This window comes from Pseudopodoces humilis, chromosome 1 (assembly GCF_049639895.1).
Source record: "Pseudopodoces humilis isolate 2021_Gansu_Grassland_sample_001 chromosome 1, ASM4963989v1, whole genome shotgun sequence".
NCBI classification, from domain to species: Eukaryota; Metazoa; Chordata; class Aves; order Passeriformes; family Paridae; genus Pseudopodoces; species Pseudopodoces humilis.
In genome coordinates this window covers 136136059-136207952 of record NC_142200.1, presented here as the reverse complement: position 1 = coordinate 136207952, position 71894 = coordinate 136136059, and the positions used below count along the sequence as shown (strand labels likewise).

At 42.9% G+C, this 71894-nt stretch overlaps 1 protein-coding gene across 3 annotated transcripts; it reads left to right on the top strand.

The window, feature by feature from the left end:
* Positions 1–13656: 13656 nt before the first annotated feature.
* On the top strand, positions 13657–62124 carry MKX (mohawk homeobox). Of its 3 annotated transcripts, none has more exons than XM_005518710.3 (7): positions 13657–13714; positions 13947–14193; positions 16124–16283; positions 24410–24563; positions 25794–26129; positions 59817–59850; positions 59980–62124. In XM_005518710.3, the coding sequence occupies exons 2-7, from the start codon at positions 14012–14014 to the stop codon at positions 60164–60166; spliced, it is 1053 nt and encodes a 350-aa protein (XP_005518767.1). In that variant the 5' UTR covers positions 13657–13714; positions 13947–14011; the 3' UTR covers positions 60167–62124. The 3 variants fall into 3 exon arrangements, with proteins under 3 accessions (XP_005518767.1, XP_087922446.1, XP_014104282.1); XM_088066320.1 differs by having other exon boundaries at positions 59985–60043; XM_014248807.2 differs by lacking the exons at positions 59817–59850; positions 59980–62124 and adding an exon at positions 33320–33555.
* The last annotated feature ends 9770 nt before the right edge of the window (positions 62125–71894 follow it).

Sequence of the window (71894 nt, the reverse complement as noted above, 5' to 3'; positions counted from 1 at the left end):
AAAAGCACTACAAAAGAAAGAGGAATGATTTGTCTGAAGAAACTGAGACCAAATTATTTCCAAACTCAGCATTAAAAAAAACAACAAAAAAAACAACCCAAACCAGAACTCTTTCCAGTCCCCTCAAGTTGCTTTTCAGATTTTTGCATATCTTTAAGACACTTCCATTGTGTGTACACACTCCTTTCACCAGTCTTGGGCTCTACAAGTATGGTTGTAGACTCCCTGCTGTGGACATTTCTACATCAACAGTTACTGAGATCTGTGTTATGACTTTAGTTCCACTAGCAATTACTGATATCTAATTACTGCTTTATCTGTTCTGAACTTTGTAGGAATGTGTAATAGAAACCACTTCAACTTTTGCTAGAACTGCATTTGAATCATGTGTCTCCTGTCCTACAAGACTGCCACATCCACACCCACCATCCCAAAAGATGAAATATATTTCAGCTTTAAGAGGAAAATACTGTGTACTCTACCGTGTACATTCTTGCTGTGGGAGATGAGAAATCCAGGCTCAGCTGTCCCACAGCACCCTCAGAAACTGCAAGACTCAGAGCCTCCATCAGAGAGAGCAGACATGAGAGAGGCCCCCTGTGGCCTTGGAACAGCTATTCCATATCATCAACAACCATCACAACTAGGACAAAACACAACTGTGATGCTGGCGCCTCACTAAGTACTGGCCAAAATGCCGAACTCCACAAACAGTTTTAGGGATGTGAAGCATCTTTTTGCGATCTCAAGTTTAAGTCCTGAGAGGCTGAGATCCAGCACAGGGCTTCTCCATGGGGTTTCCCAGAACCAGCAGTCCCAATGGAGGTGTTAGCACCCTGCAGCATTGGGCAGGGGGCTGAGAGGCAGCCTGGGCTCAGGGCTTCCACCGTGCATCTGGCAGGGTGTGCACTGGATGCAGAGGGATATATTTTCATAGCAAATCTAAGTGGCGTTTAGAAAAGCTGACCCAGCCAAAGAAAACCTTGGAAAACCTGGCAGAATGAATCAATAAAACTGTCTAAGAATTTAATCCAATGAGAAAGTTAGTAATTGTCAGAAATCCATGAGATTTACAATGCTAAATTAAACAGGCCAATGAAGTAACAGGATTGTGTTTCTGTAATCAACTAGTAGCAATTTTACAAAGTTGTTAGAATGTGGAGGGAATTCAGTTACAAAATGTGGCTGCCACCTGCAGGTACCCCTTTAAGGTTTCATTCAAGAAAGTCTGTGGAAAAATAGGTGAAATCTCACTTTGCTGAGACAGGTAACGTTTTGCCTCTGCCAATAGCAAGTGTGATTTGGGTAGGTATGTCTTGAATAACTGCAAATGAAATGATGGAAAACAGCTGAGTGAGAGCCAAAGAGAGGCTCCACGCTCCCCCTGGAGAGCTCCTGTTGGCTGAGGATGTGCTGCAAACCCAGCCTGCTGTGGCAAGAACACTGCCCTGGGCAGCCCTGGGTGATAAGTAACTGCATAAAAATTCCAGACATGGACTGTAGGATATCACTCCTGCCCAAGGAAAGTCTGAGGGGAGGGATGGAGGAGTCACTTTCAGTGATTCCCACTTGTTGATCTGATGTGAAGACACCCAGTGTGCTCCAATCCTGGGAGCAGTGGGGCTGCACGACTGCACTCATGCTCGCTGCCTCTCACCTGGCTCTTTGCTGCAGGGCCCAGGTGAGAGCAGCTGCATCTTCAGCTGCAGAGGAGGTGCTGGTCAGTCACATCACTGTATGGAAGAAAGAGAGGTTTTATTAAGGAAGGACTTTAGCAAGAAGCAAGGAAAGATGATTTTTTCTTAGCCTGATAAACACAGATTTAGGATCCTGCGCAACAGAATAGCAACCCAGGCTGTCAGGATCCAAAGCCAGCCTCTCTTTTGGGAAATCATCCTGGCTGACAAGGGACATGAATCAACGCTGCATCTACTTGGAAAAGGGATATGTGGCCTATACTACTTCATACTACTCCCTTTTCCATAAATACACAAAAGCATGTGGCTCTCTGCTATGAGAAGAGAGCTTCAGAAAGTTTTAAAGAAGTTTTTTTCTAGTGGGGATCCCATCATGATCTGTGAGCCAAATGCCGTGTCTGTTACAACATTAACTGAATTTTATGGGGATGCATCTAAGCAGGGCTTTTCTCCAGCTTGTCCAGACCCCGCTGCAGTGAGACCTTGAGTTTGACAGCCCTGACAAGCTGCTGAGAAGCAAAAGGACTTGAAGAATAAATTTGTGCACAGGCTATCCTGCCTCCAGCTCAGACTGTTTCCTTCTGTCTCAGTCTGATAACTGTACAGTCTCCTAAAACCTTCTCAGATGGCTGCTGTCCGGCAGATCCCAACAGAAGCAGGGTGAAAGAAGGCTCACAAAAGGCTTGGTATCTCTCTGAGCAGTCTCAGTCTCTGGTAGATTAGCAATGCAAACAAACGAAAGCGTCTTGGAACTAGCCAGGGACTTTTGGCAAACCCATGTGTTTGTGACTGCTACCTTCCTTGGAGACAATTGACATGACTGTGTCCTTTCCAGGCATTTCAAGCATTTCTGTATTATCAGCTGCCTGGCCAGGGCTGCAGAGTCCATCCAAGGGAGGACTGAGGTATGAGGACTGCTTGAAGCAGCTCCATGAGTAAAAGCCTTGAAAAGCTGGTTCTTTTGTGTAAGAAATCATATTCCTTGGACGGTTTGTAAATGTTCATTGCAAACTATGTAGTGCTGCTGCCAGACAGAATTACCTTAACTGGGACTTTATGGTTCAATCCATGGAGAGTCTCCCACACAAACACAGGCACAAATCAAAGTGCCTTTTTTTTGAGAGACAGAGCTCCAAGTGGGCCCAGGCATCCCAGTTGCAACCTTTTACAGTGACTGTGACAGCATGGAAAAATATCTCAGAATTGAGTTCTCTGAACTACAGGAGGCCCAGTGGGCATCCTCCTCAAAGGCTTCTTCAATAAAACCAGTAGTGTGTCACTTGTGCACTGTAGAAGGCCACCTATTCCTTCCCAGATATCTGCATCCAAACCCATGGAGGCAGATATTACAGGTCACAGAAGGAGAAACAAATATTGAGAAGGAAATAAATTTTCAATTCAAATACTATGTAGCCAGGTGGTTTTGTCCTATTATTATCCCTAGAAAGGTGAACAGCAAAATCTACTTCTAGGATTTGGCTGCTCCTGAAGTGCCCTCTTGATTTGAGATTTTAGAATTCATAATCCCAGGGCTGCAAATTCTGTACTATATCCTGTAAATGGCCTGACAGCTCTTGGCTTGCCAGGCAGGTGTTTTCACGCTCTGATTCACCCATCTGCAGTAAGACACTAACATCTCAGCTGTCCTTGGGGAGAGTATCAGCAAAAAAACTAGAAGTCTCCTCTCTATTATAGCAGTGACTTGACCCTCTCCAGCCAGGACCTGACAGGGTGACAGATCTCCTAAGGACACCAAGTGTTTGAGCCAACCACCTGGTGGCATGTGGTGAAGCCAAGTTTGCAGATAGTGAACAGATCAGTTTCGGAGATCTGGGCTTTCACTGCTGCCTTGGGTAGTCCAAAATTCTGTTCACTTTCCCTCTGGTTAGAGGCTAATTCATGGGCAAGGTGCTCAGCTCCTCAGCAGTGGCAGCATTGTCCCTGCAATGCTGCATGGACAAGCTGCTCACCACATCCCTGCAATCCTTTCCTTACTGAATTGGTGAAGAGAAAATACAGGCAAGTAAGGGATGCAGTGGTCTATTGAAACAGGCTGGGATATGCCTGCTGGAGAAGGTGAAGTCCGAAGAGCTTAGCTGGCTTCTTCTATGCCCGGGAAGCACCATGCTCAGACACCTGGAAAACCTTGCTCTGCAGAGAGATTTATAACCTCACCTGATGCCACCATGACTCCAGAGCAGGTGGAGAGCCCCTCTCCAGGAGAGCACAACCTGCCATGTGGCAGAGCAAGTTGAGCCCATCCCTCTGAAAGGGCAGGAGCACCTCAGGGCAGCGCTCCAAGTACTGCCCGGGCACTGCCAGGATGGGGCAGGCACAGCACCAGGATCTACCCCATCCCTGCCACGGCTGTCAGCCCACTGCACACTGCAGCAGCTCACAGGAGGAGGCTACAGCTCTGCTTTGTGCTTGCACTTACTCCCAGTGTTTACCCTGGCAGCTGAAGCAGTTAACTTTATACCATTTCACTGCTTTGTGGAAAGATTGTGAGGTGACCAGCACCTGAGTCTGCTGACAGCTTTGAAGGAAACAATTATGCAAGCCTGAAACAAAATCTGTCCTTATTCCTGGGGCACATCCCCGCTGATGGCACTTGCAGTCTTTCCTTGGGCATCCTAGGGCACCTTCTGTCCCATCCTGCACTTACTGCAGGCTCAATATGACACCAATGAGGAATCCTTGCAAAATCAATGGGATAGCCAGTGGGATAGCCAACATTTATGTGTACAATCAAATGTGCAATTTGGGTCTGAGCACCTTGTCATATCCTTGGCCTGTGTTTAAAAAGAAAAAGAAAAAGAAAAAGAAAAAGAAAAAAGCATGAAAACCCACAATCACATTTAAGCAAGCAGAATGATTTATTAAGAAAAAACACTGACAGAATTTTGAAGTACTGAAAGGGTTGAAATAGTCTGAATAGAATGAAAATTGACACAAATTTTTACCACAATGCAAAAGGAACTTGAACTATTCTAATAAGAGTGCTTTAATGTTCGTGCATGTCTTCACATCCTGCTTTTGGCAATGGCCAGAAAAGAACTACTGAAATACTGTGAGAAAAGCTGTTCTTGTGTTGTTTCTGGCCCTGTTGTAATGCATGAAATCAGGACATCTCATGAGAGAGACTGATATTCAAGATTTTCAGTCTATTTTTCAGATAAAAAAGTCTGGATATATATCTAAATTTCTGGGTTTAGTCATGGCTAGATCTCAAAGCAACAAGTAAATTATCTGTGAGGTCACAAGCCAAATAGTTACAATTCAGAGGAAAGTATAATAGTTATATTCAAGTAACTTGGAGGAAAAAACCTGTGAAGCCAATATTCACTTGCCAAGCTAAGGTGGATGTCTCCTCATTCTCAAAATAACCCTTAATGCCATTGGGGAATTTCTGAAGTTTATTCAAAGGGTGGACGGGGGTTATGATTAAATCTAAAGTGCTTGGAGACACAGCAACTGTCATAGGCATGGTTCTGTGCATGTGTGTGGCTCTAATCTGTCTAAAAATCGTTTATGATAAACACCTTGGGGATCCAAAGAAATGAGGACTCTATGAACTATATGTTTTCTGGTGCCCCTGCCAACTCTGAATAAACACACTGTGTGTGTAGCCAAGGTCTTGGAGAATTATTTCCTGAAAACTACTTACTTTAGAACCAGAAGGAATTAATGAAGATGTGCCAGCTATTTCCTTTGCTGGCTTGCATGCCTCAGCCTCACCAATAATAAATAGCAACAGTGTGTACATGAGCTATGCTACTGCACTTCATGTTTTGCACCCTGCAGAATCCATCTATTCTGTACACAAGAAGGAAAGCACAGACAGAGTGCGAGTTTGTTGCCTCTCCTCAGGTATCCACATTTGAGGCTTGCAGTAGCTATCAAAGCCAAATTGCATCTTGAGTCTCTGGGTTTAGCCTCTGCTAAAATAGCATTTGGGTATTTTATAGCTATTTACAGAGGTTTAACCTCAGTTCTGCTAAAAAAGAGATAATATCAGCACTGGTTAAACAGATTAACATGATTGGCCTGACTTTTTGATCTGCTTGAACAAACATATTTATTGTTATTGGACTACTTTCAGAAAACTTCTAAATCATTCGAGATTTATAAATTATCAATTATGTAAGAACTAGAGCAGCTAGGGAGATGTTTTTGTATGACTGCAAGAATGTGAAAGAAGATTTTCAAACTCAGGCCAAAAACATGAGTTGCAAGCCATCTTTAGAAGAATCTTCCCGCAACCATATTTTATCTTTAGATTTTCTCAGGCTTCCTTTGCGAGAAACCAACTCCTCACTATGTGACTCCCAAGCAGAGCCAGAGAGAGCGGGATCCTGTGTCCCAGAGGAAGCTCTCCCCGGGCAGCTCCGGGTTCCTGACTCCACACAGTCTTTAGAGAAACTGGCACTAACTTCGGGGTTTTCCTTCAAGACACAAAATCCCCTCAATCACATCCGTGTTGCCAAGGCAACGCACTCCAGCTCTCCTGTCCTTTCCAGGACCCGACATCTACCAGAGGAGCTTCTAGACAGAAAATCATCAAAACCCTGACTCAACCGCACGAGGTTTAATGCCGTGCAAGCAGCCAAGAGGCTGAGGATAATTCAGAGGTTTATGCAATAACTGGAGGACCATCAAACTGAAGCATGTTATGACTACTTCTCCCTGTTTAAAATCCTAAAAGTCAGCCTGAATCTTGCATCCTCTCTGTCTTGTGTCCGGAAAACGCCTCCGATTTGGGGTTGAAAGTGAATACGCTCTGGGCTGACGTGTTGGGAGCTGCTACCCCGTGCAGAGCTCTGTCAGTACAAAGGAAAGAGGAAACGTTTCTACTGGTATTATTAACATGTCAGTAGCAGTGATAGATTCCAACTGAGATCAAGCCCTCTTGTATTAGCAGTGTGCCAAAAGCAGAGTAGGAAGCAGAGAAAGGGGAGGAAGCGTTATTATTCCTGTGTTACAGCTGCAGAAGAGAAGCATGGGGATTGTGAAATCCCCGAGGTCACACAAAAGCACGTGCAGCTCAAGCACGGAAGGGAGTCAGACCCTCAGAGCTGCCCCCTCCATCCCCTCAGCCCACACATTTCTCCCTGCCTTGCTGGGCTGGTTGACACGTTTGGATATTTGGGGACACTCAGGAGTTGGGGCTGGTGGAGTAAGTCCCTGGGAACGGGTCCCAGGCAGATGCCGCATCAATCACAGTGTCCTTGCACATTACTGCACTACCTTTGCTCTCACACACGTGTGCATGCCCTTCTCTTCCTGCCCAGAAAAGATAAGCTCGAGCAAAAATCCAACATGGTTTGAACCATTCTGCAGATAATTTCAAGTTATGGATACACCTCTGTATCTGTAATACTGAAAAATATTGGTGGCAAAATTACCTGACTTTATGCTCTCCAGTGGAGTTAAATGCAAGAACAGGCATAAAAAGTAGGGAATTCAATAACACAGCAATAACACAACATGGCGTGTTTATTTTTGCACAGGTGGCTGAAGAAAAATATATATATAATTATTGTTATCAACAAATAATCAATTATTGTTATTGTTATCAACTCCTCAGCATTTATGCTTAACTTTTCAGAGCAGTGATTTCTGCAATGTGACCTGCACCGTTAATGTCAAATCCAAACAAATCCACATTCATTTTCCAAATGTAGAACAGACATCACACATCTGAGATACTACATCATACAGAACTGAGTCACTCCCTGGCCAGTACAGACACCAAAGATGTGCTTTTGCTCTGAGAATATTAAGTACGGAATTTAAAGCTCAGTTAAATAAATAAAATTTATAAAACATAACAAAATTACTAATTTTGATTATATTGATACATTACACGTAATTAAGAACATCATCCTTCTTGGGGACATTTGAACTGCTGCTGTTTTTTTTACAGAAAAAATAGCTTGTGTATGTGTTTAAGGCTTGAGTGTTTGGCTTTGTATTCCTTGGGGTTAAAGCAAAAAGCTCTGTCTGAGGGGTGATGGTACAGACTGGAGCAACCCACACAGCTTGGCTCCACAGAGGGCACAGAACTGAAGAAACCAGGCAGGCCACAAGTGCCATGAGTGGAGTCCCCAGTGGGGCACACACAGACCCCACCTGGATCCTAAGCACAAAATGGAAAACAGCTCACACACATAAATGAAGCTAAATAACTGAGAGGCCTGATCTCGAGACAATAACTCTGTCCCAAGCCAAACTGCAGAGCTTCTCCTCCTGACCACGTTTCCTCTTAATTAACACTGCAATACACACCATTTCCATTCCCAGGGAAACCATCTGGCCCCTCTCTGGAGCCCTTTTGCCCCTGTGGCTGGTCACAGAGCCCCAGCTGAGCCTGAGCTATGGGATGCTGGGAAAACACATCTCCTGCAAACACCATGGCCCTCCTCCTCCTCCCCGTGCCCACTGCACACAGCAGCTGATGCACAGCAGAGGCCTTATGGAAGGAGTTTTGTTTTACATGGCCCAAGGGGATGGAAACTTTAAAAAATGCAATAAAAAATGGAGGTGGAGCAGAGAAGTGAGAAAATATAAAGACCTTGAGCACAAGTTGGGAGATTGTTTTTCCGACTCTTTGGGGATGTTTTCAGATGAAAGTAGAAATAACTGAGATCCTTGTTTGGGGACTTCTTTTTTTGTTTTGTTTATTAATTCTTAAGACAAAGCACATACATAGAACAGAACTTGGTCTTCCACCCTTCTAGATAAAGCAACAGCTATATGTTGGGGGCTTCCAGGTCTGCAGTTTGTCTGGGGCTTTTTGCTGCCACTAGTCCCAGTCTTAGGGATGTTATCAGGGAGGCCACCCATAGGACCCTGTGCTTCCTAAAAGAAGCAGGGGCCAACTGCAGCTTCAGAAGAGGCACCTGCCCCCTCCTTATGTTTGCAAGATCAACTCCCTGACTTCAGAATGGTCTCAGCTCCACCACACCTGACATCCATGACTAAAGCCACGCTCACAGCTTCATGGTTGATCTCTTCCTGCGGCTGAAGCATCCTGGCCACTTTCTCTTGCAATATTATATGCTGTAGCACAAGTCCACTTTACAAACCAGCCCATGCCCACAGCCAAACACAAATAGCATGCAAAACTTCCTGATTTGTGGAACGCAAGAACTGGACCTTCACACAAGGTCATCTCCTGCATTTGTACAGGGCTTAATTTTGGCTTTCTCATCAGGTGATGTCTGGTTCACCTTTCTGCAGCATTCAGCAGCTTGCAGACAGCAGACCAACTCTCTTGGTGGACACCCTTCCCACCTGTACACAGTAAGGAAATACCTGAGTTGTGCTGAGTGCTACACTGGAGCTACAGTCCATCACTTCATCTCAGTCCAGTCTTACTTTATTCGGAATTGAAACCAGGGCTGGATTAATGGCCATATCAGCCAGATTTCAGAACACCCTCTTGACAACATTCTCATTTCACCTTTGTGCTGTTGTTGCCCTCCTTGCTCACAGAAGTCCCCACAGTCTTTGGCCCTGCAGTTTGACAATATTATCTGCTGCAGCACCAGCACTAAAGCTGCTTTAGGGATGGTCACAGATGACATTGATGTGTTTCCTTCCTGCATACATCATTCCAACACACCTTTGTACAAGTTTGTCCAAGCCTAATATCCCTAAGGAAAGGAAATAAGCACACATTGTCTTTCAAATGCTCCTTCAGCCTTGTTGAGAAACTTTCCAAAACTCATTTCTCCACAAGTCTTTGCATGCAAAAATCAGGTGGCAATTTCAGAACCTATCTTTGCTTTCTAATGGCCCAGCTTAATTGTCTCCCCTCTCAGATGTTGTATGCCCACTATGATGACCTCGCTGATCCCAAGGACCATCCTTGCTCAAAGACAGTGACTGTTCTAGGCATTGGTCCAGCAAAGTCTTCAAAAGAGGCAGCTCTTCCTTGCTTAGGATGATACTTAACTAAATTCTGCATTACAAGATTTAACTTGATCCCTACGGTATCTTATTCCAGTGATCTGGGAGCTACCAGACTAAGCACAAAATGCCTGTTCTAAAGCTACTCTGACATCTCTGGTTCCTTGCAGAAGCAGACCAAACTCCTTTTATCCAGCATGGTTAAGCCAGTTCATCCTTGTCTTTATGTGCCTCAGGACTTGGCTCAGCAGTGATCCAGCTGCTGTGAGGGATGGCAACAGGTCTCTGCAGCTGCTTTACCTGCAAGTGTGGCTATTTTGTAGTTTGGATAACACCCCATTTGGCATAATCCTAAACAATTTCTCACCTACACAGCTTCAGGCCTTTCAACATACATGGTCATAGTTATTCAGCCACCCAACCTGCCCACAGATAATGCCAGGGACACGAGGAAATTCTTTGAATTTCAAACATATATGTTTACTGTGAAGGAATCTGCAGTTGGAGGGAGGAGCAGTGAGAACGCAACACCAGTGAAATGTTTGCTGATAGCATATAAAAAGTAACCAGAACAATGGACAAAAGCAACATTTTGCTGGAAGTGGACACCAGAAACAAGGACTGTATTTAGGAGCACAGATGGAACCCAGCTGAACTGTTTTTGGATTTTCCCCTGCTCAGGGCTGGAGAAAGGGGAAGCAGGCAGAGCAGTGCTCACAGCCAGCCCCAGTGGTGCTATCTGAGCTCTGTGGCATGGCTGTCCACCCCAGGCAGCAGGGCTGGGGCTGCAGCCTCTCCAAGGGCTGCAGTGGGGCTGGCACTGAGGAGCTCCATCACTTGCAGCCTCAGGAGCAAATTCTCCTCTCAGCTTGACAGTACAGTTGATTTTTTCCTGGCTCCTCCAGTGATACACATTAGGACCCAAAGCACCACTTTTAGTCTCTTTGTGCGTGATATCCCTTGGAAATGTGCCTTGATGCCCCTTTTTGGCAGGCCACTCTGGCCTACCAGCTGTCTGGAGCTGGCACACAAGCATGGGCCAACAGAGGGGTGTTGCAAAGAATGGCAAGGGGTTTTTTGCAGCTCCAGCCTGGCAGGTGCCTGAAGTCCTGCTGTGCTCCGGGCTCCTGTCCCACTGTGGGATGCAGGAGAGCCACAGTGCTCCATCAGCCGGTGCTACATCCTCCGGGAGCCGGTTGCAGGCTGCGGTATGCGGCCAGCAACTATTGACTTCTTTTTCCGTGCATGGAGGGGTAAGTAACCTTAATTAAAAACATGAAGCCCACAGTTTGTATCACATTCATGATGTTAAACAAGCTCTGGAAATAGAAACACTGTTTTCATTTAAGCTTTCCAACTGTGATCTATGTAATAAAATATGGAGGGGGCGGGCGTGTGTGAGATTTACATGTGATGATTTGGGAGATCTCACTGCTTTAGAGGCTTGTGAGGCGCCGCAGTGCCAACTGCTCCTGCCACTGCCTCACCACGTTTGGCAACGTCTGCCCCACACACACTTTTGTTTTTTTCCAGAACTGCTTTCCAAATGGTGATTTCTGCCCTCAGCTCTTGTTGCTGTGACTTATTCTGGGTGTGGGTGTGGGATCTGCCAGGCCCTCAGCAACCTGCTGCCCTGGCTGCCCATGCCCTGCCCAGCTCAGGACAGGCAGGCAGGTGAGCAGCGCACATTTCCACCACTCCTGGGGACCACACACATCCTCGATGACAGCTACATACCCTGCAACTCCAATGATCCTCCAAGCCCGTGCCCAAACAGCACCATCGTTAATAGACACAGAGAAGGAATATTTTTGCCTTCCCAGATCCTCCTGAGCCACCACACAGGGAACAAGCATCCATTCCACCATGGTGGACAGGCAGAGGGAAGGCTCTTCCAAGGGCTCTTGTTCAGTACCCTGCCAGTGCATGGATTGCCCCTTCTCCAGAGGCTGCCTCAGCCTGCAGGGCCCACAGAAACATACCATGTCCTATCTGCACCTCCCCTCAGGCTTTGGGGACCAGAACCTGTGCCTGCCCTAGCAGAGGGGGTCACTCCTGCCGTGCTAGAGGGGTTTGGAGGGGGGAGTGGGATGACAGGGAAAACAATTGTCTGAGACTGCAAACGACTGAGATCACTTTCCCACGGGAGCTTGGTTTTGGTCAAACCTGTCACTTTCTAAGACTCCTTTTGCAGTGACGTAATTATAACAATACTTCCCGTGTCATAAACAGTTCTTCTGAGCAGGGCAATGATCAGAGCTGAGCGTTTTGCAGGAAGCTCCTAATCAGCATGTTAGCACAGTCTAACAGCAGGCATTTGTTCCGCACTGCTCCCCTTTGCCCACTTCTCCCCCAGCTGGTTCCTGAATGCTCTGGCCATGTCACGTCCTGACAGGCAGCCTTACCAGGGCTTTGCCCAGCAGTCTGTGGAAGTGCAGGATGCACAGCCTGCACGGGGGCACTCTTGTGGTTATTTACATTTTCCTAGCTTCTGTTTTCTCGGCAGGGGGCTGGCAGCAAGTTGTTCATGTCTTTGCCTCCCACTCTAGGGACAGTCATTTTTCTCCCAGGACATTGGGGCGTCTCCGGTGCATTGCCCTTCCCCAACCTCTCCACTGCTCCCCGTCAGCAAAGTGAGAAATGACAATCGGATCGGTGAATCCCGATGCCAAGCTGCCCCTCTGCCAGGGCGCTTTTCCCCAGTGCGTGTGGCTGTGTGACGTCACGGACAGCGGCAGTGACGTCACTCACCGTGACGGAGGGTGCTGAATTGGGGTGAGCCCCAAAAAGGACCTCACGGCGGCTGAGCCCTGGGGGGCGGCGGGCGGGGGTCCCCAGATGTTTCCCCCTCCGTCGCCGCCGCTCCAGCGCCCCGCCAGCGGAGAACCGCGTGCCCTCCGCGGGGGCCTCTGCAGCGCAGGAACACGGGAGGGAACGAGGCCAGGGCGATGGTAAGGGGCGGGGGGATACAAGCGGTGGCGGTATGCAGACTCAGGTACTTTGGGGTCACGCTTGTGGGGACAAGAACGGGGACAGAGAGGTGCCATGGAGAGCGTGGAGTCGCGGCTGGTGCCCGCACGAGGGATCCGCGCCGCGCACGTCCCGCCGGGCCCGCAGGGGCAGACAGCTGCTCCCGTTCACCCGCGGCGGTCAAATAACGTCTGAATTACATCCTTGTAAATATTGACTGTGGCCATCCTCGTTTCTGCCCGCAGAAAACCAAAACGTTAAGCCTGGCTGGGCCGGGCTGCTGCTTCGCAGGGCTGCGGTGTGCAGGGGGTGTGGGGCGGCAGGGCCGAGGGAACGAGGGCACATCCGTGGGAGCGGCCGGGGGCGCCCGTAGACATCGCCGGCAACGGAGCATCTCTGCCGGCCGCGCCGGGGATGCTAAAGGCAGCGGGCTGTCCCCCGGCTTGGACTGCGGGCTAACTTACAACCCTTGGGCGGGGAGTAGCGGGGGACACAACACACAAGAGAAGAAGGGGAAGCGTATTGAGGGATGGTTTCCTGGCATGGCATCATTAAACACCTGTGTTAATGAGTGGCACGGGGCTGCGGCTGCGCCTCTCGCCCCCGACGGGGGTCTCTCCCGCGGTCAGCGTGACACCAGCCGGTGTCCTCAGCCGCCTTCCTCGGGAGGCTGCCCCATACAGACGGTGGACAGCCCAGCAGTGCACTGCCGTACCCTCAGATGTCCCTGGCCGGACTCCTACCGCCCCTCCCCGCAATGCTCCTCGACGCCGCTCTGCCCGGGGGGGGCCGTGCCCTGGCTGGGGCTGCTGGGGTCCCCTCGCCAGCGGTGACTCCCCCCGGGGATGGGGAGCGGCAGTCCCGACAGTTTGAGTGGCTGTGCGGCGGCAGTGCCTCCGGGCGCCGGCTCTGCGCATTTGGTGGTCGTTAAAAACAATTTGTTTCCCTCCCCGTTTGGGGAGGGGGAAGGGGAAAATCATTCCGGGGGAGGGGAGGGGAGGGAAAGGGAAGGGAAAAGGGGGAAAAAAAGGAGTGAGAGAGCAAGCGAGACAGAAACACCAAAGCCGACAGAAAACCCGCGCTCCGAACTATTGCGACACTGAGCGAGGAGCGCGGCGAAGGCTGGCGGCGAGGTGCGAGTGGGAGCGGACCGGGCCGTGGGAGCGGGCCGGGCCGAGGAAGCGGACCGGGCTTGGGTGGGGGGGCCGTGAGAGCGGGCCGGGCCATGGGAGGGGCGGGCTGCCTCCCCCCCCGTGGGTGGGCAGGCGGCGCCCGGTGCCTCCGCGCTGCCGCCCCGCCGGTCGCGCCGGGCGGGTCTCGGCGGGTCGGCGCGGCTGCCCGGTGACCGCTGCCGCCTCCCCGCAGCGCACAGCGAGCCCCCGCAGCTCGGAGCCGGCGGCCAGCACGACGGCGGCCCCCAGACCCCCACCATGAACACCATCGTCTTCAGCAAGCTCAGCGGCCAGGTGCTTTTCGAGGAGGACGCCAAGGAGCGGGAGCGGAGCAGCCGGTCCTACGTGGGGGTGGTGGAAGGCCCACACCACGCCGAGGTGCTGCTCCCCGACAGCCCGTCCATCAAGGAGAGCCTCAGCCTGCGGAACCGGCGGACGGGGTATGCCGTGCGCTCGTCTCCGCGCCGCGCACCGGCTTCGGGGGCGGCCCTGCCCGCGCTGCCGGCGCTCCCGGCCGCCGCGTCACCGATTTGGGGTTGCGAGATGGGTTTCTAGCTGGGTCTTTGCCCGCGACCCCGGGTTCGTATTCTCTGGGATTTTCATTCCACAGCTAAGGTGGGAAATTCCGGCAGTAGGTGATGCAGGGGCGTCCGATTGTGCTGGACTGTACCAGACAGAGAGCTCCTGTCCTGCTATGCTTGACCTCCCCCTCTGCCTCCGAACAAAAACAAGCGGAGGACACCGGGGCTCCACCGGCTTGTTCGGGCGCTTCATGCAATTAAAGTCTCCAAAACAGAGGCGCCAGGCGGGACGTGTGAGACCGGGGGCACGGGGTGGCGGCGCGGCCGATCGCCGGCGGTAGCAGCGGGGCTGCGGCGGGCGGGCACTGCGCGGCCCCGGCACTTGTTCCGCCGTCCCCGCGGGTCCGCAGCGCACCGAGCGAGCGGGCGGGAAGGAGCTGCTATGTCAGTGCGGTCCCAGGGATGGGATTTAGAACGGACTAGCGTGATGCCAGTCAGGGGCTGGATAACGTGATGTTAGAATCGGGTTTGCTAAAACGGCAGCTGAGGCTAAGCCGCCCAAAGCAGTTTTCTTTTTTTTTTTTGGGGGGGATCTTTTTCGATTTGTTGTTTTTTGGAGGTTAGGTTTGCTTTTTTGTGCTGGAACAGGTGAAATATATGGTGATGAGAGGACGTGCGAGCTCTGGCGCCTTGACAGCCGTAGCTCGAAGGGTTGAACGGGCGAGCGCTGACCAGACGTTTAGTGTCAGTGTTGCAAAGTAAAGATCGAGGAGCACACTCGGGCAGCTGCGAAGCCGCGAGGTCCCAGGGAGCTGCTTGTACTGACGAATTTCCACCTTAGCGATTGCATCAGCTGGCAGTTTTAGCGGCGGTGCTGGCCGGGAGGACGCAGGTGTGTGTCACCGGGCTGTTGTTGCAGCCGGCCGCGGCGGAGCGCGGCAGCCCCGGGGAGCGGCGGCCCGGCCCCGTGGCGCCCCCTGCCGCCGCCGCCGGCCCCAGCCCGCCTCTGGGCTTTCTCTAGGATTCCGCCGGGTTTCTTCACTTTTTATTGTAGACCTTTTTTACAAAGGGACACCATTTTTTTCTTTTTTCTTTTTTCTTTTTTTTTTTTTTTTCTTTTTAGCGGAACCGAGTTTCGTTCCCCCGGCATGCGCTGTTTCCCTCGGCAAGCGCGGGGCTTTGCGGGCTGCCTCGCGTCGCTGCCGGCGGCTTTGGGAGAGGCACGCCGGCTCCGAGGGGCGGAATGATCCAGGAGCTGCTCGGTGCCGCGGGTATTTCTTGAGTATCAGCGGGAAATAAAGCCGGGCAGGGGAATCAGGCTGGGCTGGCCCCGGGGCAGCGCGCACCGCAGCTGCGGGATGCGCGGCCGGCCGTGCGAGATGCGGCCTGGCCGCCCTGGAAAGCCCCTCTGTGGACAGACCGGCCACACGCCTGTCAGGTGCCGAGCACCGAAAACATCGGGACACTCGCACCGTCGGAGCCCCGGCCCCGCTGAAATCCCCGCGGGGCCGCCGCCCGGGTCCGCAGCATGATCGCGGCCATTCACCGGCTCTGAGTCCGCTCGCCCAGGCCCTGCACGGGCAGTTCGGGGAGCTGGCGGCATCACCTTCGTCCAGGCCGAGGGCTGCGGCTGTGGAACGTCCCCGAGCACCCCGCGAGGACGGAGCTCGGCTCCTCCGGGCAGGGCGCACCCCGGGGTGGGCATCCCCCGAGCTGGGTCCCCCCTCGGACGGGGCGCATCTACCGCACCCCGCAGGGGAGCCCGGGGCCAGGCGGGGCAGCGGGCAGGGCACGGGGAGCGGGCAGGTGTCCCGCAGCTGCGGTCCTCAGCGCCCCTTCTCCGCGGCAGGGCGCGGCAGAGCGGCGGGAAGGTGCGGCACAAGCGGCAGGCGCTGCAGGACATGGCGCGACCGCTCAAGCAGTGGCTCTACAAGCACCGCGACAACCCATACCCCACGAAGACGGAGAAGATTCTGCTGGCCCTCGGCTCCCAGATGACCCTGGTGCAGGTAAGGAAGGGAGCCCCTTACCCCCACCTCCAAAAACAGCTCTGAGGCGTTTCGTGGACGGGAGGGATGGGGACAGCATCTCCAAACTCCTCTGTGACCTGAACTAAGGACAGTGCTGGGTATCGGGGAGCATCAGTGCACAGCCAGCAAGGCCAGGGGTCCTGTGCACATCCTTCTTCCACTCTCCCCTGGGCTCCCCCACCCCAGCAGGACTATCTCCCTCAAACAAGAACTACCACATCTGAGCTATCATGACTGGAGAAGTGCTTAAAGACAACCACCAAAAAGTGTGTGCTTGCCCTTCTAGGAAGAGATGCCCTCATCCTTTCCTCTCATTCATAAATACAATGAAAATATTTTTGCTTAGTCTTTAAAAATTCTCAAGTAAAAAATATCAGCCATGGGAGATTTCAGCACAGAATAGGAATTGCTGAGGAAATTGCAGGGACCTACTCTTCCCTTTTGAAAAGGGGATAGGATGGAAACTGTTCTATTGTTCTGATAATAATTGTCATCACCTGTTGCTCAGACATCAGCGTTACCATACACACAGTGTACAATGGCTCAGCACATCCAGTCTTGCAGGAATTATCATTGAAATATAATTAGATGCGGGGAGTAATTGTTTTGCTCTCAGGTAATTCTCCCCTGAAGTGACTGGCAGTTGTCTTGCCAAAAGAGGCATAAATTTTGCTGCAAATGTTTATAAATCTCACTTCTTTGTTCTCTTTGCCATCTGGCGCTCTACTGAAATCTGTGGTTAAATGCTATCAGTTGCCGAGTGATGCTATCTCAGGTCTGGATGCTGCAAAGATTTATGCATTGTGAATAATCTAATTTCCTTACTGCAAGCTACTGCTAGGTGCGTAAAATGAAACCCATGTGTTTGCAGGATTGGGTCCTCATCACTATGCCTAACATGTTATGTGTCACTTTGCAAAGGACACAAAGAGATCAAAGTAACCTAAAGTATTAGAAAAAGACAGGTAGTAATTCAGCTTTATTATTTTGAGTGCCCCTTCAAAAAAACCTGTACTATGAACTTCAATTCTAGTAATGGCAAAATGGGAAATCTTTACACTTCAGTACCTCTCGATGAAATTATTGCCCTAGTAAAAACTCTGTAGCTTTGACAAAAATAATATTAATGTCTCAGAAAATGCCAGTTATAACTGGAAGATGTAGTTGAAACAACTTCTCTTGCTTTAAAAAAATATACATGAAAGGCTTAAACTATGATTACATAAACATTATCCCTTCAATGGCACAATTCAATCCGAGTATTTTACTGGGGTATGGCTCTTAGAACATCCCTGTATTTTTACATGAGATTTAAAAAATATATTCACAATATGTGTTGGGACACTTTCACATTCATGATGTCTTGAGGTGTTATTCTGTTCTTTTAAAAATGCCTCAGAATGAACAGAGAAGGAAAAAAAACTGGGGGGTTTTTGCAGGATTTCTCTTGTGGCAGCTTTGATAAATCCTGATGGGGATAGGATGTGTTAACCTTTATAAAAGCATCAAGTGAGCCATGGCCAATTCTCCACTGAGTTTTATGATCTACATAAGGTGTAGAATAAAATTAAAAATAATCAGGGAGGCCTGCATTTAGGTCTGTTAGACCTCTGTCATTCTAGTGAATTTTCACTGAAGCTGAATTTGACCAGCTTTGTTTCTATGAACCGTAATATTTGAAAGAACTGTGCAAACAGGCACATCTATCTTCATTCACAGGAGCACAACATCAAAGAGAAATCCCAGGTGTTTTTCCCATCGTTTTTGTGCAATGCGCTTTTAATCCAGGAATCCAATATCATCTGTATGAGATGTAAATACATATGTCTGGCACCAGCAGTAATTCCTGAGCCACAAAGAGCAAAACAACACAAACCCTACACCTACGTTTTGGACGCTCAAAAAGAACAGGATTGTAATTCAGTTCAAAATTTTTGTTCTCTAAGAATGAGAGAGAGCATGCCAGGGTGTGATCTCAGTCACCCTGGGTACATCTGAAATAGCTTTCCTGAAGGCAGCACTCTTTCAGACGAGTGGTATAGCCAAGAGCAGGTTTGGGACTGGGCTGGTGTCTGTTGGAAAGCTTTGCTTCTGTCCCAGGAGGGGCACTTTGCAAAAGCATCAACCAGGGTCGCCTATAAATTGTTTTTCTAGTCTAGTAATATTGTTGGACATCGTTGGAGAACCAGGATTCAGTGTATGATGTTTCCTCTGGGTTAAACGCCTTCACGTTTGTTAACCTGTCTCATATTTCCTACACTTTTTGCATTTCTCAGAGTTGTCCCGTGGTGTTTGCTCCCACAGCTTTCCACTCCTGTGGAAGCTGTTGTCTGCTGGCAGCTGCTCCCCCTTCCCAGCATCCCTCATGTGCCGACATCTTTCGTCACATAGGAAAGGCAAAAGATACTGTTGAATATCTCTCTGAATTTCTGACAAAATGCCATTTAGGGAATGAATGGCTCGGGATTTTTTTTTTGTTTTTCACTTGACTGACAACCTTGGAAAAGGTCTTCGGCTGCCTGGAAGATGTTGGTGGTCACCGTAACACTGATAATAGGGATGTAACTCTCCTGCCCGTGCTTTTCTTTCATCTAATGAACCTTATTCCAGTATGTACCATCTATCCAAAGGAGATTTTTTTCAGGACCATGGCACAGATAAAACCAATTCTTCTGTGGGACAAAGAGGTGAACATCCAGCCCTGTTTTTTACTTTTATTATTAGGACAAATAAATAACATGCAGATACTAATAACTTTTGTTATTAGTATCTGCATGCCAAATCTACCACAACTTTATTTTCATTAGTTTTGCTATCACCCAGTGGGCTGATTTTAAAGTAATTTGTTCTACTTTACTAATACTTTGGCCTACTCCACTCTTCTTGGGTGCAGTGGGACAGCAAGGAGACTGTTCCAGATGCATTGTCCGACTGCAGTGCTGAAGAAAAGTCAGACTGTTTCAAGGAGGTAGGATTTTTCAGGAATCATAAATCATCTTGTTTCTTAAGAAGTAGTAGCAAAACCTGGGGCAAATTCTGGGCTGACTTACTCATGTGCAGGCCAACAAGGTCTTTGGGAGTCTTCAAGGCAAATGTTATTGCAGATTTCGGTACAACAGTCCAAAGTTTTCTACTTCCACAACTGCCAAAGCAGGAAACCAAAAAAGCAATATAGTTTGAAAAGGCATTTTATATTTTACTCCAATTAGATTCCAATTCAGAATCCAATAACTTGTCCTATAATATGCTACATTTTCATTTGTATTATTACCACAGTGCTTGATTTATTTTATTTTAAATTTTGGTTTAGATGTTCTTGTGAAATAAAAAAGAAAAATGGCTGTATATTCCTTCCAGAAAGAAATATGAATGTGTGTATTGTTGGAAAGAAGGTTTTTTCAATACAAGGATTTGTATATCAGTCATGTGCTGCTATGGATTTAATAGTATTCAGATTTATCAAGGCATATCTGGATTACTGGAGGAGGAGAATCGCTTGATGTCTGCTCCCTTTCTGAAAGTTTGGCCACTCTTAAGCACTGAAGCAGAACAAATTACAATAAAATTGAAGATGTGTCTTCAGAAGTAAAGCCAGAAGGGTCAGTATTTCATGATGCTGATATAAGTACCTGATGCTCTTAGAGAACAGAATTGCTGTAAAAAAATGAATGCTGGAAAGCACATCTATTATCGTTCCCCTTGGGTTTTGTCTTTTTACTTCTCAAAGAACTACAGGATTGTTACTTTATAAGAATAGTGAGTTTCATCATGTGTTTTTTCAAGATACTTACTTCTTGGGAGGTTTATGTGACAAAGATTTTCCCACTGGCTTTTATCTAAATAATTATTTTTTTTATTATTATTGTTTTTGGAGATCACAGTAGCACAGCTTGGGACCATGGGAAAGGTTGAATTTTTTGGCAGCTTTGGTTGCTTCTTTTTGTAATGGTTTAGGTAAGAGTGGTGCAAACTGGCACTCTGAGTGGGACCTACAGCAGTAGACAGGCAGGTTTTTAAAGACCACATGGATAGACAATGTAACATTTGGGGCTGGTTGAAATGAGTGGTAAAACTGCTGTTGTCCTTGAAGGAGACAGGTGGTGGCTGGAGGTCAGGGTGAGTGTGCTGACTGGTACAGCCTGTGGCAATGCAGCCTGTTCCAGCTCACACACCTGGAGATTGTCCAAGACTGAAGAGTGGAGAGGTGTTGAATCTCATGATGTCTTAGAAATCAGGACTTTCCAGCAACATGCACTAGTGCCCAAAAGCTGGAAAGCACCTAGAGATTACCACATCATAGTTTAAGCCTAAAAATCTCTTAAATGGATTTGACTAACTTTCCTTTCTTCCAAGGCTTTAACGGGCCTTGTAGTAATTGCGTTTGGGATAAGAATTTCTAGAGTGAGTTTGCTGCTTTGTGCGTTAGTAAAAGGTTTCTCTTCTAAAAGCTGACTTGAGGTTCTTTCAGAATCAGAGTCATTTATGTTGGAAAAGACCTTCATAATCACTGCGTCCAACCATTAACCCAGCACTGCCAAGTCCACTGCTAAACCATGCCCCTAAGCACCCTATCTACATTTCTTTTAAATACCTCCAGGGACAGTGACTCAACCACAGTGACTTTCACTTGCCAGCCTGTTGCCTGGCAATCCTTTCTGTAAAGAAATTTTTTTCCTGATACCCAATCTAAACCTCCCCTGATTCAATTTGAGGCCATTTCCTCTTGTCCTATCACTTGTCACTTGGGAGAATGGACTGACCCCCACCTACAACTTCCTTTCAGGTAGTTGTAAAGAGCAGTAAGGTCTTTCCTGAGCCTCCTTTTCTCCAGGCTAAACCTCCCCAGCTGCCTCAGTTGCTCTTTGTCAGACTTGTGCTCCAGACATTTTCCCAGCTCTGCTGTCCTTCCCTGGACTCTCCCAGCACCTCAGTGTCCTTCCTGAATTGAGGGGCCCAGAACTGGACCCAGTACTCAAGTTGCAGCCTCAGCAGTGCTAAGCACAAGGGTACAATTACTGCCCTGGTCCCACTGGCCACATGTTATGGTCTCGTTCTTAAAATTATTTGAAATGCCTCTGCCTGAATTAAAATGCAAACCAGACCATATGCCAAAGGATTCCAGTCTCTGACACCACACTATTGCTGTTACAGGCCAGGTTGCCATTTGCCTTCTTGGTCACCTACACACTCACCGGTTCACGTTCAGCTGATGTCAACCAGCACCCTCGGATCCTTTTCCAGCAGGCATCTTCCCATCCCCTTCCCCCAGCCTGTAGCACTGCAGGGGTTGTTGTGACCCAGGGGCAGGCACTTGGCCTTGTTGAACCTCACTAGCCGTGGCCCATGGATTCAGCCTGTCCAGATCCCTTGTGGAGCCTTCCTGCTCTCCAGCAGATCATCACTCCCACCCAATTTGGTGTCTCTGCAAACTGACTGAGGGTACTCTCAATCCCCTCATCCAGATCATTGATAAAGCTATTGAACAGGTCTGGCCCTAATACCAAGCCCTGGGGAACACCACTGGTGACTGGTGACCAGCTGGATGTAACTCCATTCACCAACACTCCTGGGCCTGGCCATCGCAACAGTTTTCTACCCAGCAAAGAGCAAACCCATCCAAGCCAAGAGCAGCCAGTTTCTGCAGGAGATGCTGTGAGAAATGGTGTCAAAGGTTTCATTGATGTCCAGGTAGACACATCCACAGCCTTTCCCTTATCTACTAAGTGGATCACACTGTCATAGATGAAGATCAGGTTGGTCAAGCAGAACCTGCCTTTCACAAATCCTTGCTGGGTGGGCCTGATCCCTGGATTGTCTTGCGTGTGCTGTGTGATGGCACTTAAAATAATCTGCTCCATAAGAAGCAGGAGGACAAGGTGCAATATATTTATCTCATTATGAAATAACACTCAAATACTACTATTCCCTTCTCTCATAGCAGAAGACTTAAAATATGACTCATCCTTTCATATTGATATGCAGAAAGCAAAGCAATGACATGGGAAGAATGAGCCCAAAATAAACCAAGAGTACCATGCAGTAATCACTCCTGCTAAATTTAATTGCTTTTATGTATGAATCACACTAATACTACCCTATCTTTTCTGTAAATGGCACTTCACTGATGAAAAATTTCAGTATGTAATAAAATGAAGCATAATCTTTCTTGTGAGAGGTTGGAAAGCTGTCAGTTTGGTAAAATGCTGCAGTAACTGCAATCCTGTTGATTGGGACCCTGGATTGATCCATCTCTACTGTTAAATACTTGATTTCAGAATTACACTGTCATGCAGCAGGTGACTGCTGCTTCAGTCGAGCAGTCTGGAGTGACTTTGTTAACGGCATTAGAAAGTGCTTGGATTTCAGCCCACCCTGTCTCATTTACCATAAAAATTGCTGTGTAAATATGATGATTATAAGCAAGTAACCTCAGAAGAGAATGAAAATTACTTACTCTGCCAGCTACAGTTTTGGTTTTCTAACCTGCCATAGTAAGCTACATGGCTTGTAAAGTTATGTGTTTGCCCTCTGAGCACTGATCCAGGGCTCACCAGATTTTCAGTGGAACCCTGCTTCATGTGATTTTAAGTAAAATCAAAGTGACAGACATAAGGCACCAGTGCTAAGTTCTAGCTGGGACTCTGAACCGAAGCTTTGCTTTTTCTTGAGGCACATAGTGTTTATTTTTCTCATAATCATTTTACAAGAGATTATTGATCCAAAATAATTAGATACTTCTGTGTGATTTATGCCGTAACCTTAGCTAAAACAGACAGATGACAAAAGCAGGGCCAAAATCCATCACTAGGCTCTACAGTTTGGCTCTCTATTATGTGGGGTAGCATGTATTGATAAAAAAATGTATGAACTTTCTTTGCAGGTTGATGTAACTTAAATGGTGTGATCGTTCCCAGGTCAGACTAAAATGATGGTAGTCTGGCTTCCTCTGTGTGCATATTCACAACACAAAGATGTGAGCAGGGCTGTAGGCTGCTAACATTCTTTACAATTTCTTTTCTCCTTTGCAAGTGATGCTACTCTGCCTCCTTCTTCCAGAGGTCATGTCAAAATGCACTTATTCCTGCCAGGTTTAAATAGTATTTTTAACACCTCATTTATCATTAAGCAAGTATCATTAGAATGTATGTCACTTGCCTCTGCTCTTTCTCATAGTAAAGACAGAGTTATCATTATTTTCTAATTTCTGTCTTTTTGAGTTGCAGTAGAATCAAGGCCAACGTTTTCTCAGGTGTGCTTTCATGCAAAGTCACAGCAAGTATATGCATTCCATTTGGTGGTTTAATTAGCACTGCTGGCACTGAAAGGTAGACTGTGCCTTTTTGCTCATTCAGTGCCTAAAACACTTTGAAATACTTGTGTTTGAGCCTGACTTTGTGATGAGCCTGTATGCTAGAGAGATACTAACATGTATCCATTTTGCTATGTCAAACTCTAGAAAATGCTCTGCAGTTGAGAAGGAAGACAAAACAGACTATTGTTTAGTAGTCACCTGGTGAGAAATTGCATATTTACTGTTTTTAGGCTGTCCACAACAAAAAGAGTTTGTAAAATCTGCTGCTCTGCAGAGAAAATGGTTGATTTCTGCAATGAGTCAAAGTACGTTGTACTCTATGTAATACTTTCCTGATGCCCATGGCTTGTCAGACTAAGAGTTCTGTTAAAGTACAAGGGAGAATTTGGGCTTTTATATATACAGATTTAGAATGTCTTCTTCTGTTCAATAGCCTTTTTGTAGCTATGTAAATATCAAAGAAAATTCCTGAATATTAGATATTAGTTTAATTTAGGAAGTTGGTAATATATTGAAGGTTCATATTGAAAGTTCAGGGTTTTATCTTTAAAATTTAAAAAAAAAATAATGTAAAACAAGTATTTAGGACACATTAATTGAAACCTTGTGATAATGTGGTTTTGCTAACACTTGGGAAGGGTGGGAAGCCTGAACTTGCCTTCCTGTATGAGATTCCTGCTCTGCTCAGTGGTAATTTTGTGGACTTCCTTGAGGCATACATAAAACTGTTAAGGATTCTATGGATTTATTTGTGAAATTTTCAAGGGAAACTAATACACACGTTTGTATGCAGGTATCAAACTGGTTTGCCAATGCAAGACGTCGCCTGAAGAACACAGTCAGGCAACCAGATCTTAGCTGGGCTTTACGAATAAAACTGTACAACAAATATGTTCAGGGAAATGCTGAGCGACTCAGTGTGAGCAGCGATGACTCATGCTCTGAAGGTTTGTTGATGCTCTTTTATCGATTTTAAACTGATTAAAATTTATTTAGAAAGTATTATATACCCTAAGTTAGATCTAATTTTTAATCACAAATACTCTCAGTGGATCTGCCTTTATTTTTTTTGTGAATTAGGTTCATTTTTTGGCTCCCAGCTACTACGTAGTCTTGCAAAGCAGGATTCTGTAAGTTCTTCAAGGTGGCAATCTGGATGCATGTTTTTATATTTCATTGCTGATAGAAAGATAATTGTTAGTTCATTACATTCTACAAGCCTATTCCTTTAATCTGCATTAAAGGAAAAAAATTGATTACATTTGTTGGTATAAAGAAATGAGAAATCACTTGACTGTTGCTTTCCTCCATGAAAGGGCTATAGCAATATACATCATTAAAGGGAGAATCTGATTAGTGGGGCATCTTAGATGGTAAACTGAGTATCACTGTTATTTATTTGATGTAGTTTGCTAGCAACTGTTTTTCATAACATAAATCATAAAAGATGCACTGGAATTCTCTTTCTTACTCAAATTAGCAAATGCAGGATTTTTTAAAAGTACCCTGTATTTTTGATAGAACTCTTATATTAATTCTGTCTGTGAGTACTTTTTTTAGACAGTTGTGACATGGAAATACAATGACAGGAACAAATCCTACAGAACATTGTCAGAAATCTGTACGTGAATTTTTAGAAGAGTGTGTTTCAATTTGTACTCAGTTTCAAATATCTTACTTCCAATTTCAGTCTGTACTCACATTTCTTGAAAAATGTGGGAATTTACTCGCCTTTCTACTCACTTCCCTTGAAAAGATTGCATGCAGAACAATTAAAATAGTACAGTTTAAGAAAATGCACCTAAATATGCTGTGGTATTCAGGCAAACCCAATTTCAAGTTATGATAGTAAGAATTTAACCTATTCACACAGCTTTTTAAATGTTTATCATTGAGTTAGGGCACTTTTCAATTTTTTTTCCTACTTGTGTTACTCATGAGCAAATTAGACTCAGATGGTCTTCTACAGCTAATTAATTTAGAATAGCTGGAACATCTGAGAATCATGGGAACTACTATGAGCAATGTGTGAACAGAAGAAAGTGAAAAACAGTGTCTAATGCTGAAGTTACTGTCTATTTTAGTATATTTATCACAGTTCAAAACATGTAGAGAAAGCCTCATGTTAAATATTAAGTACTCAATGTATTATTGTATCTTTGTCCTTTTGTTTTCAGATGGAGAAAATCCTCCGAGAAACCATATGAATGAAGGGGGATATAACAAACCAGTTCATCACACTGTGATTAAAACTGAAAGTTCAGTAATAAAAACAGGAGTGAGACCAGAAGCAAGTGCCAATGAGGATTATGTGTCACCCCCCAAATACAAAAGCAGCTTACTGAATCGATACCTAAATGACTCATTGAGACACGTCATGGCTACTAATGCAGCTATGATGGAAAAAACAAGGCAAAGGAATCATTCCGGTTCGTTTAGTTCCAATGAATTTGAGGAAGAACTGGTGTCTCCATCATCATCAGAGACAGAAGGCAATTTTGTCTATCGGACAGGTAAGGGATATTTTTCTGCATGATTTCCATTACAGACATCTTCAGTAGACAGTGGCTTTTGGAATAAGTGTCACCTGATTGTGCCTTTTATGAGACTGGGTGACTTCTGTCCATCCTCTCGTATGACAGTGGGTAATTCCTGTCCATCTTCTTGCATGAGAGTAGATTACTCCTATCCATCCTCTCATATCAGAGTGGATAAATTATGTCTACCTTTTCATTCTCTGGAGAAGTTCTACCTATAGTATTACAGTTAAGTGCTGTTATTGACCTCTAATGAAGCTGGTTTGCTTTTCAAATGGAGAAATGGGGATAATTTTTGAAATGACACTTACAGGCCACTTTTTGTCAGCATGAAGATGAGCCTAAGGAAGGAGAAAACTCTTGCACATTCTATTACATTAAGGAAAGACTAGAGGATGGCCACAGAGGAGGAGGAGGGCTTTGAACTTTCAAGGTGGCTGTTTGTGACACTTACAAGAGTCATATTCCCTTCAGTGGAGTGCATGTGAACACCTTCCCCTTTTGTACAGTACCTTTTCTGTCCTCAGAGTGCCTTTTCCAGTATGTGACCCTTCAGTGCCCGTGCATCTCTTAGGAATACAGACATTAGTGTAGACTAATTTCTGCATCACTCTCCAGAGCTAAAGGGCCACACACTTGGCCATTAAATGCCTTATTTTACTGTTTTTTGAAGGGTTATACATAGTTTATTATTTTATCAATAAAAACATATAAGCATGATGTAATGTCATCCACTGTGTTACCAGTCAGAGCAAGGCACATGGGATGGCCTGGTTCCTGCCAGTAAATTGTTGTAAATCAGGGCAAGATCAGGACTTGCTCAAGTCCCTGTGAGTCAGGGAATGCTGGAAGGCTCCTCTTGTGAAACTTCTGTATATCTTTGGGACATTAGGTAAAAAAAATATCATTTCGAAAAATATGAAGGTTTGTACCCCAGTGTCTGAAGGTCTCCACCAGTGTCTCATGGTTTTGACTCATTGCAGCAGCCCCTTGCGTTGTCCTGGGCCTTTCTTGGGTTATTCTGCCAGGGACCACCCTGAGGGCAGCATCACTTTAGGGATGGATATTGCTGAAAAGTACTGGAGGATTTTGCAGTAAAGTTAATACAGATTTAGACTTTGAACTTGGTTCCCTTTGGCTTCCTTGGCAGGCAGGTTCAGATGCCTTTGCAACCTCTCAAGTTTGCAGCATTTGCTCTCTTTTCTGGCACATTTCCTGTGGGTTTTTTGTCCGTGTGGAGGGGTCACAAGGCTTTTGTTGGTGGGGATTAGGATGATGTTTGTGTGTGCAGGTTGTTGGGAATGACCAAAGAACGAGTGGGGACGCTGTATAAAAATGGGATCTTGTGGGGAGAAAGAATAGTGCACATTCAATTAATAAGTTTCAAAATAAACTCTCTCTGTCAATTTATTTTTTTTCTGTACATAGCAAATGCATTTGGTTTGCATTATAAGTATATTGTTTGCCAAGTTTCATTTTTAAGTAAAAAGTTACTCAAGAACAGATGCAGAAGCTCAGATATGTAAACTTCTGTTTTCTGTACTTTTTACTATAACCTAAAAGTGGAAGCAATGACTTCTTAAAATTTATAATAAATTTGCTACTCGATTAAGTTCTTCTTGACAAATTTCAAGCTGCACTGAAAAATATGGTCATTAATGTGAAGGCTGAGGGAGGCACACTGTAACTGTAAATTCACCAGCTGTGCTGGAATGAGTAAGAACCAGTGTATTTGTCCTTAAAGTTCGTAAGTGGCACTCCTAGAACTCCTCTTGAGATTGTATTTAAGTCAGTTCCTAAATATCTTTCTTAACATTGTCACATTTTTTGAGAATTGACCAGCAGCTTTTAGGATATGGTTTCATTCTTTTTGCACTTTGAAAGCAGACAAGCAGTATATAGAATGAAAAAAGATTATATATATATATATACGTGATATACATATAATATATGTATATACATGACTTTTTTTCTAAATCGTTGCTATATATATGTATGAACATTCAGGAAATATAGGTACAAATGGGATTTTTTTCAGTTACAAGATTACAGTCCCATTAATGATTTTCTGATGATGTTATGCATGCAGGAATTAAGCTTTTCATTAAGAGAGCCAATATTTTCAAGTTATTGTCCATTTATGAAACTTACTTTCAAATAGCTGAAATTATCCACATGATTGTTAGGTAGGAAGAGATAAATAAGGATGATTTACTTTTTTTATGTTTTTTTCTTCATAATTTGAATATCTGGGTTGGCAGTTCTCAGCGCAGTACTGTACCAGAACTGTGTCTGTGTTTTCAAAAATAGCTGTAATACATTTTGGTTAAGTCAATAACAGGGTATGGCTGAATTTGCCACTCTTACTCTCCTGAAAGTGGGAAGTGTATTTTTAAGTGAGATATCACTGCTTACAAGGAGTTCCCGACTGCAATTCTTTGTAGAGCAAAACAGATAATTTTTAACACAAAGGAGTTGTTGCAGGATTATCAAGTCCCTACTAGACATTTTAATTTATGAAGTCATTTTAAGCAGTATTTCAAAAAGCACAGAGTGAAAACTGATGGGTGTTTTATTTTTGAGAAATGGTTGGTAAGGTTGTTGTGCCTGTAAGGACAAGCAGTCACTGGAGCTTAAACTAATTCTTTATTGTGCTTCCCTGGAAAGGTAACTTTTTTGTAGCAGATCATAAGTGAGAAAGCTCATTTGCCCTGTCTGGTTCTGGTTAGGGGCTGGACCCTGATTTCAGGTATATCTGTGTGTCTGGAGCTGCTTTCTTTGCCCAGCGCCCGGGGTCAGTGTGGCCCCGTGTGTCTCCACAGCCTGCACCAAATTAACAGCCTGTGAGTGCAGTGTCCAATAACAAAAACAAGAAATTGCAGTTTAAAGTTTATAAGGAAAACGGGTTGTAGAGGTTCCCATTTCAGTCATTAACATGCTTATAAACACGGGACCATATGCTACTCCAGCTTCGTGCAACTGGGAAATCCCACATAAAGATGAAGGACAGGCTATAGAACCGGCTGTCGGCAGAGCAGCCTGGTTTCATACCCCCAGGCAGTTCTCGTGAGCTGATGGGAAGCGGTTTCAGTGCTGGAGCAGGAGCCCCGAGCGGAGCCCTCGCAGGTGCAGTGCCCACAGTGCCATTTCCCGGGCCTGGGGAGCCAGGCAGCTGCGGCAGGAGGCGGCACAGCCGACAGTGCAGGCAGAGCGGAGCAGCCGGGGAGGAGTGCAGCCGTCTTGGTATGTCACAGGCTTCTGTGAGTCTTTCTGTCGTAAGCTGATACTCTTATGTATATAACAGGACGTGCACAAGTGTGTTCACTTAAAGCAGAAAATTCCAGTTCAGATCAATCCTGGTGCAGGTATAATATGTAAGCATATATAATTGGTCAAATATGCATCTTAAACTGATGACTGAAAGGCTTGGTTCAGTGTTTTTGTTTAGTTAAAAAGCCGTGTTGGAGAACTGGTTTTCACTAACTGCTTGGCATGCAGTCACTCACAGCGGGCTCTCTGTGTGACAGGAATAAGTGAAACCAGACTTGTCTACCTGTATTTGTTGTACAAATGCATACAGAAATAGCAGTCTTGACTGCAACAAGCACTCCAGAGATCTACAAGGAACAGATCTAATGTTGGTAGTGAAGCTGAATATAAATCTAAAGAGGCAACGTCAGTCTTTGGTTTACGGATCACTAAAATGCTGACTTTTCTGTAATCACGCTGCAGTGCTCCCTAAGTACCCTATCGTCAGTCACCTGCAGAAACAAAACGTTCTGCATTGTTGTAGCACAAGGAAATGAAAAATTCCCAGCTTTCTGGGATGTTGTTGTCTAGTAAAGGAAAGCAAAAATTAAAACAAGAGAAAAAGAGATGAAATGGCAGGACAGGGAGTCCTTTTTCTGTAGGCAGATTTTTCATTGATTTCACTTTATATGTTGTTTAGCACAGTAGAAAAGCCAGAACAAATAAAAACAGTGAGGAAACTCAAGACTTGCAGGCCTGGAAAAGAGCGTGGTTTTAAACAAGTGCTTGAATGACTGGTTGATTTTTGAAGATGTTTGATCTCTATTTTTAGACATTTATACTCAGGAGTACGTTCTGTTTCTGATGTTTTCATTACTACTGACTCTTTCTTTCTCTTTCTCTCTTTCTCTCTTTCCTTTGGATCCTGCAAAGGTAGTGATTTATAAAGCATGATCCTGGGTCATTTATTGTAGCACACTGAGCACCTCTGATGACACCCTTGGCACTCTGCAGGATCAGGCCCACATTCCTGCAGAGCGCTTAAATGTAAGGGTGTAGCCATGCACATAAATACTATAGAGGGACACAAACTGCAGAACAGTGCTGTGATTTTGTGTGGTCCTTGCCGACTTTTCCTCGCAATTTAATGTTTTTAGAAATTAACATGTAATTTAAAAATAAGCCATAAAATTTGAAAGCATAATATGAACACAATGGAACCTGTTTTCAGAAACAACTCGAGGGACCCACAAAAACTGCTCACAGCAGTGATTTTTTCAAGCTGGATCTAAACGGTGCTGGAGACCTTGGGGATACTTTGAAATAAATGGTAACCTGGGAGAGCTGAAGGAGGTCTTTTTTGCAGATCCTAATGTCATCCAGAAGTGAAATGTAAAAGGTGAATGTCAAGTACAGTATTAAATGCACACAGCAGCATAACTGCAATTTGAAGGTTGCACAGTTAAGATCGTATTTCCGCAGGAATTTTATTATTACATGACATGATTCATCAACTAAAATAGCCTGGAATTGAGAATTGAGGAGAAGATTGTGTTTAATTTACTGTTCTGTTGTTTTTTCTAAAGAAAGAATAAAGGGAATGGCTTTACTGCACGGGAAGCATCAGGTTTAATATACCAGATGTGACAGCCCAAACTTTAAAGACCCCACCTAGACCCTGCTAGTTTGGTTTACTTTTTGCATTTCTTTCAGTTAAAACACCAAAAATCAAATAAGCTGTTTTTTTAGTTCTCTTTAATTTCTTTATTTCTCAGTACCTGAGCTGCAAGGGGGATGAGTCAGGATTCTCTCCATACAACCCCAAAAAACAGTGCTTCATCAAAATGGAACCTTTTTTGTGGGAAGGTAGCAGTTCCAACCCCTCTCAGGTAGGAGAATGGAGGAAAAGAGCACTGAGTGGGCTGGGAAGAACAACTGGGGGCAGAGCACTGTCCCGAAAGCCTGGGCACCAGGGACTGCCTGGAGCCAGCCCGGCTGGAAGGAGAAGCAGCACACCTGGCAGTGCAGTTTTCCTGTGCCACCTCTCTCCACTCCATTCTTTTATTGAAAAAGAGAGTATTTGTTTTCTCACAAGTGCTGGATGCAAAAACAGTGCATTCTTGTTTTATCTGTTTGTTTTCAGATGCAAAAGGTTATGAATGTTCAAGGCTTTTTTCCCCCCATTTAAACCCAAAATATTAAGGATTCCAGAGATCCGCCTCTATGTAGATAAGATGTTCTTCAAATAGCAGCATATTTGTGCCTGTTCTATAATTCAGGTATAATTGCTTTGGAGACCCCACAGAGCAGAGGGGGACTGTGGGAATGTCTTCTGGTTTTGCTTCTGTTGATGTCATGGCAAATTTTCCACATGCTTCGGTAAAAACTGTCTAGAGCCAGTTGTTTGGCTGCAGAGGATTTTCCTCAAATCAGCTTGCTTCAGAGCAGCACGTGTCAGGACTCCTGACAGCTTTATCAATGTAGAGAATGAGATGTTCTTGCATGAATGATTTGAAATGGAAAAGATTACAACATTTGACCAAAAAATCAGAGAAGACACCAAAAAAATCAGGGCACCAGCTGTGTTTCCATGGCCACAGGTTATCGCTGCCTGTGCCAGTGTAGTAAGCTCACTTTTATTTTTCCAAGACCACTGAAATTTTCCCAATGCAAATATTCACAGCAGTGGCCAAAAAGCATCAGACCCGTGTGCTTGCCCAAGATCTCTCTCAGACACAGCAGGAAAAATGTGTGGTACTGTCACCAGTATATATTTTAATGCTCCTCTTTAGAGTTAGTCAATACTCCAGGCCTCAGCAAGGGCTGTTCTCTGGCAAGCCTTGGGCTTCACTCATTTAGTGAAGGTGTTTTCAGAGAGAAAAAAATATCCCCATTTTCCCATTGTTCCGAATGTCTTCCCAATTACACTTGGTTTTAAAACCTGGGGCCAGCCAAAATGTGAATGTTTCAGGAAATTATGTGCATGGAAAAACACATAGTCGTAAATCAGACTGTTTTCCAGTTTTAGCTCTAGACTGCATAGTTAGTAATGAATATAATAGGGAAATTAGAAAATTAGCAGTTAATTTAAGGATATTTAAAGAGAGTGTGAAACTACAGCTTGGGAAAACTCATTTAGTGAAATGGATGTAATTCCTTTTCCCCTTCCACTGCCTGAGCAGGATTTTCCTCGGTAGCCAAATTTGTGTGCAGATCTCTTGCAGCAGAAACACCAGGCTCATGTGCTGCCTTGCCATGTCTTCTGCCGTGATTCAGGGGTCCCTCAGCCATGCAAACATCAGCCAGCTGCAGCCATTGCTGCAAAAAGAAACACTGCTCAGAGAGGAGGGCAGAGTGAGGCTCGGGAGAGATAACAAGACGAGGTCAATGAGCCATGTACCAGCTCAAGCAGAGCAGCAGAAAGCCCTGGGTGCTGCAGCCCTGGTGCAAGAAGCAGGGACAGAGCAGGGCAGCACCAGGCAGGAGCAGTGGCTCACATCCCGTGGGATGTCTCCATAGCCTTGCTGCCTAACGCTGCCTCAGTGTGCATGCAGGGCCCTGGCACTGCAGCTGTCTCCCAGCGTGCTTCTGAAGGCACAAATTTGCTCTGTCCTTTACCCAGGAAATCCAGCAGCAAAATGTGAGTATCAGCTGTTTGTGCCAAAGGGAAGATGTAGGCCAATGAACTTGAAAAATATGGCATGATTTTGTACATGGAATAGCAAAAAGAGGAACAAAACACAGAGATGTGTGCTGTCACCTCATCAGAAGTAGCTTAGAAATCACACATGACTTTATGTATCGGTGATGGGGAAGCACTTCTGAGCAGACAAAGCCATGGCCAGAGGCAGATCGCTGGGTTGTGAGCAAGACTTGTGCTGGCTCCAACACTGAAATGTGCCTGTTCTGCTCCTCAGGGCTCTTGTGGGACTGCAGCTGACTCTGCTCCTGCACCAAGACATCTGCCCATGGCACCTGCATGAAGAAAGAGAAATTACAGGGACAAACGTTTATTGCCCAGTGGATCAGTTTTACATATGAAATCTATAATCTTCATCACAAGTAACCACTGCCTTTGGTGATTCTTACTAACATACTAATCTGTGTGCGGTGCAAGTGTGACCAGGAGGGGACAGGGTGCAGACAAGGCAGGCACAGGCAAGACGGGGTAGTAGCAGAAGGGGAAAAAAGGGCTGGACTTTTCACATTCTGGCTGAGGCAGTAAACTTAAAGGAATGGCAAGCCCATAAAAGTTTCACTTCATTCTGGAAAAACATCTGAATTGAAACTTCACACCTGGCATGGGTTTTCTGCGTGTCCCAGGCTCCTTCCGCGGCTGCTGGGGAGAAATAATGTGACTTTGGGTAACTCCTGGTAGATTCTGCTTGTAGCGCAGACTGTCCCTCGTGCAGTGTTACATTGCTGCTGTTCATGTTGCTGTAGTTAAGGTTGTACCTGTGTTTCCATTAGAACCCTTTTAATCTGCAAATTTATGACCCAGCTGTAAAAATTCAATCCAGACTGAAACTTGGCATGAACAGTGTTCACTCTCCCATCTGTGGAAGGGATTTAAGCAGGTACATCCCAGTAATAACCATCTGAGTTAGGCTTGTAAATTTGGAGCGTGATGACTGGTGAAAAAAATTGTGAGCTTCTCAGTAGTCCTGGAGTCTGAAATATTTTATGCTTGTGGTAAAACTAGTGAAAAGCAGCTTGTTTGTATTCAGTCATACAGCTGTAAATAAAGAAAATGGTTTGGGTCTTCCTGTGTTTGCTTACATGCACAAACACATGCATTTTTCCTTACCATAGCAAGATTTTGATATGAATGGCAAACATGTGAAACTCTCCAGGCTCGTGCACCAAAGCAGAGTTGGATGATCTCAAGTAGGTTAAGAAATTGTTTTCGTGCTGGTGAAAATGGTAGAATTTATCTATTGATTGTAAGAGGAAAAAAATAGGGAAATAAGAAAATGGGGTTGTTTTGTTTTAGGTGAGGGTTTTTATTAAATTCTTCTTAAAATACTGTAAAAACTGATAGAGTATTGAACTGCAGAATTATTTTTATTCATCATTGCTTCCTCCCATTTTAATTTTCTTTTCTAAAAAGCTACACACTGAATGTGCCTGATAGATAAACTAGTGATCTTAGCTGATCCAACAAATCCTATTTCCCTTTGCAGGTTTGTGGTTTTTAAAAATAATTCTGTAACCTGAAAAAAAACACCTCCTTTATGCGTTTAACTGAATTTTTTTAGGTCATTTGTCCATAATGTGAATACCAGAAATATAATGACGAAAGCAGTTTAGTGACTTCTGATATTCTATGTGTATTCACAGAGAAACTTTTGGGAGGGTTTTGACACAATTTGAGAAGCAGATTGAAGGGATATCTGCATGGAATAATTCTGGGCTGTGGATGAGCTTGTACATGCAATTCAGAAAATGTCAGGAACCTTTAGGTATTATTTGGTGAATGGGAGTTTTTTCAGTTTGAAGGAGAAAGGGGAGCGGTTTTAAAAACACCTGTTCTGCAAAACCCTGTCTAATATTCGTCTGTAGAGGTTAATTTCTAATTATCCAGAAAACCAGAGTTGGATTCAGTGATATTAAATCCATTTCACTACAGACTTAAAAAATTCAGTATGAGATAAAGAGACAGATCTGGAAATGACCAGTGATTACTAAAGACCTGTTGAGGTCTTTTATGCTTTATGGCATTAAATTGGCATCAAATCACCACTTTAGATCTGCTAAAGGAGAAATATGTCCTAACAGTAAAAGCATGCAAAAGGCTTGTATACGTGACTTTTATGTGAGCTACCAAAAAAAAAAAAAAAAAAAGGAGCAGGAGTTTAAAGCAGGAAGGAGATTTGGAGAGGTAAAATGCATTGTAGAAAATCTGGAAAAGTGAAAAACAATTCAAACAGAAAGAGATTAGATAAACATTTGAACTGGAACAGCTGAAAAGAAACACAAAAATAGGTAAAGCAAAATTCCAATGAGCCATGAAATCTGTTTTCCTTAATTTTTCACAGTGTCCTTGAAACTTGATGTCAGAGACTCTATCTCTGTTCTTTCACTGATGGCCAGAAATTGAGGTTATGATGACCAGATCGTTCGGTATGGCACTGACATTTCAAGTTAAAAGGGATTGCCAAGACTCTCAGTTATGACACTAAAATATACCACTATTTCTAGAGCAAATTTTCAGTCCCTCCCTCATGCCTCCACATTGATTTAGGCAACAGATGCACGAAAAACAAAGCAACATTCAAAATAATCCCCTAGCTGAGGCTGGGGGAAGGCTGGCTAGTGGGCTGTAGCCAAAATTCCTTAAATGTTACAATGTTTTACATTTCTAAATGTAAAAACTTTCTTTCCAATGTGAGGTACCAGCCAAATGTCTTAGTTACGGTATCTCAGAGTGAAAACTGGCATATGGCCTTGTGGTCATTTGTGGGTATTGACAGATTTACACCCTCGAAGATCAAATTAAACTTTGTCGGTTTCTCCATCTCCCCTTACTTTGTCAGGGCTTCTTGTCTCCCTGTTACTATTTGTCAGCTTAAATCCTGTTTGCTGGAAAAATGAGGGCTCTTCACGACCTGGCTCTTCAGGAGCAAATTGCCTCAAATTCTTTCTGCTAGCCAAGGTATTTTGTAATGCATTGCAAAACAGAGGCAGGGTTGCGCTCCTTGCACTAGATGTACTTTGTGGGCTAGACACTGCGGGCAGTTTTAATGAGGTCTTGGTGTGCTGGAGAATTCGTGTCGGCCCTTAACTTCAGGGAGACTTATCCCAGGTCCCTGTTTGTCTAATTGCTCTTTCTACCCCAAGGAGCAGGATCTGTCTTTGTCTCATTGTGGGCTGCACTGTGCAGAGTCTGGACTGATGGCTGCTCTGGGAGCAGGTTCCAGAGTTGGTGTGCAAATCCAGTGGTCTGCTCCTGGCTATTTATGGCAGCTTTGCACTGTGGTGGTGGATTGTCCATTACACAGGCACACTAAAATTCATGGTCCTGCTTTTCTCCCTCTTGTGCTGTTTAGCTGGGGTAGCTGTTGATTTCTGTATCAAATTAATTTCCTTGGGATCATCTTCAAATAGGAGCTTCCTCCAGAAGACAGCAGCCTCTATCAGAGAAAGCTCTGGGTGTCTGTGCCAGCAGTGTCAGAGAAAGCCATGTGCAGCTTGTGAAATTTATGTCAGCTGGGGGAACAGGGGCGCTGGGTGAAGCCTGGAGCCCCTCTCTGTCTGCAATATCATAATTACAATAGTTCTGGGCTTCCTACTTGTTGAATCTCGGTAGTGCTGGATGTTTAGGGACACTTTTTGAAGTGAAGAGAAACCAAAAAAGCTGTCCTGCTCTGGCCAGCACTTGAGATGGTAGTGGTGTTTGTAACATATACAATGTTTCATATATATATATATACATGCACACAGATGCACACAGATTTTTTTAGTGCTCTATTACGATGATGATATCTGTGGAATTCAAACACGTTGTCTCGCTGTTTTGCTGTGCTTGCACCTTCAGCTCAGAGCTGTGCAGAAGTTTACCATGGCAGTGAATTTTGCAAAGACAGAGGAAAAAGAGGCTCCCAACTGTATTGTCTACGAACAATGATATATCTTGCTTTCAAATCCCATACCTCACTGAACTGCTTACTCTAGATTGCCTCTGCAAAGCTGAAAATCCTTTTCACAGAAGTCAGCAGAGAAGACAAGGCTGACCTGCAGGTATTGATCCCAGTAATCCTTTGTTTCATGCAAAGGCTTATTTCTGCTGTCTAAACCGATGTGAAGAAATGCTTGTTTAAACATTTAAATGAATAAAAATGGCGGGTGTCTTTATAAGCCTGTTTTCCTCTCAATATTTTGTCCCAGCCTTTCTGCTGCTGTTTTCGCTCCTTGTCTAATGAGACTGTGAGTGATAATTTCTCCTTGCTGCAAGTGCAGATAAGCATTAATTCGTGTTTATTACATTTGCTGTGAATCTATAAATGGAAAATGTCCTTAATGTCTCATTCTTCTATACCTCATTCAACTCATAGATTCACAGCCCTGATTCTTTTCTCTCTTATTTCAGAAGGGGTTGATAATTATATCTATACTCAACTCAAAGGGCCTTTATCTTCACCTGATAATTGAGACACTCAGATATGTTTTAAAACCAGCCCTTTGGAAGTGCTTGGAAGTGCAAAAATCCAATTTCCCAAGAACCGGTCTAGGGTTTGAGTGTTTTGGCCCCAAAACACGCTGCATGATTTGACTCACAATGTTCATGTGTTCACAAAGCTTTCCAAACTTAATTTTGTGAACTCCTGCTGCTTTCAGTGGGATCTTTGCTCGCCAATCAGACTGTGACCCTCAGAATATAAGTGAGAATATAAGTGCTCATATTTGGGTACTCCTGATCCTTCATTCCTTGCACAAAATAGGAAAAATAAAGGCTGTATTCAGTGCTGCAGTACTGCTGCATTTGCTGAGGTTTGGAGAGCTCTGACATCTCTCCATGGGCTTTATGGCTGCTCAGAAACACCCCTTCCCTGTCCAGAGCAGTGGCAGCACTCAGCCTGATGTGAGCCCACCAAAACCCTCTCCTGCCTCATGGCCATGTCACCTTTCCAACATGTCTGGACAGGCTCCAGACAGTGGCTCCACACTCCCCACAGGACCAAAAGACCTTTTACAGAAGGTACGGGAGGCAGGTCTTCTGAGGTAAGCTCCTCATGAACCTCTGGCTCCTGCCCACCGTGTCCCACCACACAAAACCTTCAGCCCACAGCCCAGCTGGGAACAGGAGGTCTGGGCAAAAGGCCAGGTGTGAGCGAGCTGGCCAGAGTGAGTGTTGGAGCAGGGTGTCTGAAGGAGGTAGCAGGGAGAGATGGGTTTGTCCTGCCCCTCGGGATGTGAGGGACGCGGTGCAGTGCGCTATCCGGTAACAGGGCTCACCTTCGTCCTTGGAGAGCTCTGCTTCATCCAAGGATTTTGCTCCCTTGGCCCCTGCAAATCTTTACAGCTGGAATATGGGTTTAGGTAAATCAGATGCCTTGAGTTCACAAATACAGGGTAACTGTTTGGAGAGGAGAGGAGGGAAAAAATCAACAAAGGCCTTTGATATATTGTATGTCATCCATACGTGACACTCCAAGACCTTCAAATGCTTAAACTGAAAACCTAAATATAATTTAGTTAGTAAAAATATACCTTAGTTATAATAAAATGATAATAGTGGAACTTGGCAACAGAGCTGCTAATAAATACTACTTTTGAAATGTGCCTGGGATCCAAGTACATACTCTTTTACTGTGTAGTTAAAGCATGTGGCAGGACATGCTAGACCAAGATTTTCTTTTTGTCTTTCCAGTGGAAAACTAAAGTTCTTTGTTTAAGTGAAGCCTGTTGGGAATTTTTTTTAAGTAAAACAAGGAGCTAAGGAATTCCATTTCCTTTTGCCAACTTTTTTTTTCCTCCTTCAAGCCAAATTATCGATTAATGGGGCATTAAATAACAAATACTGCCTAGTTAGAATCATACACTTTTTTACTTAGGCTCTTTCAATACTTTCTTACTGGTGCTTCAAACACAGCTGAATTAAAAGATGAGGTACTTTATTGGGAAAAAGCTACCCTTTCTAAACCTTTTTGACCTTATAAAAATAAAGGTCAGTAATCTGAAAGTCATTACATTTGCGTACTTACCCCTATTTTTTATTTTTTAAATGGAAAAAAAATACGTACTCCTTTAAGGTCTTCTTCCTGAGATTCATTCTTTGCCTTCCTCATTAGCTGTCTCCATTTCGGTACCCTATCGTTTTGCCAGCAGAGCAGCCAAGTGAATGCTTGACCATATTTTTCTCTGGCTCTAGTGAAACTGTGATCTGACAATAGAATACTTTTCTCTGGGTTTTCCTTCTTCCCCTGGGGAACCATACTTCAAGGGCAACCTGCTTGTCCAGCATATGAACATGTGGAAAATCCACTGCTATGCACTAATGATTTTCAGATGGGCAATTGTTGCTGAAAATCATCCCAAGAGCGGCAGCTTCTCCATTGTAGCACCTTACCACTGAGGGATCACATTGCTTGTAGCTGCTCTGGAATAAACCCTTTTCATTTATGTGCAGGGTGGTGACATTTGCTGCATCACACATATGTGGTGACAAAATTTAAGGGAAAAGGAGGTACAACTTACAGTTGTGGTTATTTTTTGGCCATTGGGACATGCATCAAAATCTGACAATTATTTTAGATTGAGAGTATAAGTGTAGGAAAAAGTTGAGCTCTGCCAAAGATTCACAACATCAAGGCAGAAGCACCCTAAATATTGTCCACAAATTAATAGCTTTCAAACTTGTGTTTTAAATATTTACAAGGAGACTTGTCACACTCTGGGAGAGAGAAAAATGAGTTTTAAATTTTAAATAGCTTCTATTACTGTTCTTAGAATATGCATTCTTTTTAAACAACTTTCACTTTTAATCTGTAATTAAGGCCAAAGTTTTCTTTTAATTTTAAAAGCTTGTCCTTGGACTAAAACAACATGGAACATTTTTAAACATTGATCCAAGCTGCTGTAGATACATTTTATTAAAACCACAGAGCCTGCAGTTGGATTCCTTGCTTTGCCAGATCGACTATGAACTGTAAGTGTGGCAGTAATGATTGTGGAGTCCTGGATGCTTCACTAGCAGTGAGGAGGGTTGTTTTTCTGGAGTTGTTCCTCCCTTTGGGCCCTATTCATGAATGACTTAATCTCTGTCTATGATCAAATGTCGTGCAAGTTACTGTGCACAGAAAAATCAAGGAATGCTTCTCTTTCCTGCGTTCCTTACATGGAATTGCTGAGCCTGCCCAGCAAGCAGTTGGAGTGTGGTGAGGGTGGGAAGCAAGCAGCAACAAAAACAGAGAAAACCACCAGAAGCAATATAAAAAGAGTGAGACAAAGAAAACAGGGAAAATTTTGTAAGATCTGGTGTGCAAGTTGGATTGAGCCATGCACAAGACATCTCCAGCTTGGCCAGGCAGCACCAGCTGGAGGGGAAACTGGGCTTTCAGCTGGGGAGTGTTGCAGGGGCAGTTTGTTCACCATGAAAAATAAAAGTGTTCCCCAGTATTTTGTCTGTAGTGCTGGCCATAAAGATGATTTCTAGTGCATGTTTCTCTTAGCTTGTTTGGTCTTGAAAAGCGAACATTACATGTTTTGATGGGCAGATCTCAAGAAGTTCAGGGAGCAAATGCTTCTTAGTTTTTCTGTTTCTTGACCTAATTGCTTGTGTGGTAATTCTGTCCTTTCACACACCACTTTATTTGTAGCCAAGAGTAAGACTTTCATTACTAGTGATATTGATTACACAATGCATGCCATGCAAGGAACTTTTCTTGTGATGTTTTGGTATTTTGTTAGAGATCTAGCAGAATAATGGGATGAAGTGGTGCATGGCTGTCTCCATATTTATACAGGTCTCTTCCTTTTTAAGTTTCAACAAAGTTTTCACTTCAGCTCGGGTCTGTTCTCAGTTAAGAGTGAAGAAAGGACTTACGTTATTGGAGTTGTTTTTCTCATCACCAACACCCTGCAGCCACTGCATGAAATTCTGTCTGTCTCCGTGCCCTAGTGTGAGGACAGATTGCTATAGCAGGACTCCCACGCCAAACAGTCACTGGTGGCAAATGGGAAATAACTTGACTCAGGTGCTGAACTTCTCCAGCTGTTGGTGGGAGTTACACTTGTTTGTCCAGGACAGTGACTGGAATAGTCGTTTAGCTCTTTTTGAGGTATTTTCCATCCCTTTAGTACTGACAATGGACTTAAAAGATGTAACTCTCTTTTCAGGTAGGTCATGGCTGGAGTATCATTTTAGCTCTAGAAGGGAAAAGATAGAAGAAAGGATAGGGAATGAAGGGGAAAAAAGAAACTCGGAGCCAGGAAATAAATACAGGTAGGAAAATAAAGAGAAGAAAGTGATGGGAGATTGTAAAGAGAGGATGGTGCTGGGAGAGGATGCAGAAAGGGGAATGCAAGATTAAGGACAAGAACAAAAAGGAAAAGGAAAGAAAAGGGATAAAAGGGATGAAGGCAAGAAAATAAAATACTGAGGAAACAGGTATAGAAATTATGGTAGGAATCTGGAATGTAACAGGGAAGGGTTCTAGAATAAATTAGAGAAGTGTAGGCGATAGTAGCATTTTTAACAGTCCAAAATTAGAAGTTTGGTATTTTCCATTTCAACGTGTTTGAGAAATGAGGGTAAATAAGCATTCAAGATACTGCCACCCTTCTTGGAAGGAACCATTGTCTCCAATTGTGATGTCTTGGCATTTTTTTTCCATGTTACACAGGCTAAGAGCAAATAAACTTCCAGAAAAGGGTATGACCTTGCTTAAGATACAAAGCAAATTAATCCAAACTGTTGCTCCACAACTTAGGGCAAAAACACAGCTTAGTCTGGGACTGGGAAATACTCCAGTGCTGGTGGCAGTGGTAGTAGTGATGGAGGCATCTGTTTGTGTGAGGTGTGTGGTTATTAATTTCCCAGTCTCTTGGTGCATCTGCAATCCCTGACTAAGCTGGACACAAAAATATAGAATGCTTCTCATACTTCGGCTTAATGATACCCAATCCAGACTTTGGCGGATTCCACCAAGACCTGTTTTGAAAACTGTAAGTAGTTTTCAGGCTACTGTGAGACAATTTGGCCGAGTGTGGAGGCTTCCTTGGCCCAGAGTTCCTGAAAGTTTTAACTTCTTTTAGGTCTGCTCCTTTCTGTAAATTTTTCAAACGAGATATTCTCTTTGAAAATTTTTCAAGTCATTATCTGTAAATTGGAGAGAGAAATCTTCTTAACCTAATGCATAGCTGGCTGGGGGTGGTGTCTTTGTGCTCCTCTGAGACGAGCATCTGTCAGTAGAGTAGAAAGGATGGACTGGTTGTTTGATCCTGTGTGTCAAAACATGCATTCCTATACAGTTCATGGTATTTATGAACCTAAAATATGTCATGCCAGATCTGATAATTACACATATAATTTTCAAGTTCAACAGAAGGTTTTGTTTCTTTTCCCCCCATCATTTTTTAAAGAAACAGAATATATCTGAATTAAAAACATGATTGGTGATGGTGAGTGGGTGGTTCTGTTTACCCTGCCACATTATATAGTACCACTTTTACTCCTTGTTTGGATAGCAGTCACAAGACCTAGATATCAAGCTGTGAAAGTATTTTTCTTGCAGCAGCCTTTCTTTTTTTGGCAGGCAGTGGCTTTGGAGATGCCTCGCATTTTGTCATGTGATTGGACTGCTGATGAGGTTTCTGTGTTGCCTCATTTTCCTGGATTCCATCTGAATTAACTCTTCTTTGGGTCACAGTCATTAGCACACTTCTGAAGGAGTGGGGCTTTGCATCATAGTGTGATGAACACTAATACTTAATCTCTGTAAGGAAACACCCTGTAAAGAAGGAATTTGCTGCATTTGTTCCACGTGACAGAAATCTGTTTTCTCTACCTCCAGCTGTCCACATTGAAAACACATTCCATCTTCACAGTAATGTTCCTTCATGAAACAAGGGAAAATGAGGGGAAATGACTTGTATGTAATTGTTCCATCTAAAAATATTCAGCTTAGTCTTGTAAACACATAAAGTAGTTCTTTGTAAACAAGTCTCTTAATTTTCTTTAAACTGAATATTTAGATGTTATGTTAGAGAAGCTGGGTGTATCAAACACATATGGTTCCTATTGCATCAGGGGCTTTCTTAATTTTGGAGTTCTAATTGAAGAGACATTTTTCAAAGCATGCTAACTTTACAGAAACTAATCTGACTCTGTTTGGTCTAGGCTTTATTCTTCCATCTATCACCACACTCTGGAGACATTTTCCACTTTAAATGTGCAGCAGTAACAATATACCTCATGGACTTTGAATTGCCTTCAATACTTCCAGTGTGTGATGTGGAAACACAGTTTGGGGTAGTAGAAGTTGGGGAACTTCCAGGGGATTGATTACTTGAAGGGGAGAGAATTAGGAAGAGGCATCAGGGAAGAAATGAGAGTAAGGACTATAATTTATTCATAAGTTTTTTGCCTTATTAGTGGATAATTTATAACACAAAATGCCTTAGACCAAGTAGTATCTTTAAGTGGACAAAATTTCTATCCATATCAGAGAAATACTGCAGGTCTCCTTCAAAACATAAGATATTCCATAGATGTCACAAAACAACTATTTCCCTCAGATAACGCAAAATTTCAGTTTGGCATCCAATATGTATTGATTTTCCCTCTTACTAATAATAGGCGGAGAACTATTAAGTTTACACTTGAGGTGGGTGCATTTGAAATAGAAAACACATTTCTATCTCAGGCAGTGCTGTTCTGGTTTCTGCTGGTGTGGGCTTCCACTGCAGGTGCATGCTCTGCAGAGAGCTGAGCAATGTCCTGCGCTTGCAGGTGGTGATGGGGTGGGATGTCTTGGAGAGCCGAGTTAGGGCCCCCTCTCCAGCTGCACCCTGAGCCCTTTGCACTGCACGTGCTGGCTCTGACCTGTGCAATGAGTGCACCACGTTTGCCACTGACTTGGGTCTGAATTCTGGACAAATCCACCTTTCCCAAGCACAGAATATTTAACAATAAATTGCCTTTTTTTTTTTAATGTTTTTCCTAATCCAATAACATGCAAAATATAAAGTCCACAAAGGTCAAAAGGTCATAGAGGTAAATTTATTTATTAAATGGAAATACTTGGTCCAGAAACCATTATGAATCATTTTGGTGTTTTAAGTTCAGGATGCAGAGTAAATTATTCCAAAAATAATGGTAGCCAAATGTCATTCCCTCCAAGCGTTTGTGTAATATCTATTTATCTGTGGGCAGATGACTGCTATGTATAATCAGAGGCAGACTTTTGTCAAATTGAGACTAAGTAAACACAGCTGAACACAAGCAAGTTGGACTACATTTTTTTCAGTTCTGCCAGCACCATTATGACCTTGAAAATGAATGTTTTTTCAGAGCAATCTGCTTTCAATATGGTAGAATTTTTAATGTTTCAAATTAACAAGTGTTGATTGAAAATTTGTTCTGTTTAATTTTAATATTTTTGTCCAAATAAATGAAAAGTGTGTATTTGTCCAAAGGAAGGCATCCTTTCTGCTGCTTGCAAAGTAGGGGTGTTTTGTATAGAAGTGTTTCTTGCATGTATCTATGTGAACAAGAACAACAGTTAGGGCTGTAAACTCATCTGAAACTTCATCATACAATCAGAGAAAATTTTCTATTGTTTGCTTGAAACATAAATGCTTTTTTTATGTTCTGTGCAAGAAAATGTAGAATTTAGGCAGTAGATTTTATGCCATTACATTATTTAGATATTGTTTTCATTATCCTTGAAAACATAGGACTATTTATAACTTTTTCCCATTCTTCTGAAGCTTAATATCCTTCTAAACTTTTTACAGAGACTCTGTTTTTCTCTGATACCCCAAAAGAAACAAGTCTGACTTTATTGCCAAACAGTACAATTTAAATCTTAGTTTTAACGTGTGTATTTTCTGCTTTTAAAGTACCAGTCATTAGAACAGAGAACATTTTGCTCCCTTGATTTAAAGGTCACAGCATTTGGAGTTCAGAGTAGCTTTGGAGACAATTCAAATAGGAGTCCTGATCAAAAATTTGTCTTTCAGTAATTACAGCGAGTGAGTGTCATCCATTGCCAATATCTGTGCTTCAAGGCACTTCTTTCAAAGGGTTGGGTTTTTTTTTTCCATTTTAAGTGCTGTATAGAAACCAGCTAACATACCAAACTCAGGAGTAGGACATGTGCACAGAGTTGTGGCCAGGGGAAACTTTCCTAAAGTCTTTGTGCTTCATATTCACAAGTCATGCTTCCCATTCTGCCTCTTTGAGGGGCAGCAGTTACCAATTTCTACCCAGTTCGTACAGAACAAGGGTTTAATGCCAGCAGCTGAACATGCAAAGCACCTCCTATTTGATGGGTTGCTACAGTGTGAATTTGGCTTCCCAAAAGGTGTTTTCTTGGATGTTTTCTGAAAGTATTCTTCTTGCTTCAGTTTTCTCTTCTCCTGTTGTACTAGAGAAAGAAAAATGAGGATCCAGCTGGAAATGGGGAGGAAGAGGAAAAAGACAGATGTGATAGAAAAGAAGACAACACAATTGAGAAAGCAATTTTGATGGAAAATTGCAATCATTGGATATGGCTGAACATTCCTATATTTTGTTCTCTCTACTGAAATACAGATTTCACAAATAAAGCAGAGGGTGTTGCTCCCAGGTCTGTCTGAGCAGACATTAACCAAAATAATATGGAGAACTCCTTGATGCCAGGTTTTTAGACACAATTGTTTCTTCTGGGCAGCTCCTCCTTGGGGTCTAGGGGTACGGATACTCCCAGTGTCAGTGTCTTGGTTTGTATTCTGGAATCTCTGCTGCACCACAAAGGCTGAGTCTTATAAAAACAAAAATAAAGGAATGGGGCAGGTGTCATCTAAGCCCCCAAAATGGGCCTCTGGGTGTTTGAAGGGTGCAAGGCAAGTACTAATTGCAAAGCTTAGGACCATTCAGGCAGAACTCACCTTGTGTTACAGCCGCTTGAGGCAGCCAGCTGTGTTTGAGGTGTGAGAGGAAGGGAGAGTGCACTGCAGATGGGGCTGTGGGTGGTTAGCAGCCTCCAGGTCTCTTCAAGCAGCTCTCAGGATGCTCCTACCTGAGACAGTAGTTGCCTAAGAAGTGCTATCCAGAGAGAATATTTTAAAGATTTGCTGAACCTGGAGTTGCAGTTGGGGTTGATGGTGTGTGCCAGCACTAGCCAAGGCCTGCCTATGAGCTGGGTGAGCCACTCCCAGTGGTGCTCAGAGGGCTGCTTTGCCAGCACTTTATTAGGTTGGTTGTTTGAAGTAACGTGTTTGTGCCACCCAGCTAGGCTGGTTTTTGTGCATCCTGATGAATCTGTACTATCAAATACAGCATTTGCTGGTGGTGCAAGGTCTGTTTGCCCATTGTTGGAAGAGGACGGTGGGCAGGAATTCAGGCACTGTCCACACATGGGATTTGCTGTGTCTGCTTTGCAGGACCTTTGCAGATCCTCATAAACTTCACAGACTCTGATGTATCGGCAATTGTTCTATGGGAAAACTTTGGCTCAAGGGCAAAAAGAAAAAGTTCTTGCAAAATGAAAGAAAAAGCCTTTGTTGTTATAAAAGTGGAAACAGAAGTACTACTAATAATAGCAGCAAGTTAATTTAAAAACATGAAACAGTTCACAGAGCTTAAAGAGTTTGTGTTGTAACTGCCTGGCTTGCATAGCTGCTGAGAGTCCTCCTCTTATCCTCTGTCCAAAAGCTCAAAGCCTAGAGTTGAACTGTGTTGGAGGGATCAAAGGATCTCACTTTCTTTCACCATAGTTATTTCCTAAAAAATATAAATGTTCTTTGTGTCTGGAGCCATGGTTTCATGTCTTGTTGATTTTCTCTATAGAAATGGAAATTCAGGATCTTAATTCTTAAAAGGCAGGTGAGAATGCAAGGCTATCTGTACAAATATATGATTTTTACACTGTACTGCTTACCCCCATAAGAAAACATCTAAGTAGATCAGGGAAGACACATAAAAAAAATTCCCTAAGTGTGAATTACTCTGAGATAAAGTTAATTTAATTGCTCTTTGAACAAAAAGTTCACAGTGACTTCCAGCTGCATCTGTGAATTGTGAATTGTGTTCTATGAATGCAGGCATGTTCTAAATTTTTATTCACACATCTATAACTCAGTTTCTCATTGCAAACATTGTTGGCTGAAGGGTTTTTTGGTTGTTTTTGGTTGTTTGTTGGTTTGGTTTGATTTGGTATTTGTTGTTTTTTTGTTTTTTTTATGGTAACATGAGGAAAGACCAATTATTTATAATGCTAATAAAACTTCTGAGCTTGTTTTGATCTATAAAGCTTTCAAATTAATAAAAATTCATATTTTTTAAGTATATCAGTCGATTTAACCATAAATACCATATGGCTTTACCATAAATATGTATGTGTGTTTTAAGTCTGATATGGCAGACTGTTGCAGGAGAGAATTCCCTGGCAGTAATCTCCTGCCTTCCAGGAAAACACCTATGAGCTAATGTAAAATAAATATGTAGTAAATATGTATGATAGTAAAACTATCACCTTCTGCAACTGTCTTACATATTTTTGAAGCACCTTATGTCTGCACCAAGCTGATATTTTTAAACAGTATTCACCCTATTTGGGGGGAAAATGTTACAAGGGCTGCTTTAGATAACATTGTCTTTCATCTTGGAAGCTAATAGCAGCAATTCAGTTATGTTTTAGAGGAGGCTATTGGCTTTAACTGCTTTTAGATTACATCCCCTGGTCAATGTGTCAGTGCCTTTTTGGGAAAAATATGTTCAATAACTATGGATAGTATATTTTTCCTGTGTTAATCATACACTGAGAATCAATAATTCATAATTCCATTATGAAAATTTATTAATACATTGATTACAAAATAATTTCATAGTATGAAGGGAATGAATTACTTTTTATCACTCATTATTTAAAAGATATGTATTATTACTGCCATAATTATTATTACTACTATTTTAGTCCAGTCTCCAGTTAGGTACAGCTTCCAGTGGCTAGTGTAGCTTTTTCAGGTGAGAACTATTTGCAATGATCTCAGAATATGAGCTTCTTCACTCAGAGAAACTGCCTGTGCATATTACCCGTAGTTCAAAAACTCTCTGTTTGAAAGCAGGTCTGTTTGCCTTGAAATACTGTGGCTTAGGCTCCTCCACAGCTCAGCAATTGCGTCTCTGCGAGCTGCTCTTCCTGAGATGAATGGCAAAGGGTTTGAATGAGGCTCGTTGTTATGCAGCGTGTCCTGCAGTTGGAGGAGCCGAGCAGAGCTGCTCTGCAGCACCGTGGAGCGAGCTTTACAGAGGCTCTAAAATGCAGGCACTTGTGCTGTACCGAGAGGAGCAGGCAGTACATCAAGGTCAGGACGAGCTGGTAAGCCCTCGGCAGCAGCAGCAGCAATCTGTGCTGCCATCCAGGTCCATTGCTGTGGCACAGTGCTGCTGTCAGGGCTCAGGCAGTGCTCTCTGCCACGTGGATGCTCAGTGCCCTGCTACGTGGTGCTCATTTACTCATTACAGCCTTAGCGGCCGAGGCCCGGCGTGCAGGGAAATCTGGATCCGGTCCCTGTCTTGTTATCAGTTGACAATGCTTCCCTGCTGGTTTCTTGAAAATCACTGTCTCCAAAAGCAGCAGTGCGTGTTGAATAACAAACCCCTTCACATTCAGGCTCTTCAGGTTTGGGAACAGAGCCAACATTCTTGAAGAATGATTTAGTGGCCAATAAACATCTGCAAGGTCTGTAAGACTGTCAGAAGCAGTAACATTGAAAGTAAAGATCATATCAGTAGCAATTCCCCTGTCCTGACTAGGCATTCAGCGCAAATATTTGTTCAGTCATCCTTGCTCTCATTCCTGTTATCACAGACGGTTTCATACATTTTGCCAGAGAGGCAATTTCATCTTCTTCCACAAAGCTGTTCACATCCAAGGCCTTTGCAATGTTAAGTACCGTCCTACTACTGTTTCAGGACCTCCCACACGTGCTCCTTCAGAGTGCAGGAGCCTCATCTGTCTTAGGCAAAGGTTCTGCTGTGAAGGGCACTTACAACTTTCAATTAGTGAGCATCTGCAGTGTTAAAGTTTAGCTGCTCCTTGAGAATTCAAGCCCAGTGCAGCTGACTTTATTACACTGCACCAATCTCCATGATAGCCTGGAGAGGCTTTGAGCTCTTCTAAGTATGATTCTTCTGCAGGGTTACTGGAATTGCACTGCATTAGGACTCAAACCATTTTAAACACAAGATGATGTTTGGAATATAGGAGGTGTTTTTGCTGCTTCAGAAACTCTTGGCAAATAGGCACATCTTCCTGAATAACCCTGGGCATGCTGTTCTGCCCCAAGAGCTTTCTGCCTTTTGGTGCACTGCCTCTCACTCACTGAGTGAATAGGAAAACTGAAAACACAGCCCTTCTTGATAAGCTTCCCAATTTACTAGAATCTCTGAGGGCCAATTTAAAAAGGTGCCTGGGAATATTTAGGTTCGGGAAGAAATCCTGTAATGGAAATAATAACAGTGCAAGTTGTGGTGAGCAGGAGCATTAAGACTGCAATTGCTTCCCAAAGGAAAGCAAAGGAAACAAAACTGAAGAGTTGACTCAAAAATAGTGGTATCAAACACTAAAATCACTTCTGTGAAACTGGAGATGAGAATAATCCACAGGCAGCTCACTCAGCAGTTCCTTCCACTGATTATTCTGTATATGGTCAGGGAGGAGGTGACTACAGTTTTCTCTGTATGTTGCAGTTATTCCTCAAGAAGCTCAATAAAGGGGTTCCCATCACTAGGTGGGATCTGTTGAGCTAGATGAGCAAAGAGATACTTTTCTGACATACAGACCTGGCCTAGTTTGAAAGATGCCTCAAAACCTATCTTATATCCTCATTGAGTGTTCACTGCTGGTTCTGTATCACCAAAGCCATAGCATGAACACAATTGAGTGCCTCTGAGGACGGGATGATTTAATGATGTGCTGTTCAGTGCCACTTGATACATTCTGTCTGGCCCTTTTCAAAGTTTAATAAAGGTGTTTTCATAAGACATCTATGGGGTTTCATAAATGGATAAGTCAGGTGCCAAACAATCACAATTTAAAGTAATTTTAGATACAGAAGACCTTGTGGATGCTTACAATTTCATGGCTTTTTATGCATGCAAAGCAACACTCTTTTTAACCTTATCTGCACCTGTAAGTGCTCAGCTATGCTGAAGTTGAAAGCCCAGGCTTTCAAGTCAGAGTCTAGAGATTCTAGGAGGGAATGTACTGTAGTACCTGTGGAAAGGTCAGTTAGAATGACTTATTGAGCCCCACACACACCTGTAGCACAAGCAGAGAACAAGCAGAGATACTTTCAGTCACTAACATGATGTACTTAATGTGTTAAGTCCACCTGACTGTCTTCTCTCTTCTTGTGTCCTCTTCCTGCAACCACCTTGGAACTGTGTCATGGCTCCGAGATTGTGCAGGGAAAGGTGTCACCAACTGCTCCAGGTTCAGCCCTGGCACATCTCCATCATGTACCTTCAGGAAGTGGTGACCACAGAAAACACCATCTGTGATTGTACTTCTGTATCTCATAGTATACTTAGTGTGAAGGCAGATTGCATAGCTATTCCCATTTTTATGCAAACATACTGCAGAATACATATTTATATACGTATTATATATAATGTAGGAGCAGATACAGGTAGGTATATATTTGAAAATATCTGTATCTCCTTGGAGATATAAACAATCTCTTAAATTTCACATGTAATTCCTGGATTTGCAGGATCTGTTGTGCAACAGTTGTCTGGGTTACCAGGAGGCTCTTTTGCAGCTTACAGTCATTTTTAATGGCTGTTTGATTGCTGGAGCCCTGCTGATGCACTTTTCTTACAAGCTGCTTGAATTCGTATGCTTATGATCTCACAATGCAGTGAGTTTGGGACACTGCTTAGGTATCTGGGTTTAGTATTTGCACATGTGTCAGGGGTGGTTTATGTGGATATCAGGAAAAGGTTCTTCACCCAGAGGGTGGCTGGGTACTGGAACAAACTCTCCAGGGAAGCAGTCACAGCACCAAGCCTGCTGAAGTCCCAGAAGCATTTAGACAGTGTTCTCAGACTCACGGTGTAATTCAGGGGCTGTCCTGTGCAGGGCCAGGAGTTGGACTTCAGTGATCCTTGTGGGTCCAGCTCAGGATATTCTATGATTCTGTGGTAAGTATTGTGCATATTTCAGTACCTCATGCTGTGGATGGAAGAAGCTGTGTTTAAAGAGACCATATTTGTCAGTTCTTTATCTTACAGGCAAGTGAAAGAAACTGAATTTCATCTCTCAGGTAGACTTACCCGTTCTTTACTCCATTCTTCTGGCTAAACACACCATGGAAATCAGTTCTGGCTTTCACTGAGAAGTTCCTCCACTTGCCTGAAAATACAGTACCTTGTAATTTAAATTGTCTTTGTACAGCATATGCCATGTCTGAGCCTGCTTGGCTCCCAGGAGCAGGAGAGGAGCTGGCTCCTGCAAGTGGGGCCACAGGAATGGGTGGCACGTTCCTCTAAATTCTGCAAGAAGCTTCTGAAAATATTCTGTGTGCATGCATTCATATCATAACATTACACCGCATATATAGGGTCTGCTCCCAAACCCACAGCCAACTAGCATAACAAAATCAGATTTTACTGCTGTCATGTCAGCCTAGGGTTGAAATATGGCTTTGAAACCCTCCCTTTCACCCTGCTTTTTTAATGAAAAACAATCGTGCTGGAGTGTAATAGTGCTTACCCTGGCTGCATTTGACTTTAGCTTTTTATTTTTAAAGCCTTATTTTAGTCTTTAAGAGCTCCCAATTAAAATCTTTAGATCCAGAGTGAAAGACTGAACGTGCCTGCCTGCACAACAGCAACTTTCCTGGGTGGGAGAAGGATATTTTTGTATTAAAAACAAAGAAAGTTGACATAGTGGTGTGTTTTCTCCCTTTATATTCCTTACTCTTTTTTTTTTCCTGGTAAATCCTCATTTGCCATTTTGTCATTTCTTTTTTTGTAACATCTCCCATAGTCTTTCCTTTATTTCTTGTTTCCCTTCCACTTCTCCTTTTTCCTCTTTTCTTTATTTCATCCTCCCCCTTACCTGTTGCCCAAGGTGGTTTTCAGTGTTAACCCCTAATGGTTTGCAACAGAAGGGCAAACTTCATCTGATGAGTCAGCACAGCATGTGTTGTAAATCGCTTCCCAAATAACACCACACACACACACAAGAGAAGCCTAGGTCAGATGTTCCTTTATGCATTGTGAAATGCATGTGGGAGACTATCACCAAGGAACCTGACAACATTGCACGACTCAATGAGAAACATGCTAGCTCAATGAGAAAAAAAAAATATTTCAGTCAGCTTTGCAGCAAGCTTGTAAAGAAAATAAAACCGTATAACCATCAGTTTGTTAACAGCTCACCTCAACACTCACAGCCCCAGCTCCTATTATAGGCTCTGCTCAGGTCTGGCTAAGAAAACAAGACTCATACAGTGCCCTGAATCTCACCAAGGAGAACACACTGTCACTGGTTAGGGGAAATTTAGAGTCAGCTGCGACAGCCTGAACAATGAAGTGATTTACAACAGGTTTTTATCTATTTTGTTAACTCATAACTTCTTACATTCACATGCGTAGTTCAAGGCTCTAAGACCATTTGCACCATGCCTGCTATTATGTGGGGCTTTCAGTGCACTTATTAATGCAAATATTAATATAGACTTGCAAACTCGGTTTTCTTTTATGTTTTATAAAATACACCTATCACAGTCTCTGTGGACATGTACATTCATTTTATAAAAATCACATGTATTAAAATGTAATTAGGTGTCTACTCCCACTGCAGCAGGCTCCAGGCTGCACAATGTGAAAAAGACTTTGAATGCTCAGGGATTCAGGAAAAAACTTGAGTGTTAGCAGTCCTTCACATTTAAAGCTTGTATGTGAAGTTTGGTGCAAGAAACAAATTGCAATGAAATATTTTCACAGAAAAGGTTTGGCCTAGGGCTTGACGGAAAAGGGATGTTTCTAACATTGGCAAGACCCACCATATGGATCTTAATAGAAGATGTCAGACCAGGGCTATAGCTATTCCTGGGAAAAAAACCCACTGGGTGAGCAGGGAAAAATATTCGCTCTAGTGGTCACTGTGAACATAAATTGTCATTATGCAGCTTGTTCATCTGAAAGGATGTAACAGCTGATGACAGGTCAGTTGTTATACTTGGTGTCCCTGTGAAGCCAAGGGAGTGAGGTAACAGGGTTGTGGGGGTGACTTCATTGCAAACTGCTCTGTAACCTCCTGGAAGAAAGAGAGCAGCGGTAAAATAAAGCTTTGCTGAAAAGAAGCTTTCTCTAGAGCCTGGACCCAGAGCTCATTCCTGTAAGTTTCTGACAGCTTTCCTCCTCCCACCCAACTAAAGGACATGCTAATAAATCTTTGTCAGTAGAAATCCAGTACGCCCCTGAGATCAGACCAGCTGTGATTGGTGTCATGCAGTCTCCCAGGTCACACTGCCATGCTGTGTCTGCAGCCACAGGTCACCTGAAACTCCAACAGGGACTTTCATTCCTCCACCAAAAGGTTCTGCTGCATGAGCACTGCCAGCCACAACCTGATGGTTTCACAGAGACCTTCCCAGCCCAGGACCTGCTTTGGGGCAGGAGTGGACTCATAAGGGACAACACTGAAGGGAACCCATGTGGAGGTGGCCTGGGGTCTGCAGGGAGTGTTTGGGGAATATTTCTGTAGGAGACTCTGTGGTTTGGAGTCTCTTCCAGCATGAGCTTTCCTCTCTGCACTTCTCCATAATTCATCCTTCATAGGTCTGCTGTCCCTGAGGAAACTGGGAGGATGGTGCAAAAGGAAAAGGGTTTTAGGAGTTTCAGTGCTGGGTGGGACGAGTGCTGCCTGTGTGTTGAAAGCCTGTGGTACTGTGGGGCGCTGGCTGAGCAGTTAGTTATCCATGTTTACAAACTCATTTGTCTGTTTACATTACGCTTAAAAAGGGGGACTGCAAGTGCAAACATGGGACAGCTAGCTTCTTTTTCCTCCAATTCAAGCTAGAGAAGCTGAGGTTTTCTTGTTTTTCAAAAGGTGCTACATTTTTTGCACCAAGATTAAATGATATTTTTTATAAGAGCAAAAGCCCTGGCCTGCTGCTTTGGGCTACAATTTACCCTCCCTTGCATTGCTGAGCAGCCTGGGCTAAGCCACGTTCCCTCCCCAGATGTGGGTGAATATTAGTGGTGTTATGTGATTCATGGTTTACTTTGGGATCCTTCAGGAGTAAAGGAGCTGTGTCAATGCAGAAGAGCACAGGAGTATTAACTCAAATTAACCTAATTTTGTTCTTGGAGAAAGGGAGATCTGAAAGTCTTATGCACCCTGAAATTGTGGTTTGGAATACACTGGAGTCAAGGGGTGTGTGTGTGTGTGTGTGACCTACAGAAATACTTCATCACCCCACTAATTTACTCACACACGTAATGTTCATTTTTCTTTCAGCTGCCTCATTTTATTTCCTGTTTCTCCTTCTTTTTCCTCTTCTTGCTTGTTTTGAAAATGCTGGTCAACACATGTTAAGTCAGAGTCTCCAAAACCAACAAAAGAAAGTTCAGGAGAGGCAGTGAGAGAAACAACTAAATAATGTTGCCAATTTTAAAATGAAGATAAGTTATACAGGACCTTTTATTGAACCAACAAATGTTTTATGGTGTTCACCATTTGAGGCCAGCAGTTCTTTTCTTTTTTTTTTTTTCCCCCTCTATTTTAAGCTAGAATAGAAGATGTGTAATTCATCAGGAATCTGTACATGTTTAAGTAGCTTCAAAAAATACAACGCTGATGTGAGACTGACCTACTGTGTCTTGACTTCTATGTCCATTTTTTCCCCACTACATAATGTTCTGTACCTTTCCCTCTCTGTCTCATTCCCTCATTCACACATTCTTTCCCCTGTTGGTTTCCAGCCATCTTTGCTTTGTCAGTGTTACCTGATAACACAAAGCAGGGTTTAAGCCAGTTGTGGCTCAGCTGGAGCCGGATACCGCAGGGAGAGGGGGAGCCACGTGGAGGCTGCTTGGTGCTACCAAAGGGGTCAGTCTTGTCTTTGCTGTTCCCAGCAGGGCTTTAGGTGTACTTCATCACCCACACATGTGATATTCTTAGGTTAGAATTCTCAAATCCAAATGATAAAATGTCACTGTAATTGACATTGTTTAGCACACCCCCTGAAGTTGTCCAAGTATATAAAAATTACTCATTTGGATGCAGCAGACACTAAGTGTCTGAGTTGTTCTAAAACATTTGAATGTGCTGCAAGCTCTGTGTCACCAGAGAGCCTTTGTGCATAGTAAATTGGAGCTGTGTGATGCCATTGTGCAGTTCAAGGATGGTTTGCCTGAAAGAATGCTGGGCTCCATTTTCTTTGGCTGGTCCTTTCTGATAGCAGAAGAATAAAGGAAAACATTTTAAATATAAGAGAAATCCCGGGAAATTCTGTTCTTAAATGCTTTTGAAATAGTCAAAATATTGCCTTGGCAGTATTTTCACTTTGGGCTTCCGAGACTCATTTCAATCTCTGCTAAAATGGGACAGAAGGCTACCTTGCAAGAGAGTTGTCAGGATCAGCCAGTTAATAATTATGAAGAAATTTCATGGTGAAAAAAAGATGCCGAGTATATTATTAATAATGATGTGAGTCCTGAAAAATACCATGCTGTATCACAAAGCTGGTATTGTCTGGTGTCTACACTCTTGGCACTATGCCCTACAGTAAACTGTATACTGAAAACTCATAGTAATGGAAAGGTATACAGAATTCCATTGGTAGGTGATTTATAGTGACTTCCTATTATAAACAAGAGGGAACAAATATCCTGCCTTGCTGGTTTCTTTGGGCAGATGTTGAGAGCAGAATGAGACATTCTTGGCCAGCAAGAGCTGATTCCCTAGATGCTTACAACTGGGAGCAGAATGAAGTCCCAGAAAGTGAGGTTTAAATGACAATCCCTAATTTTAAATGAGTTTCCATTTTCAGTGTTTAAAGCTTTCTGACTGCAGAGCAAATGACCACAGTTTTAAATGATTTTCAAACCTGTAGCAAAAAAGTATTTCTGATGTTTAATATTAAATGGATTTGTTATAGGATCTCAATATATGTTGAAAGCTACCACCATCCTTTGACAAGAAGCATAATTCTTTCTGAGACACTAAAAAGCACCTTCAGCAGCAGCTTCTTCTGGTTTCAATTACTAAATATGCTATTGCACACTACTGTTGTTTGTTTAGGAAAATCATTTGTGCTGGCCACTTGTATGCTGTTAAAATGTATTTATGTCTGTATGTAGTAGGGTAAACATAATTTTTAACCTATCAAATGAGTCTTGGGAACAGTGTGGAACGCAATAATTCATCAGTACTGGCTTTCCCAGGAGTCACTTGACACACTGATCTAAGCTTGACAAGTCTGTGGGGGTTTAAATTTGTGTGACAGCTTGCCTTGGTCTCACTAGTGAGAGAGCCACATTCTTTAGGAAGAGACCAGAGGTGCTGCCACTGAAGGTGTGTGAGATTAAAGGTAACCACAGTGGTTGGAGAGCTCTGGTGCAACCTTGGTACCTCAAGGTTGGTAAAGTACTGCTTTTCATGTACTAGAGAGAGGGTCATGAGTGGAGAGCCCATCAGCACTTGCTCTGGGGTGAGTCCTCAGCTGAGGCTACTTGGTGAGATTCTGGATACTCCATCATTTTATCATTCCTTTCATCACCATTTCCAGAGAGGTTACCCAGCCCCAGTGCCATTTCCTTCTTGCCTCAAAGATGAAATCTAGGAACATGTTGTATGATGGTCAAGAAAATGAGCACTCTCCATTTTGAGAATGCAGTTGATTATTTTCATGGCGCAATCTCCAAAATGTTGCTTTTACAGTTGAAATATACTTTGCAATTCTTGCACAGATACCTCAAATATCAAAAGCTTCAATTATTGAAATCTTTATTTGGTAGTTGGAGGCAGAGCAGATAGATTATAAAAGATTAAGAAAAAGAAAAATATTGGGTAAGACTCACCATTTTTTGGCCTTTTTTTTTATATGTTTGATAACATTTTGTCATCTATGTTTTTTCTCTGGTCAGTGAAGAGCCAGACATGACCAGCCTGCATTTCTTCCAGGCTGAGGTAAGCCATTAAGGCTGTACTTATACTAGCAGTGTACTAATGTCTCTGTATATAAAAATAGATATGAATCATTGATATACTGAATAGCCAAAAGAGAGATATGCTCCTCCCCCATCCAGCTGTCGGCATATCCACATGGATGATAATACTGTCCAAAGGACAAGAGTCTGAGGAAGGGGCCACAGAACAGGACTTAGGAATTTGGCTTTGCAGCAGCACTCAAGGACATTGGGCTGCAGTGTTAAATAGAATGGCTGAATCCATTTCTTGGAGGACATCTCTGTTATTTATGAATGGAGTCTGGACAAGTAAAGATACAAAGATGCATGACTTAGATGGCAATTTCATGGCATGTGAAGTGAACCCCACTTCTGCTTTGATTCACATCAAGTTGGTTTGACTGGCAAGATGTCAAGCAGAGCATAAGGAAAGGTTTTTGTCTCTCTCACAGTGGTTATCCCTAACAACAACAACAACAAAAAGGTAATACTTCCTTTGCTAACGGCTGTTCAGACACAGGGGAGCTGCTTGGATGCTGTGGTAGAGCAGACTGGTATATGCTGTCAGAGGTTTGGTATAGCAGAAAAGGATTTTTGGCAAGAAAAACGGGGCCTGTTCTTTGAAATGATAAATTTTCAGACTTCATCGTACTAACATGCTTTGAGAGCAGTTATTAGCCAGAGCTTTGCAAATTATCAGTGATGGTTTTATTTTAACCCAGTTTTGAGTTTCTTTGACTTAAATTATTTGTTTGAAAAAACCATAAAATCCAAACAGAATAAGAACATATGTGTGATTCAGGAAAAATCTTCAGCAAAGTTAAAGGATAGGCAGTTCTTTCTGCCTGGATTTTATTTTTTAGTTTTGCTACTGCTTTTATATACCATGGTCAAGATGCTTTCTTTTAGAGCTGGCTAAACACCAGTAAAAAATATTTGCAAATACTCCTTCAAATAAACGCTGGAATTGGAATGTGTGTCACCATTCACACCTACTTCCCTCAGAAGTTTGTACAAGCAATTTTTTTGTTCATAGGAAATATTTTCCAACAGCAGAAGAAACTGACAGATGCTTGAGAGAGGTGTATTTATATCCAGGTTTGCTCTGGCAATGATGTTCTCTATTACTTGCCATTTCCATTTCTATAGCTACTGACCTATTCAGTCCTAAAGCTCATCTTGAAAACTGTCTCTAATTAAAAAAAAAAAAACAATGAAGCAGGGCTGAAGAATTCTTCATAGCCAAGTACAGCTTAAAAAAGGAGACTTTGTTTGTCATCCAGTACCTCTTTCTTGATCAAATATTTCTTTTTTCCTTGGTTCCTTGTCCTCTTCATACACTGGTTTTCACCCTCTTGAATCCCATTCAAGCATTGTTCTAGGAGATCTTAAAAGATACTGATTCAAGCTGTGCACTTTTGGAACAAAACTTAAATATTGGTCACCTGTGAACATTTATTTATAAAGCTGTTTTGCAAAAGGATGGAGACCTGCCAGATCAAACAGTTTGGCAAACAGCTGATCTCTGAATTGCAGCTGGTCTCCCTGCTGTTCTTTAATGGGACTGTGGTCTCCAGAAGTCACCTCCAAGTATGGGCAGTGCAGCTGAGCTGAATTATTGGCTGTAGGAGACAAAGGACTGCTGGCTGTGGTTGCTCCTAAGGGGAGGGCTACCAAGGGTTATTCACTGGAAGCTCTGTTTAAAGACAAGATCGAGTTTTAATTCATAATCTGATGGAAATCTAGCAGTAAGGTTGATTTGTATTTGGGAATCTGGCCTCGCAAAGACCTACAGTACTTTATGGGATTTATGTTGTGTTTAGAGACTCTTTGGGTCTCTTGTAGCCATTAGTGCTCATGCTGTTGCTGTTTCTTTGGTTTGACTTGTTTTCCATAGATACTGCAGCTGGGCATCAGCTTCTTACTCCTCTATAATGTATTTCTGTGTCAGGATAGCAAAGCCAGTGAATAAAGCTTATACATTTCTGCCTGGTAAATATTTCTGGCTTCTCTGGGATGTGAGGACTTAGTGAATGAACAAATATGACTCTTGATGAGGAAGTGTAGTTTATGCCTGTGATGCAGTTTCATCTCTGAGGGCTGTTAACCAGGTGTGCTTGTTACTTGTGTCCCTCTCAGCTGCCTCTGTGACGGGGCACTGCCTGAGCAAGGGGTGCAGTAGAACCCACACACATCATGTGTGCATGGGTGAGAGTCCTATTTTTAGTGCATACTAGAAGGCATTCACTGAAAGGCAATTTTTAGGTTTTGCAATTCCTTATGTCTGTGGTATTCAAAACAAATATGTTTTGAAGAACTCCTCTATTACCCTGCAAAATATAGGTGAACATTCAAGAACAGCTACACCTTCAGTGTAGCTTTCTCCAGGAAGATGCCTGCATGAAGCTAGTCCTTTATGTGTTTCAAAGCAAAGATTTTATTTTAGATCTGGTATCAATTTTGGAATAAATCTTGGGTTATTTTTCAATATGTCTATTCCCTGAACATGCTTGTTTTTAAAACTCTTAAAATAAAATAGCCTTTTTTTTTCCTGTTTTCAGAAAATCTGGAGAATGGACCAAATAAGTGTGAAAGGTGAGTAAGGGACTTCAAAGTTTTCCGAAACTACTTTTGTTATTACAACAACTACTGTTGTTATTATTACAGTTTTCCTGATAGCTGTGTAAGATGTGTGTGTAAATATTTGTTGTTGCTTGAATCTAGCACAGCTAACAGAAAGGGACCCAGCAAAGATGAGACGTACTGGAAGGAGATCAACGCAGCTATGGCCCTAACAAACCTTGCCCAGGGGAAGGATAAACTGCAGGGAACGACCAGCTGCATCATCCAGAAATCATCACATATATCAGAAGTAAAGACTGTGAAAGTACCATTAGTTCAGCAGTTTTGAGGGATGGGTCCTCTTTCTTTTTCACGTCAAACAGACATTTTCCTCACAGGATTGGTTTTCAGCAAAATCAGATTCACAGACAGGAGGAAAATGTGCAAAACAGGTCCCCTTTTACAGAATGGTCAGTTAAAAAAATTAAGGTTCCTTCTGACTCAGATGTTTTCATTGTATTAAATAAAATGTTCAACTGCTTCTATAAAAGGCATGTAAATTATAAAAACCCTGTTTTTATCAAAACATTAACTTATTTTATGTTACTCAAAGTGCGCATAAGATGTTTGCATTGCTATTACAGTAAGTGCCTTGCTTTGAAAAAATAAGCTATAACGTGGGCATAGTACAACAGTGTTATGCCTCAAAATGACAATGCCATAATGCTTATACTTTGTATATTATTCCAAGTGGGCTTAAGCAGCCGAGGGCTAAACACATTACTGCTGAAGGCCCTGGAGAGTTGTGCTTATTTGACTTGTACAAACTGACAAGTCTTAATGAAATTGTTACATCATTCTCACTCTCTTTTTTTTAATCAACAGTGTTATAAAAATTGTACAGTACGTTTTGTCAAAGTGAAGTTAAGGTTGTTATGCATGTTTCTTACCTGTATATGCAGTATATTAAAATACCAAAATCATTCCTTTGAAAAGTGCAATACTCTAGAACACACAAATTTAGGAAATAAGTTAATTGTTCAGATTATTTTGAACTTATACATATGCTCTCAGCTGTGTTGCTCATTAAAGATTTGTAGTTGAGAAGGTTTTAGTCAGACTAGTTGTAAATTCAAGTTGAACTTCTATAATTTTAAGCTTTACTAGTGACTTACTGAAGTTTTGATAGAAGTAAAATTGGTTTCTTCTTGTACAAAACAAAAACTATAGTGCCATTCAGAAATGTTTCCATGGTGGAACTTATTACTTTAATGTGGTTTAAACATTTTTATTTTGTATGTACTGCATAAATGAGGACAGTTGATTGACATCTCACATTTCAGTAAGAAAAGCCTATAATATAAATTATCAAAGCCCAAACAAGAATCACAAAAGGAACTGAAACATTGAAGAATCTCAGCATTTAAGGCAGGAGGGTTTTAAGAAGATACTAAACCATGTATTAAATGTCATGTCTCTAAAATTGACTGCTATTGAGTGTAATAACTATCATAAAACAAGGTTTATTTTTAAATTTTATCTGGAGGTGTACAAGTTATTCTTAAGTCATATAACAATAGTCTAATGAGGTTTACAGTGCTTGAATAAACAGTGGCAAAGCCAAAACCAATTTATACAGAATCCGTTACAGAAAACTGGAAAAGAGCTGATTGTTGCTAGGATTTGGATTTTTTCCTGTGGGTATCCTGTCAGGTTTTTTCCTACTTATCCCTTTCCTTGCTTCTCTTTATGGTGAGCCATCAATGAACAAGACAAGACTTTAGTTCTGCTCCTGCTGAGTTTAATGGCAGAACTCCCACATCAATGGAAGCAGGACTATGCTAATGATGTAACTAACTTGCAAATGGAGGCTGTTTCAGTTGCACTAAAATTGTCAAGAGACATTGCAAATATCAGCCTTGGTGTGACTTCTTAGGAAACGTCTTGATGTAACATAACGTTGTTGGTTTTATTTAGTGTACAATGAAAATTATTTGATATGAAAATATTTTGTACATATATATTTTTACTTTGTTTTCTAAATTGCTGATTTGCATTGACTTAAAGTGCCAAGCAAGAAATGTATGTTGTGACTGTATGAACAGTTGAAGTATGTTTTACTGACTTGCATCATTATATGTCTAAGATTCCATGACATTAATTTTTAATACTTTACTGGATTTTGGCATAATAATGTGAGTTTATAACTAATAGCAGAGAGTTAATACTTCACTTTTGTTCATACTATTATAAGTTATTCTGGTATTAAATATTTTGTGACAATAAATTCATGGTTTTGACAAACTCTTCTGTTAGGAATATTCAGTGTTTTTGTCTGTATAAACAACAAAATTTGTCATGTAAAAAGGGTACTTTTGGGGACTCCTCTGAAGTAAAACTGGAGAAGGCAAGCCATTGTATAAACAACTTGTTAATGGTTCTCTTTTCCAATGATCAAAGCACAAGAATAATCTGTAAAACACATCAAGTGGGTTTTAAATTTAAGAAATACTTGGCCTAATTTCTTGTTATTGTTTTCTTTAATTTATTTTTTTTCTACTGCTGCTTTAGAGTTTTCTGAACACACAAATTCTGATGAATTATGTGTGTGTCTTTTTTAAATAACAAAAGTCATGATCAGTGCTGAGCCAACAGCTAATGAAAACTCAGTAATTATTTATGATATTGGAAAAACAAACATTATTACTATTGCTCTTCCTTGTTTCAACATATGTAACCATTTTAGTAAAATAAATAACTGCAAACAACATCTTGCTGGTTTGAATTAAATATTCATTTATCTGTCCTTAGGCATTTGCATTTCTGGTTTCCTGTAATAGTCAGGTTTTCCCTGTACTGGGACATAAGCATGTGACAGGATAGGACAAAACAGAAAAGTTAGTCTGATCAGTACACCTTGTGGTACATAGTTGTGTCACGTAGTTTAGCTCATCCCTGATGAAAATGACTGCAACAAGGCTTGAGTAATGACTAATGACAACATGGCAGGATGCTAGTAAATCCTCCACATTGGAGGAGTGCAGGGGAAAGCCATAGCTACTTACTGACCTGAATCACTGGAGAAGGTCCATCAGTGGGGAAAGACTTCGGTCACTTAGGTGTTTTTGGGAGCTACATTTGTCTACATTGCCCTGTGTGGATGTTTGGCTGTGGAACCCTGCTGGAGAAGGAGATGCAGTCAGCCCAGCCAGAAGCTCAGTGCTCATAGTAGAGAGCCCAGTGCAAGTGATCTCAACTTTTGTGCCTCAGCAAAGCTGATCCACTTGCATGGGAGGGGTGATAGCTAAGATTTGCTGGGCAATCAGCAATTTCAGTTTTTATGTCCTGCTGATCTGTGATAAGCGTGTACTGCTGCGATACTTCTGGCCATCCAACATGTCAGTGGAGATCTGGATGTTAAGCTGATACGTGAGTTCCTGAGGGAGTATGTACAGCCTGACTTTTGCTGTTGGGAATGTGTAAAAACACCCACATCTTAATGATTCTGAGCTACTTGGCACCTACTTTGTACCTGAGTCTGACATGAAGACACCAACTCAATCTGCTCCCACCTACTCTGTCACATCATTTGCCAGAGCTGAGCACTCCAAACTCTTATAAACCACTGAGTCAGGGGAGCTCCAATTTTCAATTCAGTAGTTAGAATATATATTGGGCTCAGGATTGCAGACTCCTCTCCTAGCACCACACAACTGCTGCAACCACTGAGCTGGCTGGCTTTGTAGCCTCATATCCTCCACTGGTAACCTAATGCATAAATATGTATGCCAGGTGAAGCATTCCACCAGGGAGACTGAGAGCAAGTCCCAGGACAGCACATAGACCATTTTGAAGACGTTTGATAACTTGGTTGCTTAAGTTTTAACCTGGAGTTTGGCTAAGGATGGCAGCTAGACTTGGGTACCCACACACAAGTGCGTGAAGTAGCTGCTGTACTATGAGCTAGAAGGAGAAGGTGGGGAAGGAGGTTGGTAACATGTCTGTACTGTGAAAGGAAGAATGGATTTAGCTTTAGCTATGGAAAAGGCTATGTGGGCTTAAACCCATTTCTTTATTATTACCTTACTCAGATACATTCTCATTATGTTCCCTGTCTTTGATGAATTGTTTTTATCTACCTAAATTATCCATCAGTGGAGATCAACAACACCAAATGTGAGATGCTATTACAGGAAGCAGCTTTGATTATAAAAATAATCATGAGCTTCTGGAATTCACTGTACTTTTAATGCTCAGAAAGTCCTTTTACCCTGCGTATCATCCCCAGCAACAGGAGACAGCGTAGGAATTGTTCTGCATTAGTCAAAAGGGCCCCTGCACCAGGGAAAGGCCTTGGTGGCTGCCCTGGGGGATGCTCTGAAATGCCAGGGAACTGCATTCTCTCCCTGATTCATGACAGTGATTGGTGAATGAGGAATCACTGGCATGAATCACTCAGGACCAGTCAGGGACCATGCCAGTGGGGCACAATTCACCTTGCCTACTAAGGCCCTGCCAAGTAGCGGGACTGCAGCCACCAAGCTCAGATCATCCTTCAGGAGGCTTTCCAGAGGCTTTCAGGTTCCATCGTGCCTCTGTAGCTTTCAGTCTTGCACAAGTCCTGGGCCATATTCTTCACATGGCTTCTAGGAGCTAGAGAAGATGGCTTTATCTGCTGGTGAATCCCCTGTGTGGGGTTGAAGATGAGAATAAATGTGTTTAGTCATCCAACTCTCCAAAACTGAAGAAAAGCTTTGATTAATTTGGCTCCACCAGGTCTATACAAGTCTTATTCATAATTTCTGCATTCAGAAGAATACTGAGGACCTTGAAGCAGCCCTGGCAGAGCCATGATCCCAGTACTGCCAGGAGAGAAAAACAGAACAGCAAAGCTTGCCACTGCTCCTGGCATTGCCTCAGATGTCCTCTTGCTGTGTGGCAAAGGGAAGGGTGCAGCTGTTTCTATTGTGTTTGACTTTCACTAAATCACAGAATCATGGAATAAGCTAAGTTGGAAGGGACCCAAAAGGATCGTGTCCAGATCCCATCCCTGCACAGCACCATTCTCAAGAATCACCATCTGCTCAAAAGCATTGTCCAAACACTTCTTGAACTGTCAGACTTCATGCTCTGACCACATGACTGTGTTGTCTTTCAGGTGTTTTTCAATACTTCCCAGAATAATTTCCATAACTTTATCAAGCACTAAAGTGAGACTGACAGGGCTGCAGTTTCTGGAGTCCTCCTTCTTGTTCTTCTTGAAAACTGGGACAACGTTTGTCAGCTTCCAATCATCTAGGACCTCTCCAGATCCCCAGGACTGCTCAAAAATCATCAAGAGAGGTTTTGCAATGACACCAGCCAGCTCTTTGGGAATTCTTGAATGATTCCTATCAGATCCCATAGATTTGTACAGATCCAGCTTGGGAAGCAAATCCTGCATAGTTTCAGGGTTGAATGGAGACTGATCACTGGCAAACAGGGTCTTCCAGCTCAGGGCATTGAGAACCCCTTGGTCCATCATCTATTTTGAAGATAGAGGCAAAGAATGCATTAAACACCTCTGCCATGTCCATATCCCTCCCTGTTTGTGAGGTGAACATCTTCATCCTATAATGGGTCAAAGTTGTTTTTGCACTGCCTATTACCATGTTATTTCAAAAAAAACTTTTAGTGTCCCCCACATTTCTGGTCAAATTAAATTATTTTCTCACACAAATGCACTTTTCCTGCTGTGAACCCCCATATTCTGCTCTGAAACCTGCAACACAAGTGTGCTTCCATTCAGTCCCTGGTGTGCCCACACTTAAACCTGTGCCTGATTCTTGCAGGGAAATACAGCCTGGGTTTGGCACAGACTGAGAATACCAGACCCTCCAGTGTTCCACTGCGGCCCTGAAGTCCAGTTGGCACCAATTGGTCACAGTGACAGCTTTAAGCATGACAGCCCCCTGTTCTCATTCCTGTGCTACTATGAATGATCTGTGAGTCTCTTGGAGAATTAGAAAGAACCTCAAAGGGTTTCAGGCTCCTAACCTAACAAATCAAAGCACTTCTGAAGGTCTGAGGGCCAAGTCACGTTTCCATGGCCAAGTGCAGGCAGTTGCGTGCGTACTCTGATCCATCTGGACAGAAACTTGGGTAACCAGGTTTGACATCAAGCCTGAGCTGCTATATCAAGGTCCCCCAAAACCATGAACTGGACTTAGTGTGGTGTATGTCTGTGCAGCTTTGGGGTCATTGATTGTTCTATGTCTTATAATGTCCACAAATTTCTCTGTGCTTTTGTGCAATATTTCAAAGAGGACAATAATACAGCTTTGTGTGGCTGAGCTGATTTTTGTAGGAGGACTTTGGTGGTTGGAACCTGCTCTGATGACATCCCTACCCAGCCTAGTTAGTAGGGCAGGAAAGAAAGGTGAAGCATGATGCAAAGGGCTGAATTGCCTGGGAGCACTGCAGTGACACACTGCAAGGGAGGCTACAGGAATCTAGCCTTGATGCCAGTTCATGTTTTACGAGCTGATTTGCAAGTGCCCGGGTGTGCTTGATTCTCATTAGCAGCAAACTTGAGATTCAAACACACAGTTTTCACAGTGCTAGATTGCTGAGCCAGTGTTTAGGTTTGGGCCCCATCTTGAAACTCCTCTTGTTTAACAAGAAGGGAGGTAGTTGGCTAAAATACAAGTACCCTGAGGGGGGAAAAAAATGAAGAGGGAAAAAAAAAAGAAGTGGAAAAGAGACACGAATGCCTAATGCAACAGAAAAAAACCAAACCCAAACCTCCTTAATGTTGCTGTTATGTCAGCTTGGGTTATTGGCAGTGGAAGTGGTTATTGGCAGCGGAAGTTAGACCTGGCTCAAGGCTAATATAACTTGTGCACCTGACTTTTTAAAAGAAGCTGAGATCTGGTTTCTTTATGGATGGGCTTTTTTTCATTCATGGTATTGGTGCTTTCTCCAGATTTCCTTAACTTTCCTTTCAGCCTGCTTTGGACTTAATTGTCCTTCTGTCTTTCCTCCTGCCTGAAAATTCTCCTGGTTCATGCAGACAGCAATGGGATCGTCCATGCGAAAGGTCATTCTTCTGGTTTTGCAGTCATAGAGGTGGACAGTGTATGACTCAACAAGCTGGTTTGTCAATGACAAAGTTTGGTATCTCCCTTCTCACAGACCAGGGCCAATGAACATATGAAGTCTCAGGAGTGTGCAATAGAGGCTCTTCAACCAACAAGCTCACCATCTATCACTTCACTCCTAACTACTACTGCTTTTGGCTATCTTAACTCCCAAAAGGACTGTCAATTTAACCATAACTACCTAAGAACTGCCAAGTCTCATTTTATGAGCTGCTTTTGAGAGTTTAGCTATTTAAGGCTGATTTTAAACAATTTTTATTGGTACTTCGTGGCATGTGCCTGATTTACAGTGCTGTAAATAACCACAAATTAGGGACATTTCTTTCTTTACAGTAAAGGCACATTATCTTGAGCATAAGAAAGATAGTTGTTGGTAAAAAACTGGAGTGCAGGCCCTTTTCTGCCACACGCTTCCTCTGTGAGTCCAGGTAAGCCTTATCCTGAGTTTAGTCCATGCAGACAAGCTGACTCTTGCCTGGAGATGCTCTAGACACCAGGGAATGTCCTGAGATGTCCCTCACTGCTGTGGCAGGAGACAGCACTGCTGTTTTGTAAGTGGCACTCTCAGTTGGACGCACTTAAGGAGCTGTGGGCTTTTGATGGTAAAGGTAATTTAAAATTTCATCTGAGTCACATGTCCTGGTGCAGGCATCACCTTCGGCAGCACTTCCATCTCTTCACTGACTGCAGCAGGAGACTGAGCTACTGAGACAAGATACCCAAATCTGGCACAGCTAAAGTTGGGGAAGACAAACCACACTCTCAAGAAACAAGCCATTGGGACCCACACCATGAGAATTATTATTGGGCTCAGGCCACAACTACTGACCTCCCTTTGCAATATCAACTGAGGATCACAGTGAAGTGCATGGATAACCTCATCCCAGGAAGTGTGAAGTGTGTCTTTAAGAAAGATTCCTTGCTGCCCAGGAATTCTGTGGATGTACAAGTTTAGGTGTAAGATAAGATGTTTCATTTAGGACCTACCCTGTGGCTTGGAAATGTTCAGCAGAGCAGTCTGATTTTCTTCATATTAACTGGTGCAGGGAGGAGAATCTTCACTCTTAAGGGTTTAAAGCTCCGTTTCTGTGCCTTTTTAGGAATTTTTCTCCCAGTTTTGAAAACTAGAGAATGTGCTTATAAGAACCAGAAGAAATCCAGAAGTCAGGCAGCACAAGATAACCCTGATGTCATTTTGGGAAAGGACAGCAGACCCATAGAGACCACACTGGGTTCTTCAGTGCCACCACTGCACTGCACAAATGGGTTCCTTTTTAACAGTAAATTCCCTGTTCATGTTTGTTGCCTTCACACGCAGAGAAAAAGTTCTATTCATAGGGAAGAGTGAGAGTGTATAACTGTAGTACATGGCTAAATGCTTTGGGCAGCACTTAAAATGTTAATCTTAACTTTGGGAATCTTGTGAAATGGCCACAAAATATGTGGCCGGATTTTAAAATGTTCCAAGTACTCAGTGGCAGCCAGTGAAGTCATGAAAAATGGTAAGCAGCATTTCAGCTAAATCTTTGTGAATAAAATGCCGGGTCAGCAAATTGGAAACATTTTGTGAAACAGGACAACTGTGTTTAATTTCTTTGGATTTCTTCTAAGAAAGCTTAGAGATGATCAATCTCCAATTTTTATTTTTTTTCATGAATAAGTCTAGTTTTTCAGATTTACTCTTGTTGTCTTGAAATGTAAGATAATTATAGTAAAAAGGATTGAAATCAACAACAAAATAGAAATAATTGAAACTTACAAAAATACTGAGGTTTCCAAATTATGTTTGCTGACTTTTTAAAAATGTTCTTTTGGCTATTTGTCTTCATTGTTTATGTATTTACACTTTCTAACCCATTTTAAAACAACCAAAAAATAAAAAGTTTTACCATCTCAAAAATATCTACAGGCAGGGAAAATACATTCTCCCTAGTTGCACTGAAGAACTTTTAATGCTCATTGTCTTGAAAACAAGAGCACTTTCACATGGCGACCTGTGTATATAAAAGTCTGTATCTCAGTACTGCATTTGAGAGTACTGGTTTTTATGCTGAATCATTTCAGTCAGCACAATGCTGCTTTTGCTGTAGGTCATCTTTGTATCAGTGTCCTGTTGCCTTCAAAAAAAATAGGGTTTAAGAGAAACTGTGAGGCTTTTTCTGCTGTCTGGGATATTGAACGGAATTTGCATTCAGGTGGAAAATGAAGACAGTGAACATAGCATGTGCTGGTACTTCTCATCCTTGGAGAGCAGACAACCACTACAGTAATGGAAGAATCTATGTGGTGTTCATTCATGTATGTTGATTACAAATAATAGAACAAGCAAGAGAAAGCAAGTGGATCAGACTGAAGAGGGCATCTCCATCACTTAAAAAGAGACTGCAACAGCAATAATAAATATATTTCTCAGTGAGCAGTGTAATGGCAACCAGAAAACTGAGAGTGCTCCAAGTTTTGCACCAACCTTTTACTGGCAGTGAAACCACATGCAAAAAAAAGTGAGGAAAAAGCTCAGCAAACAGCCAAGAGTGTCTCACCATGCTTCTAGACGTAGAACAAAGAAAATCTTAGTAATTTTGAGTCTTTTAAACCCTTGACTATGGTCCTGGAGCTGACATCTTCTAAGCAGGGTATCTGTAGGTGGGCAGTAGAAAGGTCATCTCAAGAGCAGCCTGCCCAGACTGGTGTAACCCCATCAGGCCATGCCCAGTGCCAAATTGGAAGAGACTGGGCTGGAAAGTCTGGTGCTTTTGTCACTTTAAAGTATGTGAAGTGTTATATAGTTACAAGTTATATTTATCCACCCTCTTTCACCTTTTTACTTAAAAGCCTTTCCTTTATGGACTGAGTTCCTGGAAAACCACATCTCCTTACTGCTATCTCAAACAAGGCTACTTGCAACAAGTGTTTACTGTGAACAACAATATAAGCATTGCTGTATAATCCAGTCAATATCAAACATCTTCTAAGAAGCATCAATCTGATTCCCCTTCATGAACAAAAATACAAGAAGGTTGCAATCTTTTTGAGTTTTCCTCATGGGAAGCTGGGGTGGGAACTATATACACAATTTATAAAATTAAATATTCCCCATATCTGTTTCACAAGGACCTGTACCAGCATGAGAGCAGGATTTGGTGGTACCTGGATTTAGACTTGAAATTAAATACAGGCATGTGGAAACATTGTTATGTAAATGAATACTAAGCTGCCTCTTGCTGCATTCCCTCAACACCAACAAAATAGTAACACGAAAACCAAAGGCCAAGTGTAATTTTTTAGCTTGTTCTGTGAGAATGAAAAGAAAACCTGTCCAGTGTAGGAGTCATTACTTTTTCATCTGTGAAGTCTTAAATGTCACAGACCCTGGGCTGAACTCTTCTTTCATCAAAACCAATGGAGCTTTGATACTGGTTTCCACTTGAGCATGAAAGATCCCAGAGACTCAATTTTTCACCTTTTACTGAAAATCCTGGCAATGTACTCCAATGTCTTGCTTTCAGTACTTTGTTCTGATGGGTCCTGTTGCTCAAGTAGGAAGTAAATTTCAGAGAAACTGTAGCTCAGAGACATCACAGCTCTGTGCTGGTGATTCAGCACTGCTCTAGCCTGAGGCACTGCTGCACCAACCCAGACAGAAGGGCAAAGTGTTCTAAGATGCAATCAAGTTACCTTCACGTGTCTTTTACCCACTTCTCCATGCCCTGTGGATCAACCAGGAAACCACCAAAACAAACACTTGAGGCTCACCTGTGCCCTGATCCTGGCCACATCTTCACAGTAGCGAGGCAATAAGAGGCACTTGATCCCACAGGGCAGGATAGGCAGCCCCGTATCTGGGTATTTCCACTGTACAAGGGTGTCAACTGATCCACCAAAACATGTGCTGCCCAGCCATGTAAGGGACAAATTACAAAACTGTGAAACTGTGGAATTCCAGACAGTTGGCTGACATCTCAGGGATCTGCAGGAACAGCCAGTCAAGCTGTGCATAAGGCAGGAAGGTACTGAGAGTAACAGTCAGCATGAGCTTCTTATAAATGTATCATATAAACCAATTTTATTTCCTTCTGTGACAGTAGAGCAAACTGCGTGTATGGAAGATACATGGTAGATCAGACAGCTATTGGGACTCTAGTTAGATTTCTGGCAACTTCTCATATGACATTCTTATAAATAAGCAGAGGAAATATCATGGAGCTGAAATTACCATTCAGAGTATATAAAACTAATGGAAAATTCAGGGAAGCTATTAGGGACTCATTGTCAAAGTGAAAGTATCCATCAAGGACTTCCACTGGAGTCTGTCCTTGGCAGTTTGTGTTCAGTATTTTCATCAATAGCTTGTCTAAAGGAAAGGTTCCCCAGGTGTACAGTATGTGCTATTAGCTTTATACAACCAGTTCCTAGGGACATATAGCCTGGAAAAGACGCCTGGCTGCTGCTGCTGGGGCATGCTCCCCCTGCCTCCACTGTTCTTCACGGTGGTCTGCAGCAGAAAAAATGTGGAACTCTTGCAATGCAGAATCCTGATACAATTTTTGTTGTCAGCTTGGTTCTCCTTGCAAGTATATCAGAAGCCAGGGTTAGAATTCTAAATTACCTTGATACATTGGAGAAATGGCCTGAAAAATAACAGAATTCATCAACTGTGTTGCAAGGACCTGTAAACAAAAATGATGAACTGCACAGAGCATGGTGAGGTAGTGTCCTGGATTCCTTAAAATCATGACAGGAGTTCTGTAGAGGATGAAGGCTGATCATAAAGTGAAGATGACCCAAAACTGTTCTGTTACTGTGAAAAAAAGAAATGCCACACTGAGTTGTGTATGTAAGTGGTGGACTTTATGATATGTAAGGGAATGTCTTCTGCTCTGTTGAGGCTGCACTTACAAGAGATAAATACCAACTGGAGTCTAGGAGTGAACATGTTCT

Excerpts from the sequence above, each read along its gene's own strand:
- MKX (XM_005518710.3), top strand. The coding sequence starts at position 14,012 with ATGAACACCATCGTCTTCAGCAAGCTCAGCGGCCAGGTGCTTTTCGAG. Across the intron at positions 14,194-16,123 it reads CTGCGGAACCGGCGGACGGG|GGCGCGGCAGAGCGGCGGGA; the intron begins GTATGCCGTGCG and ends TCTCCGCGGCAG. Across the intron at positions 26,130-59,816 it reads CAATTTTGTCTATCGGACAG|AAAATCTGGAGAATGGACCA; the intron begins GTAAGGGATATT and ends TCCTGTTTTCAG.